This window comes from Nansenia antarctica (genome assembly GCF_963989245.1).
Source record: "Nansenia antarctica genome assembly, chromosome: 14".
In the NCBI taxonomy this organism is placed as follows: Eukaryota; Metazoa; Chordata; class Actinopteri; order Argentiniformes; family Microstomatidae; genus Nansenia; species Nansenia antarctica.
In genome coordinates this window covers 13,575,363-13,647,451 of record NC_137684.1, presented here as the reverse complement: position 1 = coordinate 13,647,451, position 72,089 = coordinate 13,575,363, and the positions used below count along the sequence as shown (strand labels likewise).

Here is a 72,089-nt window from a genome sequence, read left to right as displayed (position 1 = left end):
ATAGTCTGACAGGCCTGCACCATCTCTGGTCCATTTAGCCCGTACGAATCTCTGAGTTGGTTTAACCCAATGCAATGGTCGTCTATGTTTTCTCTGAAGTGTGGTACACTCTCACAAGCTGCCCTGCAGTCTGTGACAGTCCATGGTCGGTATACTGACATGACCCCTCTTACGATGGGGTTGGCCACTTGGACCATAGGTGCTAGGATTGTTACATCATCCCCATTGTCCAAATCATTGGGTAAGGGCGGGTATAATTGCTCCACTGGCTTGCCCTTGGGCATTATCCCAGAATATGCCGGCGGGTCAGTGGGGGGCGGGGCGGTGTTATGATCTTGTATTCTTTTTAATATGAGTGGTATTTTTGGTCTACGCTTTTCCTCTTTCTCTGTTAACCCCCACCCTTCTTCTTTCCTGCTCTCCCTCTCTCTCTCTCTCTCTGTCTCTCTCACTCTCTCTGCCTCTCTCTGTCTCTCTCTCTCTGTCTCTCTTGCACTCCCACTTGCCTGCGTCTCGTCATCTGGGTCAATCATCGTGAGCACTGTGCGCTTGGTTCCTGTCATCTTCCTAGCTGCTTGATTTAACCATATTTTAGCGCATATAACTTCTTTTTCTATTTTCTTTTCATCTTTCCTGCCTCTCTTGGTTTCTAATATAAGTTGTAGGCGTTGTAATAAGAGTTCGCACGCTGCTGGGTCTAATTGTCCTTTAAAACCAAACGTTTTATCCCATTTTCTTAAATACTTCGTACTTTTGGGGAAACAGTATTTCATAAATTTAACATCGAGTTCCCCTTTGTCTTTTTTCCCTTTGCTATTTGAACAGCCACAATTACCCATTATTTATGTGTGTGTGTGTGTGTGTGTGTGTGTGGGTGTGTGGGTGAATGTGTGTGTGTGTGTGTGTGTGTGAATGTGTGTGTGTGTGTGTGTGTGTGTGTGTGTGTGTGTGTCTGTCTGTCTGTCTGTCTGTGTGTGTGTGTGTGTGTGACTATGTGGCTATGTGTGTGTGTGTGTGTCTGCCTGTGTGTGTGTGTGTGTGGTGTGTGTGTGTGGCTATGTGTGTGTGTGTGTGTGTGTGTGTGTGTGTGCGTCTGTGTGTGTGTGTGTGTGTGTGGCTATGTGTGTGTGTGTGTGTGTGTGTGTGAATGTGTGCGTCTGTGGTGTGTGTGTGTGTGTGTGTGTGTGTGTGTGTGTGTGTGTGTGTATGTGTGTGTGTGTGTGTGTGTCTGTGTGTGTGTGTGTATGTGTGTGTGTGTGTGTGTGTGTGTGTATGTGTGTGTGTGTGTGTGTGTGTGTGGGGAGAGCCTCTTCTGGAGCTTGGTGTGTCCCGGCAGGAATTCAGGTCTGTTCCGCTCAAATGTGTGTGTGTGTGTGTGTGTGTGTGAGGAGAAAGCCTCTTCTGGAGCTTGGTGTGTCCCGGCAGGAATTCAGGTCTGTTCCGCTCAAATGTGTGTGTGTGTGTGTGTGTGTGAGGGCAGCTGCTCTCTCTCTCTGTCTGTGTCTCTCTCCCTCACACACTCGTTGCTTTACACACACAGCCTCTCCCTGCCTCAAGCGCACACACCACTCTCCTCAAAAGCACACACACAGACACCCCCTCCTGTGCCACTTCCCTTTCCCTCATATAACTGACTTTCTATCCTACACTTATTCTAAAAACTGCCACAATTACACATTATTTATGTCAATTCTTCTGTTTTTACTAGACAACGTGTCGTTCAAAACCTAATTTCCTTAATTCACCGCAGTGTGCGTCGCGGATGACAGAGCGTTACGTTGATGCCATGAGTTTTCAACTCTGCTCCTCCGTTCGTCACCAGTGACAATCAACTTCTCACAGACATTCACTTAGACATTCACTTTCTCACACACATTCACTCAGTCATAGTTATCAGTTTCCAGTCTTAGTCTGTTGTTTACACAGCATAAGGACATTCATTTATTTTTCGAAATGGATTCCTTGTGTATGCCAACTCAGTCCAAGTTCAATTAGTCTACTGTTTTTATAACTCAAAGATATTCATTTATTTTTCAAAATGTATTCTTTTTGTATTGTCAAACAATTCCTTATTTTGTACAATTTCAGGATAATAGACTATTCATTTCGATTGCAATCTTTCTTTATCTATCATATTTACCGTGTTCTTTGTATCTGTCGCCTGGCCTGGATCTCGTCGGTCGTCTTTGGAGGAGGAAAGGAGGAACTGACATCTAAGCACCGGCCTGGAGCGAATCGACGTTCCAGGACTTTCTCCGGGTCGCTCGATCCCGGGCTGTCGACAGACTTCGGCGTGTCGTTCCTTCTGATCTCCTCCTCGACGATGTTTGAGATTCGGCTCAGAAGGACCAAAAATGATAGGTTATAGTTCAATGCTATTTTCTGACTTAGCCTGTTTGTAGGACAGGTGATGATAACCAACGCTAGTTCCACAGACCTTAGTAGGCTTTCAGACACAAAGAGACGCGAGTTTGAGCTCAGTTTACTTGCAAGGAGAGTGATTTCAGAGAGACCGTCTTAAGGGTCAGTTCAAAATGCCTCTGAAATTCTACTCTCCAAGTCAGCCTTTAATAGAACAGAAAAGCATACGTACAGGAAAAAGGGGCAGGCAGAGCACTGCGTTAATTATAAGCAGTTTCATCGGAAAGCATCTTAACATAAATAGTTCCCATGGAACCTTACAGCTTAATATAAACATTTCCCATGGAATTCCCAGCCCAAATAAAACATTCCTATGGTAATGTACCTTAGCATAAATAGTTCCATGGCCTGCTCTGCCCAACACAAACATTCCCACGAGAATGCACATCCTGGACATAAACACTCCATGGACTGCTCTGCCCAACACAAACATTCTCATCCCAATGTACAGTGCTTAGCAAAATCAGATTTACGACAGGGCCCCTCTGACAACACAATGTCAGGAAGGGAAACTACCCAGGCTGGGATAGCAGATAACACATACCTTGTATGGTTGTGCTTAAGAAGCACAACAGTTGAACTCTCAGAACAGAAGTGTAATGCACAGAGCACATGGGATAGCAGATAACACATACCTTGTATGGTTGTGCTTAAGAAGCACAACAGTTGAACTCTCAGAACAGAAGTGTAATGCACAGAGCACATGGACTCAATGTACTCCTCAAAACATCCATAACATCATGAAAACACAATTCAAACCTATCAGTGTGTGTGAACATTGTAATTTATACACTGCCCATTAGCAATGATCTTTTACTCAAAGATCTCCAACTCTTGTGTAATTCTCATACTGACCACAATCTGATTCTGCACTGGAACACCCAGACCATCATACAGGCCGCGGCCCCTCAACCACAGCGGTTCTGCACCTAAGGTGTGAAAGCCCTAACAGTGAATCATAAGTAGGTGGACAACGCGTGGTACTGAAATAGCCGACATGCGGTGTGTGGTTTGAAAAAAATAACACCAGCTCAGTAAATCATTCAAACGTAATGTTTACGTACAGTATATGTGACTGCAATACACATATGAACAGTCACTGTGTGCGAATTAAATCACGGTGTGCGGGGGAGCCGCACATCATGCGAGGGCGACGCAACGCCACATACCAAGCCTAAACACTGCCCTACACAACACAACCATGCACATCCCTTCTCATTATAACACAGCAATCCATAGGCCTACAACACAGCAGAAGCCAAGTCTATAAAGCGGGTCTTAACCTTAACACAGAAGCCTTTCCTTGGCTACCATAGGCGGATCTGAACGCGATTGATGTTTCCTCGAACAACTTTGCGTTGATACAGAGAATCCTGTTTGGCATTATTTATTTTTGTCTTGTTTCTGCCAGTTCAACTGCCCTTTTGTGCGCCACACTATCCCGGTGCTTGTAGATTTCCTTACGCAAGTTGTTCTGTTACTGGTTACGTCCCCGTTCATCCACTCTTCTGACAAGTGCGTTCCAACTTTATCAGTGAGGAGAAGGCTTTTGGCATCCCTGCATAGAGTACAGCCTAAGCAACTATTCTTTGAGAACAGCCACGGGAGACGTCTGGTCCAGTCACTCCACTGTTCGCTGGTCCAGCCAGCCAGAGGGACCCCAGCATCTTCGCACCCCCCATCTCCAGCAACAGGCGGGTGGTCATCAGCATCAGCATCATCATCCTCTTCCTCATCTCCTCCGACCTCTTTTGTTGTTGTCTTCCTAACGTTAGTTTCCACGTTAGCTTCTTCTCTTGGCTTGTCTTGTTGTGTCTCTTCAGCCCCCACAGTAACGTTAACGTTAGCTGTCAAGTTAGCATTAGCACTAACGTTAGCTGTCAAGTTAGCATTAGCACTAACGTTAGCTGTCAAGTTAGCATTAGCACTAACGTTAGCTGTCACGTTAGCATTAGCACTAACGTTAGCTGTCAAGTTAGCATTAGCACGTTAGCATTAGCACTAACGTTAGCTGTCAAGTTAGCATTAGCACTAACGTTAGCTGTCAAGTTAGCATTAGCACTAACGTTAGCTGTCACGTTAGCATTAGCACTAACGTTAGCTGTCAAGTTAGCATTAGCACTAACGTTAGCTGCCTCTTCTCTCGGCTCTGTTGGAGCAGCATCAGTCCCCACGTCCGATGTGCTACCACAGCCAGCTACAGATGGATTTTCCTCTTCTTTTCCACTTCTTTGGATAGAAATCGCCCAAGGTGAGTTGCTTTTTTCTTTTCGACATCTTTTCTTCTTCTTTTCTCTGTCATCAACAATGGCGCGCAGGTGACAGTTTTTTAACGCACGTAGTAAACAAGCTCGTGAGTGGGTAGTGGATGCCTGCAGACAGCGCCCCCACGCTCCGAGCGGCTCTAGGCTAGCGCGGTAAAATCATTTTTTTCATGAATCATAAAAAAATATTTTTATTATTATTTTTATATTATTTTTTCCCCTTATTTTACACCTTTGAGAAAAACCATGACCAAAATAGCATTTATTTGGCTATCATATCAATATTTTAGAGCTCCCCCAAAATTTCACAAACCATGTTTCCAGGGGAGCTCATGTCACCACTAGGGGAGCTATAGCTCCCCGAGCTCCCCCTTATTTCGCACTATGTAGAACAGTAACAAAGCAAAACATGACAACAAAATCGGCGCAAAGAAAAAAAGCAGAATCCGCTTGATCTTGGAGGGCGAGGGGTGGTGGTGCATAGACCTATGCTCCTGAAACGACAGAGCAAACACGCTATTAGGGATAATAATTACAATGAGCCATTCATTCAAAATATACAAAATACAATTAGGTTATTAAATACAATAACGACAGGCTTGGTACTCACTTAATGTGAAAAGTTCTCCCATCGGTCACTATTTGCTTGATATCTGGTGATATGGATGTCACTTTAATCCGCAGGCAGTTCTCAAGGTTGCGATTCCTCTCGTGCGTGTTTATCGCATTCATTGACGAAAAGGACGACTCGCAAGTATAGAAAGAGAACATTGTGAGCACGTAAAATGTGAGTCTCATAACGGCTTTGCATTGATGAAACCAGGTAGGATGAACGTATAGTTCGCTGTCCATTCCTCTTTAAATGCCCTGTTTACACCGTCAACTTTCCTCTTTAGATCTTTGGAGAGTGACATTATGTTTCTCTTGCTAGCTAGCAGGTTAAATGTTTAGCTAACTTCACCCGACACGCAAACAACCAATCCAATAATAATGTGAGCCCGACTTCAAATCACTTGTGTGTGTTGTTATGGGCAGTGATGATCAGTAAACATGCTGTCTGTTATCTGTTGTTATGGGCAGTGATGATCAGTAAACATGCTGTCTGTTATCTGTTGTTATGGGCAGTGATGATCAGCAATGTGTGTTTTGTGGTTGCAGTGAAAATAATAAATCACAGTTATTGCACTGTATATTATGCTTTTCATTCCTTAGTAACATATTACTATTATCCATATTCTCAAATGCATAATTGTTTCAGGGAGGAAAGGAGCGTTTTTGGATTGTGGCTCTTGCAAAAATATTTTTTCGTCAATGTGGCTCCTGATTAGGACAAGGTTGAGTACCACTGCTCTAGTCTAACCTGTTAACATGGGCGCCTAAATGAAACTCACACGCGCCGCTGAGGTAAGGCGAGGTTGACGCTTTCTGTGTAATTTGGGCTTTACGGTGGATTATTGTTTAGGCATTAAATACGCCCAGAGTGACTGACTTGTTTCATTCTCTCTGTGATCTTTCTAGCTTGGTGGGTGTTTTCAACGCACAATTACAACACAATTGTGTTTGGCTGTGCGTGCGTGTACAGTTCCATAGCACCCCCAATTAATAGTAATGGAGCGGCTGTGGCGCAGGAGGTAGAGCCGCTGTCTAATGATCACAAGGTTGGCAGATCGACGGTTCGAGCCCCGGCTGGCCACATGTCGAAGTTTCCTTTGGGGCAAGACACTGAACCCCAAAATTGTTCCCAGTGAGCGGGCCGGCGCCTTGCATGGCAGCTTGCCGCCATTGGTGTGTGAATGTGTGTGTGAATGGGTGAATGAGAGGCCATTGTAAAGCGCTTTGGAGCAGCTTTGGAGCAGCAAAAAAGGCGCTATATAAGTGCAGTCTGTTTACCATTTACCACGGATCTCTGCTGCTACGGCAATACATTGTCCTCTTCATAGGCTGAACTCTGAGGGTCTCAGTGAATGTATCCATGAAACCTTGAATCCTCTCCTTCCTCTACCATTACCTTCAACACAGTCGAGAAGGGAAGAGCAGAGGAAATACATTGAAAACATTCTCTTTTTTGCTCCCTTCACCTCTCCATTACTTGGTCTTCAAGCAGACCTTATTACCTGTGGCCCACAACCGTTTTGGTTATATTTATTGCAGCAAGTAAGCCAAATATCATGTCCAAATTGTATGGTTACTGTCCTTATTCCCATTACATAAAGGGCTGATAGATACATACACACGGTTCCATGTTACAGAACAATTCTGATTTGATAGATAATGATGCCCTTTTTCGATGTGACACTTCAGAACAACTGCATACACCTAATCAACCCATTGGAGACTGTGACAGAGCTTGCTCTTCCTCTACCCACTCTAAACAAACATAGAAAAAAACTAAAATAGTTCGATCGATCGCAAATCTGCATCTGTATCATGTTTTGACACCAGGAAATAGTTTTGATTGAAGTGCAACGTTCCTTAACAGTGAAGTGAAGTGAAGTGAAACGTTATTTATACAGCGCCTTTCGTACATGAATGCAACTCAAAGCGCTTTACAATAGAAACACTGATGGAAAACAAGATTACAGAATAGAACAATGATTGAAAACAAGATTACAGAGATGTTAACATTCTAACATCAGTGTCCCATTTTAACCAGCAGATGGCACTGTAGGTGAGGCTTTTACTGAAAGTGGAATCAGGACGACACAACTCTCTTGCTGCGTGACTGACTACTATAGCAATCACATTTATGCATCCCATTTTGCATTGTGCGCTAAAACCAATGCATTTACATGGTAGTTACATAGTTGGGAAGTGTGATTACAGTAGAGGTACACATCTACATTATAACTGATACCTGTTCATGATTTCTGTAATAACATAATAACATAATTGTGACAACAAACTCAAATCTATTGTGGCCTTTTTTTCTAATAGAAAGAGTGAGTGCTGGGCTCCCAGCTTGTAGCCACATTAGCCTGGTGGAACCAGCCTATTGTGCAATAGTATAGATATTCTATTTCACTTCTCATCATTCTGGCATTCAATCAATAAACTAGCACTGTAGAATACCTCAAATGTAGCCCGACCAATCAGCATACTCTTACTCGCTATGGGTGTGGTTCATTGGATTGGTTCAGCTTTCTGATTTGTTGAAGGTTGATCCAGGTTTGGTTCATATCCCAGGTCCATATCCCTGGTCCATATCCCTGGGCCATATCCCTGGGCGATAACTTAAACGGTTTCAATCAGGAGGAATACAATTACATTTAAATTTTTGGCATTTAGCAGATGCCTTATTCCAAAGCGACTTACATTCAATACATTTGACTAAGCAAGTGAATCATCAATCCACCAGTCGTAGCAGGAAGAGTAATCTAGCTCAGGTCAGGGGCCATTGATAGAAGGAAAACGTTTCTTTTTTTTCCTTTTTTTTTTCTGATGCGTGAATGTGACAATGGTGAACGCAGCGATCAGGCTGGTTCCATCAGGCTACAGTCGCATAGGCACCCAGTTACAGAAACACAACAATGTCCAACACTGCAACTCCTTTTTCGGGGGAGGATGTTGTTGTTTGGAAACTTTAACTGAATTTGAGGTGGAAGATTTCCAACAAACTTACACCCTGCTTCTTTAACTGTGTTGTTCTATAGAAGTATTGAATAATCCTCGACACACCGAAGGATATATTGCAAAAATATTTGTTTTTGTTTTTTCCCCACTAACAGTCATGTTAAACTGCCTGTAACACAAAAGGGATGTTGTAAAGGCTTAATTACAGTGGACAAACTCCAGTTGGCTATTGACTCCTTTCAGACAGGAAAACCACAGGCCTTGATGGCCTTCCAATATAGGTATATCAAAGAGTTTATGATTTAATCAAAGATCCACTATTAGCATGTTTTAATTACTCATATATAATTGGCAAACTGTCTGACACACAAAAAGAGGAACTGAACTCTCTCCGACTGAAGCAGGAACCCTAACCCTGTCTATAAAAAAAAAAGAAAGAAGAAGAAAAAACCTCCAATGTTGCGATGAAATAATATTGGCAACATTTATTTGTCTTAGAAACAAAACGTTCTTGCCAGATATTATTAATCACAATCAGATATATTGGAAATAATATTCAACAACTATTAGAACTATTAATTACACTACTAGAATGCAAGGAAACTGCCTGGACTGTTTAAACTTAGACAAAAGGCCATGCATAATAATCGTATATGTAAAATTATAAATAATAGTTACATCTCTGAGAATACTGAATTGTCAAGAGGCATTAAACAACTTTGCCCCATACTTGTTTATTGAAATGTTAGCGGTTAAAATCAGAGCCAATGATAATATGTACTGGCTGGAAATGAATGCCAAACAAAAGTATCAATCACTCTTATGTACTTATGTTATTTTTCTGTATGTTATTGTTGTGTTCTTTATAACACTCTTGGCGATTATTAGGTGGAGGCACCACATTGGCCTTTTGGGTTTTCTTCCCTCCTCCTGCACTGTTTATTTATTGTGTTCTCTGTCAACTGTGTACCTTCGAAATGTGTGCGAAATAAAATCAACATAAACATAAACATGTCCAAGGTCCCACCCACACCAAAGGCCACACGCCGCTTTGGCGTGCGCCACTGGCCCACCTCCCCCTGACCTACAGTGCCTGGACATGGCTGTATCTGACCACCATGCCATCCTCTTCACTGTTCCGGTCTCCCTGCCCAGGCAGCATCCTAAACGCACCATCTCATTTAGGAACACCAAGTCTGTGAGTGCACCGGCCCTATCCAACCTGTTATCTGGCATAGTACCCACCAGCTTCAAAACTGCCTCAGTCCATCCTCAAAAAGCCTGGTCTGGACCCTGTTGACCTTCACAACCACCGGCCGATCTCCAACCTTCCCTTCCTGAGTAAAACTCTGTAAAGAGTAGCCGCCGGCCAACTCCATCAGTACATGTCCAACCATGAGCTGTATGAGCCCCTACAATCTGGCCTCAGATTACACCACAGCACGGAGACCACCCTTATTAAGATCATCAACGATCTCCTCATTGCTGCTGACTCTGGCCACTTAAGTATCCTCATCCTCCTGGACCTCTCTGCAGCCTTCGACACTGTCTCCCACACCCTTCTCCTCAACCGCCTCTCCACCCTCCTAGGTGTCACCGGCACAGCCTTCTACTGGTTCGAATCATACCTCTCAAACAGGGAAGAGTTTGTCACCATCAATGGCTCAAATTCCCCCCCAGCACCAGTCAATCAAGGTGTGCCTCAAGGCTCTATGCTTGGACCCCTCTTCTTCACCATTTACATGCTTCCCCTCGGCCAGATCCTCCGTCATCACGGCCTCAACTTCCATTGCTACGCTGATGATACCCAATATCTATATCTATCTCAGCTCCATTCCATACTCTCTGCTCCCCCCTCAGTCCCTTGTCACCTGGATGAAATTAAACCTTCTCAAACTCAAACTGTAAGAAAACAGAGCTCATGGTTGTGGCACCCAAGGTGATGCTCCGGAAGGTTGGCGACTTCATCCTCGAGGTTGATGGCTGCTCCATCTCCCCATCTTCCGAAGTTCGCATCCTTGACTCCACCCTCTCCTTCCAGTCACACATCAAATCCATCACCAAATCTGCCTTCTTTCACCTCAGAAACATTGCCAGATTACGACCTTCCCTCACTGACTCCGTGGGCGAGGGTTTCGCCTTCGTCACCTCCCGCCTGGTCTACTGCGATGGAGTCCTGTTCGGGGTTCCCAGCAAAGCCCTGGACAGGCTCCAGTATGTGCAGAACTCAGCTGCCAGGGTTCTCACCCACACCAAGCCCTGGCAGCACATCACCCCCACCCTTATTCACCTCCACTGGCTCCACATCACCTACAAAATCCTCCTTCTCACCTACAAATCCATGGAGGTTTCTGCACCCTACAGACAAACAGTTATCTTTTTCCTCTCATGTCCATCACTCCTACACACACATAGATACGGCTCTATTACCGTCTCTGTCCTCAGCCAGTTATTCTGCTATAACCATTTCAGAGCCCCTGTCATTCTTTTACTTACTTTCAGGGTAATGAGCACAAGGTATCCCTTTATGCAGACGATCTGCTGCTCTACATATCAGACCCAGTGGCCGGTATCTCACACATTTTATTAATGTTTTTGGAAGCTTTTCTGGTTACAAAGCTACAGAAAAGTGTGAGCTTTCCAATCAATGACCAAGCCCGGAACATTTCCCAATCCCACTGGTTTTAAATACCTGGGCATTAACATCACCCAATCTTGCTTACCCCTATCTCTAGCTGGCAGAGTACAGTCCATCAAAATGAATATTACCCAGAAAGTCTGCCCTTATTTCTCCCCAAGTCATTTTTCCTTAATCTGGATAATATCATTTCCTCATTTATCTGGGAGGGCAAAAATTCCAAGAATGAAATGATCTTTACTACAAAGAGACAGAACGCAGGGAGGACTGGGACTACCAAATTTCAGGTTTTATTACTGGGCCGCCAACCTTCACAAAACTGTCCTCTGGAAGAGTGAACCAACAGAAGCTAGTGTCAACTTGAGGCCAGTTCTTGTCTGTCGTCTTACAATTTTGGCATTTAGCAGATGCCTTATTCCAAAGCGACTTACAATCAATACATTTGACTAAGCAAGTGAATCATCAATCCACCAGTCGTAGCAGGAAGAGTAATCCAGCTCAGGCTTTTATTTTTATTTTTATATAGACACTGGAGAAACAGAGAAACAGTACAAGGGGGTCAATAGAAGTTTTTAGGGGACACAGTAGAGGGGAAAAGCGGGTGTCTTCAGGAGACACAGTGCTTGGGGTAGTAGATGTCTCAGGAGGAGCAGTTAAGGTGTAACCTGAAGAGATGGGTCTTCAGTCTACGACGGAAGATGGGTAGTGACTCAGCAGTTCTGACAGCTGTGGGCAGCTCATTCCACCAGCGGGGAGCCAGTGTAGTGAAGAGACGTGATCGGGCAGCATGACTGCCGTGTTGGCGTAGAGGTGGTGGGGTCTTCCCTCCAGGCTTTAGTCTGCAGCGATATGCCACTGTCACCATCAAAACATAGTAAAAACCCAATGGACCTATCGCTAAGCCACGCCCCAAAATAGAAATTGTCCAATCATATCACAGCAAAAGTCACTACAGGCAGAAAACTCGGACAAACAACTCACTAATATCTGATGGTGAAAAACTTCTAGACTAAATATTCTTGTCATCTTTAAAAATCATGTCTATTTATTGCTGTGGTAAATCAGAAATCAGAAATGTGCCAACTCCCGCCATTGTAAGTCATTGAATGTCATTCAGTCACTGTCAGTGAAGCGTTGTTTGTTTGTCTGAGTTTTCAAAGGGGGCGTGGCTTAGCGATAGGTCCATTGTTCTCAACACTGAAGATCTGGGCCCAAATCAGAGGGAACTATGGGTGGACCTCGCTCTCCGCGTCAGCGGCCATCTATAACAATGACCTTTTATTGATAATGGATAATCCTATAGAAAATCTGTGGAGGGAGCTGAAGCTTTGAGTTGCCAAGCTCCAGCCTCGAAACCTTAAGGATTTGGAGAGGATCTGCAAAGAGGACCGGACCAAAATCCTGCACAAACCTGGTGACCAACTACAAGAAACGTCTGACCTCCGTGCTTACCAACAAGGGTTTCTCCTCCAAGTTCTAAGTCATGTTTTGCTAGGGGATCAAATGCTTTTTCCCTCGATCAAATATAAATCAATTCATAACCTTTATTTTGGGGGGGATATTCAGTTTCTCACTGTTAAAATAAAGCTACCATTAAAATGATAGAATGCTCATTTCTTTGTAAGTGGGCAAACTTACAAAATCAGCAGGGGATCAAACTTATTTCCCCCTACTGTATAGGTTCCTTTCAAGAGTACCGTTTGTTGTTATTTTTTAAATATGTCTTTGTCCAAAGGGAAACCGGTGTCGTTGGGGGGGGGGGTTGAAAGACACAAAGACTCAACTGTGATATTTGTGTATGATATTCTGTGTAGCAGATAAAAAAAACAGTGTAGAGACGTCAAATTAGGGTTAGGGTTAGGGTTACAGTTGAGGCCTTCTAGTGCTCTGTAATGGTCTCTAGGTCTGTTGTCTGTTTACAGCTTTATTTGCACTTTTACACTGTGATGTTCCGCTGAGACAATATATACTGAAACATGTACGCACTCACTGCAATGTAAGTCGCTTTGGATAAAAGTGTCACCTAAATGACATATATTACAACCCAAGGCTATCAAAAGATAGATGTTTGTATAATTCATACCATTTCAAGGTTAATATAAGTCATTTTCCTCTTAGAGCTGCTTGGGTTAGGAGAATAGTAACAATGTTACAATTGCCCCGACCCTAACAGCCATGACAAAACCTCATGTGCTAGCAAGGCATAAACACATTGACATCATTAATATACAGTACATGCTGTATACATACGGTACAACTTCATTCCTGTTTGTTACACTGAGTCCAGGTTTCCTGCAACCGGGCTGTTTTATTTCTGGCACATACATCTTATTTATTGAAACAGAGCCCACAAGGGAGCCAGGTCCACGGTTTATTTATGGCACATACACAGACTAGAGAAGTACCGGCACTGCCCCAAGCCGTCACTTTGGAACAACCCAGACTTTGAGAGCTTAGCGCAGCACCAACCAGTCTACTGATGAATTTTTAAAAACGCAATATCTGAATTTTTAAAACATTCTACATATTTAATGACCGGCAAATAAAGAAACTCACACTTGAATGAGGTAGGCTTGCCCATACCCGCCCATAGATAACATTGTGTTATCTCGTTAAGGAAATAACAAAGGTGTCATTTGATGTGAATAATGTCCATGCAGATGATGTGTATTACCTGCAAGTATTGTGACAGTAATGATACCGGCTTTTCCCGTCTCTATAGCGGGTAGCTCTGCTGTGACGTGGAAACGCTGGCAAAGAATGGGAGCGTACCGGGAACCCGATGCACCTCTTACGTTTCACCTGCGCACATCTTACACCCCAGCAGCCTGCTACTCTTGTCTTTCTTCAATGCGGCTTGTCAAGTCTGTCAATATTTAATCATCCGTCCTCTGCGTTGGTATCAGATGAACCAGCCTGCTTGTGGAGGAGGCGGGGCTGCAGGGCTGATGAGGGGGGAGAGAGGGGAGAGAGGGGCGGGCTCTGGGAGACAGGTACCCCTGGTGGGGGGAGAGAGGGAGGGGAGAGCAAAGGGGGGCGCTCAGTCCTGTTGCACCCACACAAGAGACCCCACACAATGCCCAGATACTGAAGTGGTAGTCTACTCTCTCTCTCTCTCACTCCCTCTCTCTCTCCCTCTGCGTCTCTCTTTCCTGGACCTGTTGGAGGTTACATATTCATGCCATGCTAGTGGACTCTATCTGGCGCCTTGGACCTTGAGGAGTACATCTGATCCTCAGTACGTACTCATCCTCTGTCTCCACCACCCACCACCCGTCACCTCCACCGACCCCCTCCTCACTCTGCACATCCTCTTCTCACCTCCCCGTCAGGTCCTCTGGCCAGAGCGGAGAGGAGTGGAGAGGTGAAGCTCACGTCTGAGGGACCCGTGGCTCCCCCACAAAGGCGGAGCCAGACCCTGGTGCCTACAACTCAGGAAGGATGAGCAACAACGTCTAGCGGATTCTTTTTCTAGCAAAAAAGCAAAAGCGCACAAGAGAGGGAGAGACACACTTTGTGAAATAAAGAGAGGAAAAAGAGAAGCGAGGGAAGATGCCTTTCGGGGGGTTTGCGGGGCTGAAGGAGAGGGTGCTGAAACCAGGGAAGGAGGAGGTGAAGTACGGTGTGTCAGACACCATGGGCAACCTGCAGAGGTGAGCTTTGGACTGGGAGGACTGGTGCATGATGTGCATGGCTGCTGTTGATGTACAGAATTTTTATATTTGTATTTTGTTTTAAAAAATGTAATGAAAAAGTCGAACCCTTTTGTAGGGACCAGGAGAAACCTGTGAGTCTGCACATTAAGGCTCAATGTGTTCTGTACCCAGAGATCCCAAAATGAATATTTGATTATTTTTTGCCATGCATTGCAAAGTGATGTAATCATAGATACAGATTTATTTTAAGACATTGATACATATTTCATATCTGATACATATTTCACAAGAGGAGGAGGAATATGAAAACTCCACATATGAGGTAGATTGTTGTCTTACAGATAAAGCAAGTAAGGAGGCAATTTCCTGTGAAAAGAAATGTTGCATATTTAAATATTTAAAGCCAGTTTGTTCTCTGTGCAGTCTGAAACACATCAAGCCCAACAGTACACTTTTTTCTTTTTCAAAATCCCCAAATCGAATCCAAAGAAAAATAAAATGTAACATATTTATCAAATGTGGCATATTTATTCATCCATCAAGATTTCATGTTCAGGGAGATTAGACTAAAATAATGACCCAAAAAAAGGTGTCTGCTCACCATATTTTTGCAATGCATTCACATAACAGCATCATTCACAGCATAGATATTGTATCTAAAAGCCGGGAAAAGGCGTGCTGTGAAAGGTTACTTCAAGTGTACAAAGATCTATGTATGCCAAAAAATATTTAATCAAACTGCTAAAATCCATTCTACACTATGATGAAAGACAGGTTATTTTCTCAAAATGAATCCCGATTGTTCTGATGCAGACTATATTATTAACCAAGCCATTCATTATTGATCCCATTAATCAGTCAATTTCAGTTTATCTATCTATCTATCTATCTATACAGTACTGTATATCTATCTATCTATCAGCCTCTCTGTGCTGTAATGAAGACAACCATTAGAAATGTGACTGTTTGATAATTAACGGTCTGAAGGCAAAATTGTCTTTTCACATCCAAAATGTTTTGACTGAGGTTACATATATTCACAGAAGTAAATGACATCACTATGTATTCTATCTACTTCTGACTGGAGGGGGAAAAAACCCACCTTGGTTGTACTGAAGCACACAACCAAGAAAATCACTAGCAGACTTCGAATTTATGTAGGTTGAAATGAATTAGAATTCTGCTTGTGATTTGACAGTTCAAGTTTAAACAGGAATTCACAGTTCATGACGTTAGAATTATAAGGTATTATTATAATCTCCATTTTTGTCAACATTTTGTTTTTTACATAATCTGATCCATTAGGTGTTTATTAATGCCTGTGTGGTGTTATTTTTAAAATGTTTAAAATGTTTTTGTTAGTAATGAATAAAATACAAAGGTTCCATCTCACAAAACATAATGGAATGTAAAAACTTTGACGCTCAATATCTCTGAACGACCCTAAACGGAGATAGAACCTTAACATTCTAAGCTCACGAGTTGTCTATGAATGTATGTCTCAGACATTGTAAGGAAGACAATTGATATGGTTGTCTATATCCTCCGATGTGAGTCGCAGGCTATGCATGACTGGCTATGTGTGTGAGCCGTATGTAGCTGTTCAGTAACTATAATCACTTGTTATAGTTATACAAAATCCATAAGCTCAGTGACAGAGTGATCTTTTTCTTTCATTGTCAAAGTATGATCATTTTCATGTTCGCTCCACTCTGTGGCTAACCACATGAACACAAGAGAGCCTACTAGTTTTGCCTACTTGTGGATAGTAAACTCTTAATTAAAAAAGGCTCATTAGTGTTGTGGTGTGAGGAAGGCTGCTTGTGACGGCTATTTCCTGCTTCTGATAATAATCAGCAGTTTTCATAACATCTGCCCAGTCTGTTTTAGATCGTGGAGACTGGGAGTACACAGTGGGACAGAGGGATTGGGGTTGGGGGAGGCAGGGGTTGGGGTTGGGGGGGGGAGGCAGGGATTGGGGTTGGGGGGGGGCCAGGGGTTGAGGTTGGGGGAGGCAGGGATTGGGGTTGGGGGGGGCAGGGATTGGGGTTGGGGGAGGCAGGGGTTGGGGTTGGGGGAGGCAGGGATGAGTGGGTCTGCTTACTCTGCTAATACCTGTAGGGAAGGTAAAAGGCAGCCGTTTGTTTTGATCTACAAATGCAGGCCTTTCAAGCAAGCATCTCTTTCACACGAAGGACTTGTCCAGTGATTTAAGTGCACATACTGCAGGATAGACCGTAACTCTATAGACGGGAGGTAGATAAGGATGGGGCACAGCATACAATCAGCAATCCCAGAAAGAAAAGGACTTGAAAACGGAGCTTTTGATGTTGCATTACTACAGCGTCACTATTGAAAACTCTACGCATTCAGTCCGGTCTTGAGAATGAAGGAAGCGCTCTGCGATTTCAAACACTGGCCTAGCCCCCCCCGTGTGTCACTACAGCTGGCAATGTATCAGGGATTGACAATATATTTGGAACATACAGGAGTACTGTGCTGCACCCTCAACACAGCATGTAAGAGCGATACACTTCTTGATGTCCCACTCCTCATTCATTCATATCTTCCCGGAGAGCAACTCAGGTGTAGATCTGAGGCGCCCAGATGAAAGCAATTACTGCGAAGCGGAGGATGAGGGGAGAGGTGGACGTCGGGTAATGGAACAGGTGTGTGGAGCGAGGAGGTTGAGGGGAGCCAGATAACAGATGCGCTGTGACCTTTTCAGAAGTCCATCCTGGGTTCACCTCCTGCCCTCTGACAGTAGAGAGGAGGGAGAGATCTCCTCACCCCTTCTTTGTCAAAGAATATCCTAAAAACAAAAAAAATGTACAGCTGTAAATGACCCTCTTTCTTTAGAAAGAATGGTTGAAACCATGTAGGTCTTATTTAAGGGTGTGAGAGGCCGATAAGCAAACCTCCCAATATATAACGTACTGTGTAGTATTCCCATCCGCGAACCAACTGGGTTATTGAAAAGAGATGTGTATCCAATATTGCCCAGCTCTGTGGTAAATGGTAAATAGACTGCACTTTTATAGCACCTTTTTTGCTGCTCCAAAGCTGCTCCAAAGCGCTTTACAACGGCCTCTCATTCACCCATACATTCACACACCAATGGCGACAAGCTGCCATGCAAGGCGCCGGCCCGCTCACTGGGAGCAATTTTGGGGTTCAGTGTCTTGCCCCAAAGGACACTCCGACATGTGACCAGCCGGGGCTCGAACCGCCGATCTGCCAACCTCGCGATCATTCGACGGCGACTCTACCTCCTGAGACACAGCCGCTAATTTCATGTCAAATCTAATTCCTGAGTTGCCAGAGTGAAACGGCTGGGTGGTGATTGTCAGTTTGTCGTTTTTTGACAAGGATGAAGGAAGGAAGGAAGGAAGGCGTTTGTCTAAATCTACTCTTTTGAGGAAACTCTTCCAGCTTTTTCGCTTAAACCTTTTTATGGGTGTTTAAGTCTTCAGCCGGCTTCATCACACCCTGATCTCCTCCTGCCCCCCTCCGTGTTTACGTTACAGGAAAATCGACGGCACCAATGTGGACGAGGAGGACAACATCGAGCTGACGGAAGATGGACAACCGGTGTTGACCCCCGTCCACAGCCCCCCCCTGCTGGACTGCGGCTGCTGCGGCCTGCCCAAGCGCTACATCATCGCCATGCTCAGCGGCCTGGGCTTCTGCATCTCCTTCGGCATCCGTTGTAACCTGGGCGTGGCCATCGTGGAGATGGTCAACAACAACACAGTGTACATCAACGGGACCGCTGTACTCCAGGTGAGGCAGGAGGGAGAGAAGACTTCCTGACCTTAGAATTATAAAGTTCTAGGATCTCCATTTTTGGTCAAAATTGAGTTTTTTTTTTTACATAATCTGATCCATTAGGTGTTTATTAATGCCTGTGTGGTGTTATTTATATTTAATAAAAATACAAAGGTTCCATCTCACAAAACATAATGGAATGTAAAAACTTTGACGCTCAATATCTCTGAACTGCCCTAAACGGAGATAGAACCTTATCATTCTGAGCTCACGATTAGCCTATTCCATTGGTTGGGGTTTCATGAACTTGTTCAATGGTGTCATATCCTTCTCTGTACAATACAGTACATACTCTAGTAACCATGGGAGTATATAATGCAGAGAATGATTAGTCATCATTAATGTTTCATCAGCCATCAACGTATACACTCAGATCACTGCGGTCTAAATCTTTGATTAGCACAGTCAATTAATTATATAATGTATAGGGAAATGTATTACATGAATATGCCGGTATTATTGTTATTCAACAGCCGATGCTGTTGTTGCATGGAAAAGTTCAAGTGGTGTTTCGAAGGACAGCAGCACCATCCAAACCATTCTCTGTTTCAACAGCATAATTGGACCAGACACACACACGCACATACACATACACACGCACACACGCACGCACATGCACAGACACAGACACAGACACACAGACAGACTGATCCACACACACACACACACACACACACACACACACACACTCACACACACATACACAAGCACATATACACGCACATGCACAGACACAGATACAGACACAGACACATACACACGCACATGCACAGACACAGGCACAGACACAGACAGACAGACTGACACACACACACACACACACACACACAGCAGTTTACTGTGAAATAAGAGTGTAATATGCTAAAATAATAATAATAATAATAATAATAATAATAATAATACATTAGACTTTTCTAGACACTCAAAGACACTCAAAGACGCTTTACTAACTGAAAAGATAGAGTAATAAGCTAAAATTAAGAAAGAAAGTATAGGGGTCTAATGAATGATTGGATGACTAAATCTAATGACCCCCGCTCCCCCCCTCTCCAGAGAGCTCAGTTTAACTGGGACCCAGAGACGGTGGGGCTGATCCACGGCTCCTTCTTCTGGGGCTACATCGTCACGCAGATCCCCGGAGGCTTCATCTCCAACAAGCTAGCCGCCAACAGGTGAGACCACACCTGTCAATCACCTCCGTCAAGACATCTTTACAGAAAAAAAGAGTGTATTTGGATCTAACAGGTTTGTGTGTGTGTATGCTGAGGGTTAAAACAGAGAGAAAGGGTGGGACTTTGGTTTGGTGTCGAATTGATATTTTCTTTCTGCGGGGTGAGGAGTTTATAACAGAGTCATAGACTGATGTACAGTGGTGCAGTAAGGGCTTATAACAGAGGAATAGACACACATCTGGGTTGTAATGGTTAAAACCGAGAGATGGGTTGAGAGCAACATGCGAGAGAGAGAGAGTGTGTGTGTGTGTGTGTGTGTGTGTGTGTGTGTGTGTGTGTGTGTGTGGTAAGGGTTAAAGCCGTCCGGGTTGGTGAGCAGAGCTGATGGGCTGATAGCAGACCTGTAATAAAAGCTTCACAGGAACAGAGGACACGCAACTGACAGAGTTAATAATGAAAGATCCTGCATCTGATTCCTCCCTGAAACACCAGCCTCTGGAATATTACAAGTGTCACTTACACACTGTTTTGGAAAACGGGAGAGGCGGGGCTGTGGCCTGGGGGAGCGAAAAGGTGATAGAGAAAATTCCTCTGGTTTCAAACGGGATCTTTGGATCTTTATTCACCAAAGGCAAACGCATCAGATCTGTCATTTTGTGACGTTGGATTTGTCACCTGCCCCAGTGAAAGGTTTGAACGGACCTCAGACGGATTGAATACCTCCCGAACTTTGAGTACTTATTCCGAGAGAGTGGATACATTACACTGAGGTCCTCATATTCACCTGGGACTGGATATACAGTAATGCAGGAGAAAGTCATAACTACTTCAGACTGTGAAACAAGCATGAAAAGCATAGGATGAAGTGGTCAGGCTGGATAATAGTATCATGGCCTATCATGCTATTGCTTTAGTGTGTCTCTCAATGTTGCTGTGTTCGTCCTGATGACTCTGTAATGGTTCCACAGGGTTTTTGGGGCGGCTATTTTCCTGACGTCAGTGCTGAACATGTTCATTCCGACAGCGGCCAGGCGGCACTATGGCTGTGTCATGTTTGTCCGCATCCTGCAGGGTTTGGTGGAGGTGAGAGTTCCCCCATGGCAGCTGATTAGGGATGGGAATTGATAAGATGTTATTGATACCAACACCATTATCAGTTTTTGCTTATCGGTTCGATTCTTTATTGATTCCCAGAAGCACCGACGGACCCGGACGATTTCGGACCAGCCCGATAACGTTTTATCACAACTAGTTAGTATCTGGCCCAGAATATCGCCCTATTTGAACTAAAATAACTTTTTACAGAAAAAAACGTTGCCACTGAAATAACTAAATGGTTGTAATCGAGGTTAAAATAACTATTTTTCCGACCAGCACTTATTGTGTAACATCGGAAACATAATTGGCGTTGATTTACAAGCTGTTTGAAAACGTGTTAACAAAACTCATTTGAATAATTTCCTCAGCTTCAAAAAGCGCAGCATGGATGGACCCCAATAGCGGCCAGATCAAGTCATATCACAACTAGTTAGTATCTGGCCCAGAATATCACCCTATTGCAACTAAAATATATTTGACAGAAAAATACTTTGCCACTGAAATAACTAAATGGTTGTAATCGAGGTTAAAATAAACCTTTTCTGACCATTGTGTAACATCGGAAACATAATTTGTGCTGATTTTCAAGCAGGTTGAAAATACGTTAATGATGTTGATATGCTGATTTGCATTCTGCTGCTACTTTACTCTTGTTGATTGCTGATTGTTGTTTTATATACTGCTTATTTTATTATTGATTGTGTATTCTGATATTCTGCTGCAATGCCAATGGCTAATGAACCCAAGAATCTTACTGTATGTATCCGTACATCTGACCGTTATCTGGCTGGTCCGAATTCGTCCATTCTGATCTCTCTCAAGATGAACAAATGATCAAAATGAGTTTTGTGACACTCGATGGCAAAGTCTTTTTCCCTAAGATTTTTCTTAGTTGAAATAGGGTGACATTCTGGGTCACCAAAAAGTCGTTGAGATGACGTCCTGGAAAAGACGTCATAACAATCCCCTAAACGACATGTGGTCTGGCCTAATCCTGGACGTCTCTGAAAGACGTCATCATGACGGCTTTATAACGTCTTTGTGCTTGCTGGCACGATTCCTGATAAATGTTCTGCATGGAAAAAAGTAGGCGTAGACAGGTTCAGCGTCAACGCAGCTGTTTTATTATCTGGAGTCTCTGAACACAGAGTATAATATCTGAACATAACATTTGAACATAAATACAATTTGGCGGCCTCGTACCTACGACCGAATCACAGCCGTGCTGATATTCAGTATAACACACTCCCTCTCGTGTGATATTGCTTAATTCTCTTTCGATTGAGTACCAATCAAGCCGCAACCATAACATTTTGCAACGACTTGCTCCAACATTTTTAGATGGGAATGTTAAGTCACTCAGACAACTGTCAGCGCATGCGCAAAACATGCCGGCGTCGATAAGAGGAATCGATAAACTCAGAGGCATACGATTCCGATGCATCGAACAATTTGTTACCGGTTCTCAACTGGACCTGGTTCTCGATTCCCATCCCTACAGCTGATCATACATTTTATTACGGTTGATCATGACAACCAATTCGGGCTGCATCACACTGGCAGTAGTCTGTGGTTTTGTGGTTTTCAGAAGTTCTCTGTATCGATGAACCGTGACAAGGCTTATTAATGTATTCAACATTCTGGTACTGGTGTTCAACATCCCTGTTATGTTGGGATGAGCCACTACTGTATGCCTAGTGTAGTCCCTCTTGGCTATTGCTGATCACGTTTCTCTAACAGGGGGTCACCTACCCAGCATGCCATGGGATGTGGAGCAAATGGGCACCACCCATGGAGCGAAGTCGACTGGCTACCACGTCCTTTTGTGGTGAGTCATGATACTAACAGTACATACTGTATCATCAGGGTTCTTATTGTTTACATCAGTGTTAATGTTGGCAGGCTTTTTAGTCACTTAGTCTTTGGTGTTTAGATGGAAGATGCACACCAGTTCTAGTCACACCAAGTCACCTCCATTGTTCTTAGTTCCAGTCCAGTTCCAGTTGATGAAAACTGAAAACATTCCAGTGCAGTTTCAGTCCACAAAAACCCCAAAACATTGTAGTCAGGTTTTCCTCGCTGACTACGGCTAAACTCAAATGTTTTGGGGGGTTTTTGTGGACTGAGACTGCACTGGAATGTTTTCAGTTTTCATCAACTGGAACTGGACTGGAACTAAGAAAAATGGAGGTGACTTGGTGTGACTAGAACTGGTGTGCATCTTCATCTAAACACCAAAGACTAAGTGACTAAAAAGCCTGCCAAAATTAACACTGGTTTACATTAAACAGTTAAAAAAAGACAACTTTTTCTGCCAGCAATCACAGAATTTAAAAATAAAAGCAGAAAGCAGAATCATAAAGTGAAGAGAAATTCCAAGTTAAACAAACCATCCTACTAACCAATGGTCATCAACATCTTTATTCTGGTTTTAACCGTTACCATACACAAATGTGTTTAGTTCAAAACCAAACAAATCCATTGAGTGGATAGTCAATTGTTCTCTGTCTAGAGATGTTTAGCATCTCGGGTAAATGGATGAAAAGGGGAGTGGGCAGCTTTTTTTGTTTTGCAGATGTCTGCTGTTGTTCCCCCTGAAATGCATTAAAACCCCCATCTTCCACAATAAACTGGTGCCATGACAACCCATGCTTGAAACCCCTCTTGACATGGCTTGTGAATGAAGATTCCCGGCACACAGCTCACCTGCACACTGTGAAGGAGATACTCTCCCATTCACCCAAATGAAGTGTCATTTTGCCTACTGTCCAAAAGCACACTCATGTTCCATGGCCTATTCAAAATGAGTGTTTATAAGACCATCAGATAATAGAATATACATTAGAACACCCCATCTCATGGACATGCCAATGGCTCATTCTAACAGTACTAATGCAATACATCCAGTAAGGCTGATGGCTTGTTGCTTTCTCAAATAATTCATGCTGTTGTCTTTTGCAATATGAAATGCTGTGACACCGTAGCCTAGACTGAATTCAAATCATAAATTATACAACAGTTAGTTCCGACTAAGTAATTTGATTGGACAAGAGGCATTCCATGAGTGCCGATATACAGTATAACAGCACTGGGACTTTTAACTATATGCATCACTCCGTATCATGTATGTATCATGTATCACTCACAGGTGTTCTATTAAATGACCGTTAATACAAAGTAGCTAGCCTGCGGATGTTTGTGTTCGGAGTTACTAGGCAACAGTACAGTTGAAGTTCAGTTGCAGAACTATTTTTTGTTGGCGGAAGCAAAATAAATGATTAAATAAACAAACAAATCATAATCTGTTGTCGCTTATTACTGTTAACTAATAAATGGCGCTGTAGAACTGTTGTATTTAAACAGTTGATATTCACTGTTGATATTCAGTATAACAGCACTCCCTCTCGTGTGATATTGCTCAAGTATTAAACACACAAATGAGCTAAAATCTCATAAAAAAGCTATAATCCATACACACACATCTTTAATATTCTCAACAGGGTGTCTCTGAGATCTGAGATCTGGCAAATTCCTTCCACACACAAAAAGAAGATACAGTACTTGATTTTTATTGAGATGAATGATAATATGATTCAATATTATGTTCCTCTTGTTCCTAGGCTCCTATGCTGGTGCAGTGATCGCCATGCCATTAGCGGGAGTTCTGGTGCAGTATGTTGGGTGGCCCTCAGTCTTCTACATCTATGGTGAGATCACAGTAAGATACTGGGGCTGAAACGGCTACATTGGGCCATCATGTTTTGTGATAATTTCAGAAAAAAATTGAAATCTTTGAAATGCATGCATTGAAGTTTAGATACGCTAGATGGCAGAAATGACCAACGATAGGGATCTTTGTGAACCAGAGAAAAGTCTGTAATCTCTAGCCATAGTCTGTTATCTCTAGCCATAGGGAAACATTGCAGGTACAGTATATTTATGTTTATGACTTTAGAATAGCTTCTGCAATATCATTGATCCCTAGAACCAGTTGAGTGTGAGTAGCAATTATGAATACAATTACTATTATTATTGTTATTATTAATGAATCATTATAATATATAGTATAATATACATCATAATCACAATAATTATAATTTATTACACTTAAGACCCTTTTATTATTCAAGAATAATCGCAAAGTGCATAAAAGAAAAGATCAAATAGACACATAGATACAATGACATTAGGTTACTAGGTTACTTAAACAACAAACAAAGCATCATGCTCATGTCATCAGAGTGACAGCAGGTAAACATATTGTCTGTCCTTGGTCGCCTTGGTTCACTTTACAAAATCGTGACGTTAGAATTATAAGGTTCTATCTCCATTTTTGTCAAAATTTAGTTTTTTACATAATCTGATCCATTAGGTGTTTATTAATGCCTGTGTGGTGTTATTTTTTAAATGTTGAAATCTTTGAGTTAGTAATGAATAAAATACAAAGGTTCCATCTCACAAAACATAATGGAATGTAAAAACTCAATATCTCTGAACTGCCCTAAACGGAGATAGAACCTTATCATTCTAAGCTCACAAAATGTAAACAGTTGTTTGATTAAGATTGAACCTCTTATCACCATCTCTAACTTTGCCTGCTGTGTTTCAATATAACAACCGTTGCTCTCTTCAGATCTAATCACATGATTAATCGTCTGAAATGAAATCTTCTTGTCTTGTCTCTACGACTCATATTTCATTCACGTTGTTTGAATAATGAAAAATCTTTGGATTTTTTCCAGAAAAGGTCAAGGCCCATTTTAATTAGTCTGTCCTGTTCCCCTGCATGGAACCAACCCTTACATAGCCCTACAGTATGTTTCACTGATATACATGCATGCATGATAATGATAATAATAATAATCGGCTGTGGCGCAGGAGGTAGAGCCGCTGTCTAATGATTGCAACGTCGGCAGATTGGCGGTTCGAACCCCGGCTGGCCACATGTCGAAGTGTCCTTGGGCAAGACACTGAACCCCAAATTGCTCCCAGTGAGCGGGCCGGAGCCTTGCATGGCAGCTTGCCGCCATTGGTGTGTGAATGTGTGTGTGAATGGGTGAATGAGAGGCCGTTGTAAAGCGCTTTGGAATAAGGCGTTATATATAAGTCAGTCCATTTATTATCTGGAGGTATAGGGCCTACAAACGGGGTTATGGAAGCTACTGTAAGTCTACTGTAAGTTTAGTGAACAATCTGAGAGAAGGTTACAATTTCATTTAGGTCACAAAGCAAGGGGTGTATTCAGTGAGGTGAAACGTTTATATCCATGTGATAGGCAGGACAGTGACTGTTATCTGTGCTGTCATTGTGCCCTCAGGTGTATTTGGAATAATATGGTATGTCTTCTGGCTGCTGCTGGCCTATGGGAGCCCAGCTGCCCATCCTACTATCAGTGCTGAGGAGAGGACCTACATAGAGACCACTATCGGAGAGGGAGTCAAGAACAGCGCTGAGGTGTGAAACTCATCTTATCTGATCATACAGCCCCATACATCTTCAAGATATTTCCAGCATGATATTTCCAGCATGAATACCTCCTAGGACGTGTGTTAAGATACTCATGTAGAGGTTCCAAAGTGACATAATAGGGACTATCTATCCATTGTGATGCCCACACTTGACTTTTTGAAAAATGCCGGTCGAGAGAGGACGCTGGCGTTGCTTGTTTTCGCCACTTCTCCGCCCGAAATCTAGAAATACTTGCAGTATACAGAGTAGATTTTCCTACAAAGACACTTAGATTTAGATTTAGTAATCTAAAAATTAATTAGACCCCTGTACTTTCTTTTATTTATTTATTTTTGTTTCTTTTTATTATTACTACTCAATCTTTTCAGTTTGTAAAGCGTCTTTGAGTGTCTAGAAAAGCGCTATATAAGTCTAATGTATTATTATTATTATTATTATTATTATTATTATTATTATTATTATTATTATTATGTGTCATGTGAGTAAACATTTTTGAGGGGGCATTTGGTGAAGAAGATCTCGCCTCTCTCACCCCTCTCACCTCTCTCACCTCTCTCACCCCTCTCACCCCTCTCTCCTCTCTCCCTCTCTCCCTCTCTCACCCCTCTCTCTCTCACCTCTCTCTCCTCTCTCTCCTCTCTCACCCCTCTCTCCTCTCTCACCTCTCTCTCCTCTCTCCCTCTCTCCCTCTCTCACCCCTCTCTCTCTCTCTCACCTCTCTCTCCTCTCTCTCCTCTCTCACCTCTCTCACCCCTCTCTCCTCTCTCACCCCTCTCCTCTCTCACCTCTCTCCTCTCTCTCATCTCTCACCTCTCTCACCCCTCTCTCCTCTCTCCCTCTCTCCCTCTCTCCCTCTCTCACCTCTCTCACCCCTCTCTCTCTCTCTCTCACCTCCCTCACCTCTCTCACCTCTCTCTCTCTCTCACCTCTCTCACCTCTCTCCCTCTCTCACCTCTCTCTACTCTCTCTCCTCTCTCTCACCCCTCTCACCCCTCTCTCCTCTCTCACCTCTCTCACCCCTCTCACCTCTCTCACCCCTCTCACCCCTCTCACCTCTCTCACCCCCCTCTCCTCTCTCTCCTCTCTCCGCCCTCTCTCCTCTCTCCTCACAGAAATTCAAGACACCCTGGCGCCGTTTCTTCACCTCCATGCCGGTGTACGCCATCATCGTGGCCAACTTCTGCCGTAGCTGGACCTTCTACCTGCTCCTGATCAGCCAGCCGGCCTACTTCGAGGAGGTCTTCGGTTTGCCCATCAGCAAGGTGGGCCTCCTCGCCTCACACTGACCCTGTCTGTTGTGAACTTGAGAAATCGCTTTAAAAGAAACAAACCTTCATAAATGGGAAAAGTAAGCAATTGACCACGAGAGGAACATTTACCACTGGTGCAGGGTTGTGGCCCGAGGCGAAGCCGAGTAGGGAAACCCTGTACAGTGGTAAATGTCTCCACAACCCCCGCCCTCCAATGGTCAATTGCTTTTCTACAACAGCCACCACATAATATAACAAATAAATACACAGTTGTAACATTAAATTCATTTATTTACAATCATCAATCGTTTCAGAATACATATATCCTTCCGCCACAGAATAATAGTCCCATAAACCAGATCAACCATTGCATTGTAGGTCAGCACAGGTGTTCTTAATCAGATTGATTGGGAGGGGCATTGATACTGGAAATGCGGTCTGAACTGTGGGTTGTTGGGGGATTTACCACTGTTGCTAGCCAATCAGAATCCAGTATCCAAACATGCTGTTGTAGAACATGTCATGTGCACATGAAAAACAAATATCTCAATGTTGTTGCATCTCACCAGCATGTTTGGGGTGCTCCCCTCTCTGCAGGTGGGGCTTCTGTCTGCCGTGCCTCACATGGTGATGACCATCGTCGTCCCCATCGGAGGGCAGCTGGCCGACCTTCTACGGAGTCGTAACCTCATGACGACAACAAATGTGCGAAAAATCATGAACTGTGGAGGTACAACACGACCCTAACCATTTACTGTAGTAATACTTTATCTAAAAGTCCTGTCTCAGATTGCACTTATGTTAATGTTTAAATGGTAAATGGACTGCACTTATATAGCGCCTTTTTTGCTGCTCCAAAGCGCTTTACAACGGCCTCTCATTCACCCATTCACACACACATTCACACACCAATGGCCAAGTTGCCATGCAAGGTGCCGGCCCGCTCACTGGGAGCAATTTTGGGGTTCAGTGACTTGCCCAAGGACACTTCGACATGTGGCCAGCCGGGGCTCGAACCACTGATCTGCCAACCTTGTGATCATTACACTTACCTGATACCTACAGTACACATGAGGCCATATACAATAGCATCATGTGATAACTTCAAATAACATCCTGCTTCCAAATGGTACATCATTGTATTTTGATTCAATGAGTAATTAATTAACAAATATTTTTTAGTAATTACTCATTGAATCAAAATGACAAAGTAATTATTGTGTAATTAGTGTATTACCATGTCAATCCTAGATAAATACCAGATTAATTCAGTTCTACATAACATTAAGCTCAATCAATCATTTCAAAGCTCCTAGTTGCTCTTCGGAAGTGGCATAGCCCTTTGATCGCACGTGTGTGTGTGTGTGTGTGTGTGTGTGTGTTTCTGCAGGCTTTGGTATGGAGGCTACTCTGCTCTTGGTGGTGGGGTTCTCCCACACCCGCGGCATGGCCATCTCCTTCCTGGTGCTGGCGGTGGGCTTCAGTGGGTTTGCCATCTCAGGTAAGGCATCCGTGCTGTACAGAACAGACAAATCGTGACCTTAGAATGATACGGTTCTATCTCCGTCTAGGGTAGTTCAGAGATATTGAGTGTCAAAGTTTTTACATTCCATTATGTTTTGTGAGATGGAACCTTTGTATTTTATTCATTACTAACTAAAAAATGTCAACATTTTAAAAAATAACACCACACAGGCATTAATAAACACCTAATGGATCAGATTATGTAAAAAACAAAATTTTGACCAAAAATGGAGATAGAACCTTATAATTCTAACGTCACGACATATCTGACATCCTGGAAAACCCTTCACTGGCTTTGACAGAACGGGGTGCTACTGTCTGTCTTAGGTGACAGACAACGGGAAGAAAACAAAACAGGTATGGTAGAGACATGAGTAAACATGAGGCTGCAGACTCATCCTTCTCTGACTGGTGCAGTATGGTCCAAGAGTCTAGCTTCTCAGTGTCTCAGTGTTGAAGTCTACCTTCTGCCCTAAAGGCAGTAGATTGCAGTAAATCTGTTTTATACTCCTTGGGGTTGGATGTTGTGTGCATTCAACACTGCTGTCTCCTGATAGGCACTTTTAGTGAATATTTTATAGACTGTTGGCAGCAGGGCAACCAAAGAGAGACAGATTTTAGTTCTGCCTTTTAAATTCCATCCATTACATTACAGTGTGGAAATGGTAAATACTTAATAGTATACTTATATTAAGTATATTAATAGTATACTTAATAATCCACTTAATAATCAAAATTCTACGTTTCAAAATTCCGACAACCTTTCTGAAGGCGGTGCATACGTTTTGAGACTGTTACTGAGACTGTGACTGTGACTGTGGTATTGACATCAACTGTCAATTATTTGTTAAATATTTTGATTTGTACAGTGGCATAAGCCATTTGCACTCATGGACTTTTCTTTTTACTGCATTCGCAGGGTTTAATGTAAATCACCTGGACATCGCCCCACGCTATGCCAGTATTCTGATGGGCATCTCTAATGGCGTAGGAACGCTGTCTGGAATGGTCTGCCCCCTTATTGTTGGAGCCCTGACTAAAAACAAGGTTGGTTATACAGTAATTATACAACAGTTAGTTCCGACCAAGTAATTTGATTGGACAAGAGGCATTCCATGAGTGTCGATATACAGTATAACAGCACTGGGACTTTTAAAACTATATGTATCACTCCGCCACACAGGTGAGTGATACACTGGGGAAAAAATTCCACCAGTGACAGTTTGTTGACAGACTTATCTCTCCTTCCCATCGCCCCCCACCCCCCTCCCATATCTCTCTTCCCCCCCCCCCCCATAGACCCGTCTGGAGTGGCAGAACGTGTTCGTCATAGCAGCCTGTGTGCACTACACCGGGGTTGTCTTCTACGCTATCTTCGCCTCGGGGGAGAAGCAGGACTGGGCCGACCCCGAGAGCACGAGCGAGGACAAGGTCGGCATCATCGACGAGGACGAGCTGGCCGAGGAGTCCGAACTGGCCAGCGACACCGCCTTGGCGACCAAGAAGAGTTACGGCACCACAGAGAACCCGTCTGGTCGCAAGCAGGGCTGGAAGAAGACCAAAGGGATGACCATGCAGGAGGAGGAGGACGGGAACCACTACGGGAACGGGACCTACCAGGACCAGAACCAGTGATGCAGCCTAACGGGCTAAAGGACTTCCCCTTCAATCACACTTACAGTAAAAGGTGAAGGGTCAAATTTAAACTGGCTGGCGGAACTATCAACGGCTATTCCTCTGAGAGGTCCCAGAAACAGCAGCCGCCTGCGTACCACAAACTGGCCTTTTGCTGTTGTTTGGTCATTACCCATTCGATGGTTTTCCCTCATCCTGACTGAGACACCTGTCATTCTTCATTAGTGTTTCCACCCAAGCTCCTTTCTGATGGGACATTGAGTAAGATAGTACATGGATGGAAAGGGGGGGGGGGGGGGCATTCTGAAAGAATCGAGTAATTGAGCTGATAAGTTTAGCAAGAGTTTACAGGTGTAACAGGTGTTTACAGGGATATTGCTGTAAAGATATGAGCCTACATGAAGCAACATATCATAATTAACATAGCATGGTAATATGATGCAATATGAAGACAATGGGTTGATTAATTAATTATCCATGTCAGCATAAATCAACATTAACGTTAACCATCTTGTTTCATTTAGAGCTCATTTACATGGTTAGTATGTGTAGAAACATCCCAGTAATGCTTGTATCCTCTGGGATCAGGTGCATCTTTCATTTATAAAGTCAGATAAAGAAAAAAATAGCTCAATCAAATATACAAATATTAATGATGGAGAATATGACATAGATCTGGATAAAGTAACTCTTACAGTAGATCAAATCTTAACTCTTAACTTCCTACAAATGTTGCTGACCAACCCTCTTCTTTGCACTGTATGTGCAAGTGAAACATTGTGTGGCTTACCTTTAATTCTGTAAATAGTATTGGAATGTTTTGTGTCAGCTATGCAACGTGAGGGAGGTGTGTATGCATATGTATCTGAATGTGACTGGTTTGATATCAGTGTGAACCATTAGAGCAGAACACAGTAATGGGCCTTCTGTTTGGTTTCTTGTACCGATTTGCTGACATCCAGTGATGACACTGCGCTCTCCTAGTCCCTCCATGCCCCATAATGCACTATTCTCAGCCTTGTTATCCATTCCCATAATGCACTATTCTCAGCCTTGTTATCCATTCCCATAATGCACTATTCTCAGCCTTGTTATGTTTATTTTTGGTGCTGCGAGCTCTCAGTGGGACAATGTACTACAGTAGGGTAAACTGTACACATAGTGTAATCTCCAATTTAACAACAAATGTTGGTTGATGTCACATATCATGCAATCATCTATTGTTTATTTATTTGATTATCTTTTTTTTTCCATTACATTCTCTGAACGTAAATAAAGGGTAAATCAGCTACACCTTTAAGTGCAACCCTTTGCTAAGAATAATGCAATTTCACTGAAGGAATTGTGAATATGAAATGTGAATTAAAATCTACAGCATATGGATTTGAACAGATTATCAATATTTTAGATTCTATTTTAAAATCATCTTTTTGTGATTGTTTTGTACAATATATAATTATTTGTAATCCTATTGTTTGGGATTTTCTTTGGTGATTTGATATAATTATGCACTTTACTGTTTCGAGATTGGTCAGCTATTCTTTTTTTGAAGTTTATTGCTTTAAAATCATAACCGCCCTGGTCTGGTCTGATGGAGCGTTGAGTCATGTGAAAGGAGTTCCTATCCTATCACTGTTTGTTTATCTAAAGGTCATCTGTGGTGAATTCACCAATAAAGTGCAATTTGTCAATCGTTTTAATTCAAAATAAATCTTACAGTTTGAAACACACAATTTGTCAGAGAACTCTTTGGGGAAAACCTGCAAATAAGCTTGGGAGAACATGTTACAGCACATACTGTCAATACAAAAGAATCAAATCGTGACGTTAGAATTATAAGGCTTGACATTTTTGGTCAAAATTGAGTTTTTTTACATAATCTGATCCATTAGGTGTTTATTAATGCCTGTGTGGTGTTATTTTTAAAATGTTGAAATTGTTTAGTTAGTAATTAATAAAATGCAACGGTTCCATCTCACAAAACATAATGGAATGTAAAAACTTTACATATATATCTCTGAACTGCCCTAAACGGAGATAGAACCTTATAATGCTAAGCTCACGAAATGTCATAGATGTACTTGATCATTAGCATGTTCACACCTTGGACTGACCTCACATATACAGTACATAGGGAATGAAGGAGGCCACAAGGCTTATAGTGTATCTACCAGGTACAGAGTTTGGATCAGAGGTAGACATGAGTAGCAGAAACACATACAGTAGTGTACATAAAAAACAACATACTGTGACACAGATTTCCTCCCATGAATGTTGGACTCTCTTTATCTGGCTCAACTAAAAGGCAAAAAGGATAATAATAATACTAATCATAATAATAATAATAATAATAATAATACATTAGACTTATATAGTGATTTTCTAGACACTCAAAGACGCGTTACAAACTGAAAAGATCGAGTAGTAAAATAAAAATAAAATACAAAATAAATAAAAGAAAGTATAGGGGTCTAATTAATTTTTAAGATGACTAAATCTAAATCTAAGTGTCTTTGTAGGACAATCTACTCTGTATACTGCAAGTATATCTAGATGCTCTACCATCAACACCGAGCTGGCTGTTTATGTTGGTGCCTCAAATTAGCCGTCTGAATCATTGTAAAGACCCCACAGACTGCTCTGTTTCCCATCATCCACTAGTAAACATCCTTCCACTTATCTGTCCTGTTCATAAACACATCATATGCTATGCTAACACTATCCAACAGTCTGTTTCATTCTCACATTGGCTGAAAAATCTGAAATTAGTGAGACACTTACTGAAATAACTTCACAAAACCACAACCATGCAACGTTTTCAAAGTTGGAATCACATTATAGTAAAACCTCATCCCTTTAAACTGCTCTAATCTAAGTAACAGTGTACACAACACAGGCCTTAATTCCACAAACAACACCTCCAGTGCCAAATGACTGTAAGCATTTACCTTTAAGATGGACTATAACCTTTCTTTTTTTTATAGCCATACTGTCTACTCAGTACTATAGTGAATTTCAAGAGGGAAACGCTGTGAAATTAAATTGGGGGGCCTAAGAGACGAGCTTGCCATTTTTGTTATCAGCCATTGTATGTTAACGAGTTGTTCTGTAGATAGACCGGGGAGAGTTCAAGGTCATGGACCTTGTTATTGTCCATATTTACAGGCATTTTTCTTTACTGACAGTCCTTGAGAGCTTGTTTGAGAAAGACGTGCGTCTCTCCCCTTTGCCAGTTCGAAGCACAGTGTTTGATCGACTTATCTCCTCAGCTACCTTTACCGTTCGGAGGTGGTTCACAGTAAACCCTAAATCAATAACCAAACATTAGATGCAAAACCTTCCCCACCAACCCACATCACAGTGGTTTGATCAGTGTTATGGTGTGGGGACTGTGGAGGAAGTGCTAGACTAGTCTGCGCATGTTCTGTGGAGCCTCCTACTACGTGTCCCTCTCGTGAAGCTATCACAACCCAGTCCCCTCTACATCCCTCCAGCACAGAGCAGCTCCTCTATAAACAGCCAGCAGCCAATGGCAAAGGTTCTGTTTATTTCAGAAGGACTGTCTGTTGACTCTAATGGGCCTCTTTGGATGGAGCAACAACCCATCAATGATTAAGCTCTTGTTTTTGGATACTAAAGGACTAGAGAGACAAGACTTATTCTTGTCTTATTTCGTGTCTATCTACTGTATAGACAAGCAATGAGGTGAATGTCTGTATAACAAATTGGCAAAAAAGAAGAAAAACCAACCCAAAATCAAAAGACTTTGAAAGATCAAAAGGGCTCATGATAAGGTTGTTGGATGTACTGTATGTACTGTGGTTAAAACGAGGACCACTAAGAACAGAGACATGAGTTATTCAGTCAATAATCTGAATTATAATCAATAATGACTCATCATGGGACACTTTCAGTCACCCTGACTGTACAGCAACTGATATGAACTCACGGTTTGGTCGACATGGGCAGGGACGACCTTGAGTGACATGCCAACTGTATGTCGTAGTTGGCAAATGGAAGAGTGTCATGGTGAGCACCCAAGAATGACTTTATCAGAATGACTTTATACGCCAAGTAGGTTTTCACATACAAGGAATTTGCTGTGGTTGTTGGTGCAAACAGGCAACATAAGAATAAGAATAATAAGGATTAAAAAGCAAGTAGTGCAACTTGTATCCTCCATTAAATCTGGCTGACCTGGACATCAATTCTTCCGGACATTCTGGTGAGATGCTAGATACAACTTGCACTTAACCCTAACCCTTAGAAAGCATTTGAAATGTTCTGCCTGTGTTATGATAAATAAAAAATATGATGTATTGAATTCATCATGCTGACTCCAGTAATTCACTTGTAACTTGCTGTGACTAAGTGTGTGTGCGATGTGTGTGTGGCGTGTGTGTGTGTGTGTGTGTGTGTGTGTGTGTGTGTGTGTGTGTGTGTGTGTGTGTGTGTGTGTGTGTGTGTGTGTGTGTGTGTGTGTGCGTGTGTGTGTGTGTGTGTGTGTGGGAGGGAATGCAGGACTGCTAGGAAGTTGACGTTGCCTGCCACATCTCTTGGCACGATGAAGAGGGATTTTGGGGGTGGGAGGCGTGAGATGGGGTGGATGGATTGGGCGGGAGGGGGGGTAATGCGTTCACGGAGTGGAATGGACAGTTTAATTAATAACCACTGTCCTCTTTCCCCATGACCCCAGCCCAGCCATACATACTCTCCCTGCTGCCCCAGACAGAAGCAGCTAGATGCTCATTAGCAAATATTGATGGTGCCTGTACTTCATAACGTGGACATCCAAGGAAGGGAGAAGGCTGGGACTAGACTGGACTTACACAAGGGGAACCAACACAGACGAATAAGGTAAGAATGACTTATAGAGGGGAGCACGGATCACGGAAATAGAGAGGCTAGACTTCTCGGTTCTCATAACTTTGTGGCGAGAGAAAGAGGGATAGAGTAATAGGTCTGCCTGTTGAGTGGGCTGACAGACTGGACCTAGGAGGCCCTGGTTGAGATCTCCATGTGGGCTGCTGTTGGATCTCAGGGGAAATTAAACCGGGTTAATTAAATCGAAGTCAGGCAAGATTTATAACGGGAATGGGCTCAGGTTGTGGCTGGGTTGTCACATGCGTTAATTCACCTCCACACAGCTCACCGTAGCCTGGTGTCAGTTACTGTAATGTCACTACAGGGTGTCCACGGCACAGTTTGGAGAAATAGCTGAGCTCAAGAATGGGTATATATACGGTATACTGTATGTTTTATTGCTCCTCTCAAGGACCTATTTAATTATACATGTGCTCCTCATGAACAGGCCTCACTCAATACAGTTATAGCCTGCAGGAAACATTGTGAAACTGAAACGTAATGTTCTTCACTACTGTTTCAGATAATGGTCAGGGTAACAGAAAGAAGTGAAGTGTAAAAGCACATTACATGAGACAAAGAAGACCCTAAAGAAATATAACTATAAATACAGTATATAAACATAGCAGTAAGAAGTAATCTATCCAGGCCATTGGCAATCGTAATGGTAGAAGAATTACCATTTGTTTTATTTATTATTGTTGACAGTAGAGAAACTGCACAGGGGGGTAGAGGGGATGTATATGTCTCAGGAGGGACAGTTAAGGTGTGGCCTGAAGAGATGGGTGACAAGTTACTATAGATAATGAGATAACTAATATAATAAATAGATGACAAATATTGTAATATTATTACAGTTTACACTTTTTCATGTACAGTTTACTTTCAGAATCATATCTCTATCAACATGTTTACGTTTCCTGCTAATGGAATTTATGCTGTACTACTGCTGTATGCTGTATTACTTTACATGCAATGTAAAAAGTCAAAGAACAAGTCATATGTTAAGTTAGGAATCTGAACACTGCTAGCTATAGGCTACATTCTAAACCTGTTTGTTTAATATGTAAATCTTGTAGATTTATCTCACTAATAAAGTGGAAAGCTCATTTTGCAGCTGTTTTATCAGAGAATCGATTTGATTGGTTATTCGGTCCAGAGTGACATGATGAGGCACACCTGCTGCAACACAATGTCAAATGGACAAAAGTATGTGGACACTGGACACTCTGGGGCTGGTTTCATGGTTTGGGCTAGGCCCCTTAGTTCCAGTGAAGGGAAATCTTAATGCTACAGCATACAATGCGATTCTAGAGAATTGTATGTTTCCAACTTTGTGTCAACAGTTTGGGGAAGGCCCTTTCCAGTTTCAGCATGACAAAGCCCCCATACACAAAGTGAGGTCCATAATGACATGCAGGGGCGCCGCTAGGGGGGGGGGGGTAAGTTAGGACGATTCTAAGGGCCCAGCACTGACAGGGGCCCAAGAGAATCTTTAAAAAAATATATTATATTTATAATAATATTATTATTATTATCATAAGGAAGTTAATGTAGCCGACTTAAAATTATAATTCTATGTATTAAAAAAAGTTACAAAAGAAGCAAACTGGAGTTTTGTTTCTCTATGTTTGACAAAATTAAGCCTTATTATTTACCCCTCTATCCGCTTGTTAAGTCGTGACTTGTTTCCGGGTCCCAACGTTGGCTGAGGCGCTGTCTTCGAAATGGAGAAATAATAATAATAATAAATTATATTTATATAGCGCTTTTCCGAGGCTCAAATACCCTGACAATATGGAGAAAACGGGAAAGTGCTGTGTCCCTTGTTGTATGAATAGATCCGAGTCTAAAAAACGATTAAACTGTCATTCTACCGCGGTAGTTCACAGGTACTCTGGTGCGGAGAATTTCTGGTTTGGACTCGGAAATGGATAAACGTCACTTTTGACGTCAGACTTAACAAGCGGATTTATTCATTGCATGGTTCAGTCCACCGCGTGCGAGCTGCTAGACTAGTAACGTTACCGCAAACATTCTGACAAGGAGAGAGACGACGACGTCATGGGCAACCGCAAGCCAAAGCCAAAGTCAGGTAAGGGTCTCAAAAGAGAAAAGTAAAAGTAAAGAACGAGGAGAGTGACAAAGAAAAGAAGAAAGGTATTCATTCACAGACCTTCTTTTGGGGCCCATAACATGTAGCTACCTAGCCAACATTGTGTGATTTAGCTCTAGCTAATCACTGCGTGGATGACCTAGTTAGCTCGCTACAGCTAATAGGCTAGGTGCACGATCTCACTACTTCCTGAAAGGCAACTGGTATGAACATATCCTGTCTCACTCTATTGGTTTAATTGATTAATCAGCTGTGCACTGTGTGTTCCAACAGTTTACCGCACAGCTGATTAATCAATTAAACCAATAGAGTGAGACAGGATATGTTCATACCAGTTGCCTTTCAGGAAGTAGTGAGATCGTGCACCTAGCCTATTAACATTAACTTCAAGTAAAGTTAACTTACAGTGCACTGTCAGTATAATTTCAGTTAAATGTATGAGATGAGGGCAATTTTGGTCCAAATATAGGTTATTAGAGCTCAGTGAATTCAGCAGCTATGCACTCTTGCTATAGCTAGCTTGCTAACTAGTATAAGGTTACATGCTAATGACATGCACAGATGCAGCCTCCCAGTTGAAGGAGAAGGAGGTGAGCAGTAGGAGTTTGGGGTTAACAAACAGATTTTGAATATTTTAATGTATGCTGCATTACCATGCAAGCATTGAATACAACTTTAGCTAATATTTAGTTAATAGTTCTTCCAGTAATTGCAATAACATTGACCACTGGCATCTTAATATTATTGTTAGCTAGCTAGATAACATTTAAGTTAGCTAATCTGGTGTAATGTATGTATTACTATGTTAATACTATTATAGGACATATTATGAATTATGTAGAGCAAGAAGTAACAAAGGACAATGACAGCAGCACAGCAAGTTGGCTTTATCACTAGATTTCAAGGATCTTATTAAAGATTTTGCTACTAAGAAGGCCCAGCGTTTAGCTTTGATTTGGTCTCTTTACTCCTATCTTGAATCGTTGTGCATTAGGCTAGATATAGTTTTTAGCTCTCCAGGTATACTATTCCACAGTACTGCCGCAGTGGGTAAAAATTACCTTTTTCCCATTTCACTATTCAATTTCGCTGGCACCATGTCTGTGTTGTCCCTCTTGTATAAAACACTTTTGTCTTTGTGTGAAACAAGCAATGCTGAGTCAGTAAATATCTCTGCTGGAATTCTTCATTGATCTAATCCTGACAGTATTATGGCCAACTGATCTTTAAAAGATCTAAATGTATTTAGACACAATACCACCCCATTAAAATTATATTTAGACTTTTTGTGTGATTTATACATTTATAATTGGGTTCAAATCTTCATTTAATTATACTTTTGTCCTTCTGTTGTTCAAGTCTTAATTTAATAAGTTAAAGAATGTTGAGATTTCTTTGCGGAATTGTTGATTCCTGTATTAAGTAATTTTAAATTACATTTACAAAAGATGTCCATCATTGGATTTTGTTCATCAACTTCAACTGGGTTGTCTAGCAAGAACGTGTCGTCCATATAAGCATAGTAAGCAGTGCTTACCCAACGAAAAAATAAAAAAGGACAGTGAAAATATTAAAATAAAAGTGCAAACCGTTTGTTTGTTTTCATTAAAAGAGTCGTATTTTAGGTCCCAGGGCAGCAGGAGTCATTCATTTTGGCGCCACCTGCAGGAGTAAGCACTCGCTATTCTGCTTGCTTGCATTGCGTTGCATTATAAGCACTTCTCTCTCTGCTGAAATGTCATAATGTAATGTCTGCGTCTCTGTGAAAATGTCTTCTTTTTTTTCTTCAATGCCTCAGCCCGCTGTTTAATGTGGCCAGGGTAAGCATGCTTACCAGCCAATCAGTAGTTCGTTCATTCCGATAAGAGCTACTGATTGGCTCTTATCACTTTCAAGTTCACTTAACATTTCACCTTACTTTCTCTCGCCCGGCAGAATAGCTTATGCCAGCTAGCTCAAACGATCTAAATAATAATAATCAATAAGGATAACTTGCTTGATTTTGTGAATATGGACATTACTGTCAGCGACCTAAAGGGATTTCGTAGACTGGACTGGACTGGAAAAACACAACTACTGGCTAAAGGCCGCCCGAAGCCACCACACACCGATCTTCACACCCAGAAAGGGAGAGTCGCTAGGGGTTACAGCAAGCCTGGTATCGTATGAGCGGTTTATATGATTCGCGAGGCTGGTGGCGATCTGTGCTTGTTTATATGGTTTGAGTACTGCTGTACTGCTGGTTATGGCTCCTTATTTAAGACTTCCTCTGCTTTTACCTTTGAATGTAGGCCTGTGCCGTTGTGTTTGGAGAGCGAGCTGCTTAATCAATCGCTGAGATAGGCCTAATGTCGCTGTCCGTGCCAGTGGTTCTGGACCAAAAGTGTTTAAGAGAGATAGAGATGTGATGTGATGTCAAGTGCCTGTGTGACAAAAGTGTGAAAAGAAAGTGTGTTGTGAGTTTACTATGGAGGATGGAAACGGTGTGTGTCTGTGTTGTGCGTGTGTGCGTTTGCGATGTTGAAACTGGACTTGTAGATTTCAGCAGGTTGGCTACTTGAAAAGATCTTGGTTCAAAAAAGATTGAACAATGAGCACCCCTGATATAGTCGAAACTGGCAACTGTTTTTTTTTGTTTTTGGTAATCTGATCACAAAGTGACCCTACAGTTTATTAGCGGGTTCTAGGGCATCAAAATTGCATTTCCTTGAAACTGCGTTCACTGATAGCGTGTATGTGTAATTATGTGTATTTCTATATCTTATGCTTACCCAATCTAAAAGCTCACGGCACGTGCCTGTTGTCTAGGTTGATGGGTGGTTTAGGTGGGGGGGGCCCAAAATGATATTCTGTCATGGGGCCCAGAATCTCTAGCAGCGCCCCTGATGACATGGGTTGTCGAGTTTGGTCTGGGAGAACTTGACTGGCCTGCACACAGAGCTCTGACCTCAACCCCATCCAATACCTTTGGGATGATTTGGAACGCCGACTGCGAGCCAGTCCTTCTTGCTCAACATCAGTGCCCGACCTCATTAATGCTCTTGTGGCTGAATGGGAGCAAATCCCCACCACCATATTCTAAAACCTAGTAGAAAGTCTTCCCAGAAGAGTGGAAGCTGTTATAGCAGCAACGGTGGGACCAACTCCATATTAATGCCCATGGTTTTGGAATGAGAAGTTCAACAAGCACATATGGGTGTGATGTTCGGGTGTCCCAATACATTTGTCCTCATAGTGTAGGTTGATGCTTAGTGGGATCCTTGGGACAGAGGCCTACATTCAGTCCAACTTTATTGCTTACGCAACTTCATAGGCCAAAGACAATTGACAAAGAGATTAGCTTTTGTCAAGGACATTTATTCTGTGATACAGTAGAGGCTAATTATGGACATGTTGTGCTATTGAGGCATACTGTAGACCATATCACATTGCTACAAAACGGACCTAAATATAGGCTGGGATCTCTTTTAACATTGAATTATCCAGCAAAACACTTAAACAAGCAATCTCATCCAGTATGGAGCAAACAGGAAACACAGGCCGCCGTCAGGTCTAATGCCGTCTCGTGTGATAGCGAGCGCACTCCACCACAGTTAATTATTGATAAGCCAAGATAGCTTTGCCCATCAGTGTGTTCCCCACTAGCTCCTCTTCTACCCCCATCATCCACCCCACAGGGTGCATCCGCAGGGTGTCAATTCTGTGTAGGTGGAGACGCACTGTCAAGTGTGTTGATGTAAAGACCAGTTACCTGATGGTTAATTACCTTCCAGAAACAGGGGGCACTCAGGGGATAGACCAGTCATGTCCAGGTGAACAGCTACTGTTCTACTGTCGCACTGCTGGGAGACACGACATGTAAACTGTACGCTAGCTACAGGCTAGCTTATATAGGATGGCATTTTTATCATTTGTTTTCTCTTTTTACTTCTGATATCTGTATTGATTTGATCATTTGATCATTCGTTTCATTGCTTGTGTGCAAGTGCTTGTTTACATTTTATGAATTACGTTTTATTTGTTGGCTGTTTATTTGCTGTGTTATGCTGTATGCTACCAAATGTACTGTGAAGCACTTTGTGACTGCTGTCGTGATAAGTGCTATACGAAGAAAAAAAAAGTAAAGTAAAGTACAGAGGAAGGATTCACTTAATGCTCATTATTTCTCAATCCCAACACACTGTATCAGTCTGTGATGTGCCACATGAGGGTGTAACAGCTCCTGTACAGTCTCTTCAAAGCAGCTTTGTCAAATATAAAAACGTGCACTAAATGAATTCCTTCATCTTGGGTGTTTGTTACAGAATTGAACCGCCGTTTTAACTCAGAGTTGACTCCAACCGCGCTCTTGAATGAACGAGTGGGTGGGCCCCGACGTCAATGTGGTGGGACCGCTGCAGATCCCACCCAGCGATGGATTCCCACTCTCTGAGAGCTCCCACTTCTTTGGTAAGCAACCTTCTCCACCTCAGGAGTGGGCGACCACCTCTGATACACATCGTGACGTTGAGTTATAAGGTTCTATCTCCATTTTGTCAAAATTGAGTTTTTTTACATAATCTGATCCATTAGGTGTTTATTAATTCCTGTGTGGTGTTATTTTTTAAATGTTGACTTTTTTGAGTTAGTAATTAATCAAATACAAAGTTTCCATCTCACAAAACATAATGGAATGTAAAAACGTTGACGCTCAATATCTATGAACTACCCTAAACGGAGATAGAACCTTATCATTCTGTGACTGTGTGTCTTTAAGGAGATAGCACTCACTCACTCCCCCCTCCCTCACTCATTCACTCCCCCCTCCCTCCCTCACTCACTCACTCCCCCCTCCCTCACTCACTCACTCCCCCCTCCCTCCCTCACTCACTCCCCCCTCCCTCCCTCCCTCACTCCCCCCTCCCTCCCTCCCTCACTCCCCTCTCCCTCACTCACTCACTCCCCCCTCCCTCACTCACTCCCCCCTCCCTCACTCACTCACTCCCCCCTCCCTCACTCACTCAGTAGCAGCCAGTCACACCGCCCCAGATGTGAAAGTGACTTTACACATCATCCGCCAACTACCTGTAATGATGCACAGAAATGTGACAGGTTAGTTAATGAGTAGCCATGACAACCTTTGTTCCCTTGGCACTCCTCAAGCAAGCGCCAAGGTGCTCTGTAGTAAAACTATGGCTCCGGTGTTTTTATAGAAAGGTTCCTTTTCTCAAGAGAATAGATGTTTAGGTAGAGGTAAGGGTGAAGGTAGAGCCACAGAGGGGAACCGCTGTGGTAGGAGAGAGGTGACTTTACCCCTGGGTGTGCTGGGTCACACTGAGATGGCCATGGTCCAGAACCATTCTTCAGGAGGTCAGTATCACACATCTATCTATCATATATGTATCATATGTATCATAGCCAGTACAATTGCCATTGTATATAATCTCAATTTATATATACCACTGCACATCCAGTCGCCATTGTATGACATACGCTACCATTTGCACTTTACTGTATAGATGCTGTAAATACTGCTGCTTATCACTGCAATATAATTGCTATTTGTTGCACTTCTGGTTAGACGCACAATCATTTCGTTGCATTTTCTTGTACCATGTAATGACAATAAAGTGAATCTAATCTAATCTAATCTTGTTCAGTATTTCATATACATTTTATATGATAAATCATGGCGTGAAATAAATCTTGTTACAATGCTAGCTGATGTTGAGTCCTATTGATTTCTACAGTGTAGGGAGAGCATTGATATAAACGGTCATGATGTTAAATATTGATATTAAATATTGTATATCACATTTTGTTCACTATCTATGGTCATAGCATATTATATATTCCAACTAAATAGCTGTTTCGCTCAAGTCTTACTGCCATTCTGCTGTGACAGTGTATCTGGTGGTGTCGATACGATCTGCTATTATGTTAAAGGTTAAGTGGTTTGATTAAGTCTCTATCTCATACTAACAGCTTCTGATGGGAAGCAGTTGTTGTACCATCAACACTGACAAAGCTTCATCATCATCATCATCATCATCGATTCATCAATGTAGACGCGATCATGCGTAGTGCAATCTGCATAGAACAACGCAAGCTTGGGGGTTTATAGAAAAACATTCCAAATTAATTCAGTTTCACACATACTCCTTATCAGCGATTCCCTTTCATCTGTTTCCCCTCCTCCCCTTCATCTCCTCCTCAGATATTCTGGCCGAGCAAGGAAGCCCACTGCTCCAGGACCAGGAGGTCCTGCCCTTCACCAGCTATCCCAGCATGCAGTATCCCTCAGTGGAGCCTAACATGTCCTCCCCACCGTACTACTCCAGTCAGAACTACTACCCCCATTACAGCACTGAGGAGTGGTACTCGCCCACAGCGATGTATGAACTGAGGAAAGGACCCCTGGAGGGCAGCTACGACGCAGAGATGGAGCAGGCGTCCACCGTAGTGCCTGCAGTATGCAAGCGGACCAGGCATGCCTCACACACTGGCAGGGTCAAAGGGGAAGAGCTGTGTGTAGTCTGTGGGGACAAAGCCTCTGGGTACCACTATAACGCTCTCACCTGTGAGGGGTGTAAAGGTAAGAGGGTGGTTAAAGGTTAGATCTCGGTTATCGCTGTAGACAATTAAAGACCTCCATCTCTTCAGGTTACACCTTAACTGCTCGTCCTGAGACATCTACTGCCCCCCAGCACTGCGTCTCCTGAGACACCCGCTTTTCCCCTTTACTGTGTCCCCTAAAAACTTCTATTGCCCCCCTTGTACTGTTTCTCTGTTTCTCCAGCGTCTATATATAAATTTTCTTTTTTATAAAAGGCTAGGTTTAGAAGGTGATAGAAGAAGGCTTTTCCTTCTATCAATGGCCCCGGGCCTGAGCTGGATTACTCTTCCTGCTACGACTGGTGGATTGATGATTCACTTGCTTTGTCAAATGTATTGATTGTAAGTCGCTTTGGAATAAGGCGTCTGCTAAATGCCAAAAATGTAAATGTAAATGTAAAGTGATGTGGACTACAGAGATGAATGGAATGGACTTTATTTGTCATTGCTACAGTACAGGTACAGATCTATCGACTTTTACGATCGTAGATCCAGAAAGGGAGCATCTATCAACATCGTTGACATTGAGAAACCACTTTGAGGGCTCACATCCAAAGGGCTGTGCAGATCGCCTCTGGTGAGGTGCAGTACCTGTAGTTCCGTCTGTCGATTAAATTGTTGTCAGCAACGAACACTTCAAGCTCTACAAGTCATTTGAATACTAATTGGCTTAATTAGGCCTGAGGCTGGCTGGCTTGGCTTGGTGAGAATGACAGCAAATGCAATTGTGATGAGTAGGAAGTGGAGTAGAGAGAGTAAGGATGCCAAAAAGTGACTCATATGTTCTCAGAATGTTGTTTAGAACTTCCGTTGCTCCTTAGAGGGACGAGCTAATCATTAGTTGATCATTAGCTGACGATGATGCTTCTGAGGAAAAGGGAGGGAGCGATTAGTGGTTGAAAGGTTCACTGGAGCTGTTGCCAGAACCGAATCTTTAAAATAACTGTAAAACTGTCAGTAACACATTTTTCGAGTACATTTGTCAGTGCAGTTTCTAGATAACATTGTATTTGCGGAATAGAATATCACTTTTTTTTTTTAAGATGTTGTACTGGTATAATAAATTCAGTGGTCAATAGAACATCTTGACACGTAATGTACAGGAGATATCAACTGCTAACACGAACACATCTCTGGACTTTGACGTTCTGCCAAGAGTGAGAATGACTTTACAGTTTCTCTGCATGTAAAATGTATGAGCTTAGTGACACCTAATGACAACTACCTCTTAAAAAACCTTCCCTTCAACATAGTTTGACTCAACAGTATTTCTTGCACAGGGAAGGCTGCTGGAGGCAGTATATAGCAACGTATGGCATTGACTGGAATGAGGAATGGTATCAAACAAGCAAGTTTGATATTATTCCTCATTCCATTCCATACATTAAAACGAGCCTATCCTCCAATTTCTACATCCACCAGACTCCCTTGTTCTTGCGAACCCTCCAGTGAATGGGTGTGAGTGTAATTCCATGCTGTTAGGTAGGACAATGCCAGGAAAGCGCTAGCTGGGCTGTCCTGCCTCGTCTGCTTGTAGGTTCGGGGTTAGTCCGGCCCTCGTACCCCCTCCAGATTGGGTTCCCTCTCAGATTTCTGCTGTATAATGGCGGAGGGAATCGGAGCTAAGCAAAGTTAATGTGTGTCGTCGCCGGGCTCATCACCCTGTGCTAGAATGTACAATGACTTGTTCCAGAGGTATCTCGTGTGTGTGTGTGTGTGTGTGTGTGTGTGTGTGTGTGTGTGCGCGCGCGTGTGTGTGTGTGTGCGCGTGTGTGTGTGTGTATGTGTGTGTGTGTATGTGTGTGTGTGTGTGCGTGCGTGTGTGTGTGTGTGTGTATGTGTGTGTGTGTGTGTGTGTGTGTGTGTCTGTCTGGACCCAGTCCAGTAGAGCCCAGGGGGGTCTGTGTGTTACATTGTTAGAACGTTGTGTTACATTGTGTCCATTCTAAAGTTCATGTTTCTAATCATCCACAGGCGTTTCATAGTAGGGATATAAGAGGAGGTCGTCTATATGTCACTGTCAAGTTTTGTATTTCTGATTTATCATCATTTATCATTTATTAATATAATCATTACTTAATAATTTATTGTAATTGTAATCTACTCGTATTATAGGCAACTATTGTGGTGTCTTTTGCTTTACTTAGAACACTGTATAGATTTTAATGACATGATTCACACACATTCACACACACATTCACACACCATTGGCGGCAAGCTGCCATGCAAGGCGCCGGCCCGCTCACTGGGAGCAATTTTGGGGTTCAGTGTCTTGCCCAAGGACACTTCGACATGTGGCCAGCCGGGGCTCGAACCGCCGATCTGCCAACCTTGTGATCGTTAGACGGCGACTCTACCTCCTAAGCTTTACTGAGAACACTGTATAGATTTTAATGACATGATAACAAATGTAAGCTGATGATGACACTGTCTTCTTTTGACCGCTGTCCTCAGGCTTCTTCAGACGGAGCATCACCAAGAACGCAGAGTACAAGTGTAAGAGTGGAGGGACCTGCGAGATGGACATGTACATGCGCAGGAAGTGCCAAGAGTGCCGCCTTCGGAAGTGCAAGGACATGGGCATGCTGGCAGAGTGTGAGTAGCTGTTGGCACTGATCCAGAGTGACTATTAAAGTACTAATAGACTACGAACTATAGAGGAGGAAAGGAGGGACGAGGGAATATCAGGGAATGCTTAACCTTTGCTGGGAGAGTTTATTTAAATTCTCATGTTCACGACTTTTACACACACTGGGAGAACCCCGTTGTTATTGTCTCTCGAGGAAGTCATGTTATCTTTGCTTCAGAATACATGTAGTTACAGATGCATCTAATAACAAGGGTATGAAAATATCCTATTGCTTCAACGACAGTATTGCTTCTTTATATATATATGACACTCTCTCGCTATATATAAAAAGAAGCAATACTGTCATTGAAGCAATATGATATTTTCATATATATATATATACACAGTGGGGGAAATAAGTATTGAACATATCAACATTGTGTCCAGTAAATATATTTACAACGAGCCTATTCAAGTGAGATTTGCACCAGACTTTGGTATTAACTCAAACAATCCAGACAACATTAAAACAAACATTAAAGTCCATATGCAAATAAAGTTATGTGTAAATAAGTGGAATGAAACAGGAAACAAGTATTGAACACACTAACTGAAATTAATTCAATACTTAGTGGAGAAGCCTTTGTTTGTAATGACAGCTTCAAGGCGCTTTCTGTATGAAGTAACTAATCGCCCGCAGTATTCAGGTGTGATTCTGGCCCATTCCTCTACACAGATTGTCTTTAAATCTTGAAGATTGCGGGTCGGCCCTCTTGTGAATCTGGATCTTCAGATGCTTCCACAAATGTCCAATTGGGTTTAAGTCAGGTGATTGACTGGGCCATTCCAACAAGTTGATTTTCTTTCTCTGAAACCAATTGCGAGTTTCCTTTGCTGTCTACTTTGGATTGTTGTCCTGCTGGAAGGTCCACCCACGTCTCATCCTCAGCATCCTGGTGGATAGGAGCAGGTTCATCTCAAGAATCTCTCTGTACATGGCTCCATTCATTGTTCCTTCAATGATATGAAGTCTGCCAGTACCACGAGAGGAGAAACGGCCCCACACCATGATACTTCCACCTCCAAACTTCACTGTTGGTATAGTGTTATTCGGGTGATGTGCAGTGCCATTTCTCCTCCAAACATGGCTTGTTGTGTGACAGACAAAATGTTAAATTTTCGACTCATCTGACCAGAGTACATGCTCCTAGTAGTTCACTGGCTTGTCCAAATGTTGTTTGGCAAACCTTAAACGAGCTTAAACATTTTTTCAGTAGTGGAGTCTTGCGGGCTGAGCGTGCACAGAGGCCATGGCAGTGGAGTGCATTGCCTACTGTCCTTTCTGTCACAGTTGTACCTGCTGCCTCCAAGTCTTTGTGGAGCTCTTTCCTAGTGGTCCTTGGCTCTTTGGCTACTCTTCTAAGTATCCTTCTAAATCCCTGATCAGAAATCTTGCGAGGAGCTCCTGTGCGTGGCCAGTTGATGGTGGAGTGATGTTGCTTCTACTTAATATAATGTCCCCAATGGTGCTTACTGGAAGATTCAGAAGTTGTGAAATACGTCTGTAGCCAATTCCATTTTCATGTTTTGCAACAATCTGGTTGCGACAGCTCTTTGCTTTTACCCATCATTAGATGTTTGTTGTGTGGCGCCTTGGTAACAAAACAAAAAAAACTTTATAGCCCATCAATATATTCTAACCCAGCTGACATTAATTAGCACAGATTGGAAGCAGAGGTGCCTCCTAATTAGTTATGGTTTTCAGCTGGTTCCTTGCCTTTCCTTGCAGCTTTTTCTTAGCGTGTTCAATAACTTTTTCCTGTTTCATTCCACTTTATTACACATAACTTTATTTACATATGGACTTTAATGTTTAGATTTGTTGTCTGGATTGTTTGAGTTAATACCAAAGTCTGGTGCAAATGTCACTTGAATAGGCTCATTGGAAATACATTTACTGGACAAAATGTTGATGTGTTCAATACTTATTTCCCCCACTGTATATATATATATATATATATATATATATATATATATATATATATATATATATATATATATATATATATATATATATAACAGAATATCCTGTCAGCTCAGGAAATGAATTTGGAGATAATATCATCTCTTCCATACTACTACCATGTGCATTATTACTTCAGAGGAAGCATTATAGGTTGTGTTAACCCATTGTCCTTGTACAGTGCATGTACGATGAACAAAACATGTGCTATTGTCTACCTTCAGCATATTCAAATACTTACTTTAAGTCAGCTAGGGCATTGGTAGTCTCATTTTATGCTTGATGCTGGGAGGTCTTTAATTATATTGCATTTTATTTTACCGTAATCTATCATACATTTATGTTGAAACAATATAGATTCAGCAAGGTTGAAACAGCATACAGAGTATTTGATTCAGATTGCTATACTATATATCAGGCTGTGATATGACCATCTCCTCCTGAGACTGAATGACGTCATACTTTACTTTGATTGATTGGTTGATTGAGAATGTTTATTTTGGTCCCCTATGCAATTCACAATACAGATATAAATAAAATAAAAATTACACAGTCACAATTCATAACACTAGGACCAAAAAGGTGTAGGCTGAAGCCGTGGCTTATTGCGCCTACCCTTGTTACATGTATGCATGTCCCCCCATGAATGCATAATCAAAACATTGAAACTTTTATAAACAAAATTTCACTTACGCATGTCAACAAAAAGTTCAAAAAATACCAAACAAAAACGATATTTAAACCTCTGTTTTATACTTGTTCATCATCTTATTTTTAAATACTTTTTAAAATCCTTTTAGTGTACTACACATTTTCATTTCCTTTTCAAAAGTATTCCATAAATTAACTCCTTTAACTGTTATACATCTTTGTTTTGCATTTGTTCTAATCTTTGTTTTCATAAACATACATATTCCTCTGAGTTCGTAATTACTCTGTCTAACTTGAAATAGTCTCTGGATACAGTCTGGAAGCATCTTATTTTTTACTTTATACATTACTTGTGCCATTTTGAAGGCTACTTGTACTTCACTGACAACTGGATGCTCTGAATTCCTCTGAGCGACGGTATGTTGTGCCTCTTACCATAGAAAGGTCTCGCTATCGCTACTACAGGAAATACTGTGGAGAGACTGACGGGACGGAGGAGGAAGGGGGAAGAAGAAAGACGGCCGCTAAATACCTAGCGAAATACCTAGCGAGGAAAATACCTAAATGCCATTGACATTTTTTCACAGACAGATGTGAGACTTGATTAAAGATAAGGTCACAACAACCAAGTGTATTTATCCTTCCTCCTGGGTTGGTCCAGCCATCGAGGAAACCCAATTAGTGGGTCTGTTTGGGACTGTCAGACGAGAAGTGCAGGAGGACTGAGTGGGCTCGTGTTGCTCATAAATAGTGCAGGGGAGTTGTGATGAATATTGCAGGTAGCAGGCGCTCATGGCCCTGCCGGTTCTGGCACTACAGATCTCCCTGACTGACTCCCAAAGCGGTACTGCTGCTTAGACAGAGCTGGACTGCTCTCACAGCCTTGTCCTCAAAGTCTCCTTTGATCTCTGTCAGAAAAGCAGGGATTCGGACTAGGTCTCCCTTCCAAAGAGAAGCTGGCCTGGTAGTTTTTTTCCTTGGTTTGTCTTTTTCATGAGCCACTGAGGTGTTCGATGGTATGATTCTACTCAGAGAGAAGACATTCACTTACATTTAGTTAGTTTAAGAACAGGGGATTGCAAGATTTAGCAAGATTTGTGTTGATTTGATACTTTCAACAGGTATGCATTGACACCTAGAACTAAATGACTAAATGGTTACTGCCGTTATGAACTCGCTGATTATGTGGACATCTCGTCAGCACAAAGCCAGCCTCTGACCCTCAGTGAGAATCATTGTTCAAAACGTTTAAAAAAAAAAAAGAGAGAGAGAAAAAAAAGAAGAAAAAGAAAACACACACTTGACACTCTCACCACTTTCAAATCCAGTCTTAAAACACACCTTTTCACAATGGCTTACTTGGTTTGATCTCCTGTATTTTGTTTGTTGTTATATCTCATTTTGCTGTTTTTATCTCATTTTGCTTTGTTGATTTTAATGTTTTCATATGTGGTTTTAAACTGTCTTCTAAGGTGTCCTTGAGAGCCTTGAAAGACGCCCATAAATAAAATGTATTATTATTATTATTATTATTATTATTATTATTATTATTATTAAAACCCACCAGTGCACCAGTGAAACTTGTGACGTTAGAATGATATGGTTCTATCTCCATTTTGGGTCAAAATTGAGTTTTTTACATAATCTGATCCATTGGGTGTTTATGAATGCCTGTGTGGTGTTATTTTTAAAAATGTTGACATTTTTGAGTTAGTAATTCATAAAATACAAAGGTTCCCTCTCACAAAACATAATGGAATGTAAAAAAGTTGACGCTCGATATCTCTGAACTACCCTAAACGGAGATAGAACCTTATCATTCTAGACGGAGATAGAACCTTATCATTCTAGACGGAGATAGAACCTTATCATTCTAGACGGAGATAGAACCTTATCATTCTAAGCTCACGAACTGTCCGTCAACACGCTGTCTCTGAACCCTTCGTCCCTGCTCCCTGCTCCCAGGCCTGCTGACAGAGATCCAGTGTAAGTCTAAAAGGCTGAGGAAGAACACCAAGGCGTCCCCGGGAGGGTCCACCGGGGAGGAGACAGAGGGGGGGGAGACGGGAGACACCAAGCAGGTCACCTCCACCACCAAACCTTCAAAGGCAAGCGCTCTTACTAAAGTATGCTCTCCAGAAACAGAGAAAAGTCAGTGAAGCTAGATGAGTTGTTATTGAAGGCAATTGTTGCTCAACAATATCATCAGCACTGGATATGGAGACGGCATGTTGCTAACGAATGTGATGATTGAGGTAATCATTCTTCAAATGACATTGCCCTTGACCTTTCGTAAGCCCGACGTTAAAGGAAATGTTCTCTCTATGAATATTTAAACATTTCTAAAGTTCTGTCTAGGTCACCAAGAGATTGTGTTTCTTCCAGTAAGGGCTACGACTTTACAATGTATAGTACAGTATAACTCTACTGTAGATATGTTCAATTTATTTTGGTGTCCACCCAGGAGAAGGTACAGCTCAGTCCAGACCAGCAGGCTATATTGAGCTTCATCGCAGACGCTTACAACAAACATCGAATCCCTCAAGACATGGCCAAAAAACTGGTATGCTGTTACCTCTTCTTTTCTATCTAATTCCACAGTGTTTTTTCCTAAATCCAACAGCAGAGTTACCAAACAACAGTAGAAAACATTCAAACGCATCATAACACAAAGTTCCTGGACGATATTCAAATGAAAGGAGACCTGGTGTTGAAACACTAACTGAAAGTCCACCACACACACTCTCGGGTCCAGGAAAAGGCAGCATGTCCTATCTCACAGTGTCAGTGGAAGTGATGTAACCTGCCTTATCAGCCCGCAGCGGCGTACAACTTCACTCACACACACAGCGATGTTTTTCTTCTTGTGTGCTTGTGTTGTCTCTCCAGCTACAAGAACACTTCAACGCAGAAGAAAACTTCCTCCTGTTGACAGAAATGGCCACGAGTCACGTTCAAGTGCTGGTGGAATTTACCAAAAACATTCCAGGTCTGGACCTCCATTAGACCTCCCTTAGGCCTCCCTTAGACCTCCATTAGAATACCCTATCTTCTACGTTTGAGCAAGTAGAACAACATCCACTCATCGATCAAAGAACACTGATTATTAAGCAATATCTAGCCAATAATATCGCCTCCCTGTACTTTTGTACCTATCTACAGTACTCTTATAGCCTAATGGAGTCACTGATATTATGACAGCAGTGATAATACTACGATAGGACTGTACAAATAGGCCTGGGGAGATACGTCCACCATATCTAAGCTCTCTACAGATGGTGAGACGTATCATAAAGGCGGTGGTGATGTCTCTGGCAGGGTTCCAGGCACTCGACCATGAGGACCAGATAGCTCTGCTGAAGGGCTCGGCGGTGGAGGCCATGTTCCTCCGCTCCGCGCAGGTCTTCACCAGGAAGCTGCCCCACGGACACACAGAGGTCCTGGAGGACCGGATACGCAAGAGTGGTAAGAACACGAGAAGAGTTCCTGACGTTAGAATTATAAGGTTCTATCTCCATTTTTGGTCAAAATTTAGTTTTTTTTTTACATAATCTGATCCATTAGGTGTTTATTAAGGCCTGTGTGGTGTTATTTTTTTAAATGTTGACATTTCTGAGTTAGTAATTCATAAAATACAAAGGTTCCATCTCACAAAACATAATGGAATGTAAAAACGTTGACGCTCAATATCTCTGAACGACCCTAGACGGAGATAGAACCTTATCGTTCTAAGCTCACAAGTTCTGGAAAACGGAACTTTACTACTAACTCTACTACTAACTTTACTCACTGATTTAGTCTGCCCCCCAACGGCCCCTGGCCCTCCTCTCGTCCTCTAGCGAACACACTACACACACACACACTACACACACCTCCCAGAGCTGTACTGGATCAGATGCGTCTGCAGGCCGGCTGTCAGGCAGGTCTGTGATGAATAATGTATGTGGCTGCTCTGTGTGAGAAGGCTGTGAGACGTGTGCTGACCTGCTGATCTCAGGCCAGGTGTGTGTTACCCGTGTAAACGGACCCGTGCAGCCCCCCGCTGGATACGGTTTCATTCCATCCTGAGTGTCCGTGGGCACGCTGCCAGGCAGGGGGGTGAACCTGAAGGAGGGATGCCTTATAGGACACTAGAACAGTAAGGGGGCTACCCCCTTTATTTATAGTTCAAAATTCAGAGGTGTCTGTGTGTGTGTGGGGGGGGGGGGGCGGTTGAACATGAAAAAATTTCTTTGATATTGTCTGATGTATGCTTTATGTTGTGGGAACATGGATCTTCTAAACATTGGGGTTTAAAGGGTTTAAAGGTATACTCAAACTTAATGTCTAAGACAATCGCAATGTCTTTTTTTGTCCTTTTGTCAAATTAGCATTATTATAATAATATTTGGTCATCTTATTTAGGCTTAATCTTAATTCATGGTTCTATCACTTTCACACTTTTGCAGCAGTCTGGCTGTCTTGATATCCAAAGTTTCCCGCATTGCTGTCATACCCAGCAATATCTGAGCTGTCGTTCTGACATCCCTGCTTGGACAGATGAATGCAGAGCGGCAGAGATAGCCGCTTTGTGTCCGTCCCTGCGTCCCCTGGCGCAGGTCCAGAGTGAATGGACGGGTTCAGAGATATTCCTGCTAAAGGCCAGTCTGAGGGAAGAGAGAAAGATGCTGTCTAGAGAGGCTATTGTTCTTTATCGAAACATCAAGACTGCTATTGTCCCCCTCTCTCCCTCTGTGCGCTCTTGGCATTTGTGAAGCCTCGCTGCTCTGTGATGTGTCTGAGTGGACAGGCTCCATTTTTGGGTGGTTTTGATGGAACAGTAGCCGGTCTGGCGGTGGGGCTACCCTGCTCACAGTCAGATGTGCATACTGAAACCCTGGGAGGTCTTCTTGCAGTTTGCCAGTGGTGTCCTCCCATTCATCATTCAATAATAACTTTAATAATAATAACTTTTATTTGTATAGCGCTTTTTCCTGCAAACGTTGCAGCTCAAAGTGCTTTAATCATTATATAATCATCATTTAATGATTTAGTCATTTAAAGGCAATATTAAAAAGATGGGTTTTTAGTCTTGACTTGAACATAATGTGCTGAGGTTGCATCCCTAATGTAAACTGGAGCTCTATTGGGCTGATATGATAGCAAAAGGCCTTTCAGATATTCTGGTGCTGTGCCAGTGAGAGCTTTATAAAGAAGCAGAAGGATCTTGAAATCTTTTCTGCCACCATTCGGTTAGTATCAGATGTCTGAATCTGAGTTCCTGTTTCTGCACATACATATCTGGATGATCTCTAGTGATCTCTGGCATACGCACATAGCAGATCTATGTGTAGGCCTTTGGGGTTTGCCAGTTTGCAACAAAAGGACGCTTATTGATCATCATTGATAATTATTTTTCTAAACGTTAAAAGAATGATTATTGTTGATGTTATGGTGTTGGGTTACTGACAGGTACTACAGAACAGTATTCCCACCTCCGCTTCATAGCCATTGCCTGATAACTGTATGGACAATACTGCCATCCAATGGCTATAAAAGGAAACATTTTGTATATATATATATTTAACAAGTGCATGAGGTGTAGCCTAAGCTCTGGATCACGTGGTATCAAGTACAGAGATGTAATGACAAGGAAATAGTGTAATGCTTACTGTAAATCAACTACTCAGCCAATGCTGTATTCAGATGACTTGTGTGTCTGTGTGTGTGTGTGTGTGTGTGTGTGTGTGTGTGTGTGTGTGTGTGTGTGTGTGTTTGTGTGTTTGATAGGCATATCAGAGGAATTCATTACCCCCATGTTTAACTTCTACAAGAGCATCGGGGAACTCCAGATGATGCAGGAAGAGCACGCCCTGCTCACCGCCATAACCATCCTGTCACCAGGTGAGCTACAGGTGTGATCTCATACAGGTGTGGAGGGTTTTAGAGAAATGTTGGTCAATGTAGGTTTTTATGGGGGTTTATTTCTTAGAGACCGACTTTTGTTATTGATTGCTGACCGTGTCTTGTCACTGTCACCTTTTTGTTACCCGCAAACAGAAGTTCCCTCTGGGGTAATAAAGAGTTACACATTTTCTCCAAACATATTTCTAAAATAGTTAACACGTTGGCTAAAACAACACGTTTATTTTGCAAAATGCTAAATAAATGTCCTGACTCTCAAAACTTAGAATACATGTCACAAAAGCAAATCAGTGCACTAAAATAGTATCCTTTGTCATCTACTGAAAGATTCAATCCACCATTCATTTCATAATGACTCACTAAATCGTAACTATTGCCATTATTGCAGGTTGGACCGCAGAAAAAACATTGTACTATATAGTTTATGGTAGTACAGCATCTGTTACAAATGATAATGATTGCTTACTATAAATATAAATCAAATGTATCTTAAATATTCTGAATCAAGCAGATAGCAAAATGTCATTACTGTAGAACACAAAAAGTGCCAACATAGACATTGCATGCAGTAATCTATTCTCTCATGTTATGTTTCTGATTACCTATTGTGATTACTGACTGGTTGTTAGTTGTTTGAAGCAGAGATTCACATTCATCTGAGAAATAGCTGTATGCTGAAAGGAAATAATTAGTAAGTAAGTCAGTGAGTAAAACGTATTTATACAGCACCTTTCCCAGACCAAGGGTCACAAAGTGCTTTACATAACAAGGAAGAAACACAAATAAAACATAATACAAGAGCGAAAGCCACAGCAGGTTAAAACAGGCAAACAAGTGAAAATAAAAACAGGTTTACAACAGCATCAACAGGACAGAGAAAGACAGGCCCTAGGGGCTATCCAAAAGCCTGTCTATACAACAATCTTTAGCTGCTTTTTAAAAGCCTCGACCGAGACCGCTGATCTAAGATCCAAGGGCAGAGCATTCCAAAGCCTGGGGGCCACGGTTTGGTCACCAAACTATGTTAATAACTCAGTTGCTTGTCAACACTTACTCAATTAGTTTAGTTTAGTTTAGTTTATTAGTTTATTATATCGAGGACAATCCAAATACATGAACCATATAAAATACCGTAAAAAAGGCAGCGTTAGCCTAGTCGGCTAATTTTCAGCTGAAGTCCCCGGCCAGTTGCAACATGGCATCCTGAAAAGTAACGTCATTAGTTAAAATAAAACATTTAAATATTCTAAGAACACGTGGCTGAGACAAGGTACCCCAACATCACACTTGACCAAAAACACACGTAAGCAAGCTGAGGTGATTGAAGGGGCTACAACAAACACCACATACACACTTATGGGGGCAGCGACATTTCAAGCACATAGAAGCCACAGGACAATTACAGGCCACACAACATTAAGCACTTACAAACAGCAATACATTAAACAAAACAAAACATACAAAAAAAGGCATTATGGAGAGGCAGCACAGAGAGGGATTAATGAGGACAAGTATAGTTCTGTGTCAGCCAGGCTTTCATGTGTGTTGTGAAGGTGGAGTAAGTATGTATGTCTTTGAGTTGGTTGGGTAGTGAGTTCCAGTTTTCTATTGCTATCACTGAGAAGGATTGCTTACTGAAGGTGCTTTTCCTGAATGGAACTATAAGGTCGCCATGAGAGGTGCTTCTGGTGGGCCGTAAGCTGTGGTCACGCTGGTTTATGAAAGAGTTAAGCGGGGGAGGAGCTTTGTTATGCAGAATTTTATGGATGAGACAGATGTTTTTGTATTTGATGGTGTCTTCCCAGCTAAGGTATTTACATTTGTCTAGGATGGTGCAGTAGTGTGTGCTGTTGGGCTTCTGGTCCATGACCTTAAGGCATGTTTGTGTTTTATGGAGAGAATTGTTTTAACTGTTTTGCAAAAAGGTGCTTAACATTTGCATTTTGTGTGAAAGCAATGTTGTGTTATTATGTTGTTGTTATGTATGTATGTTAATGCTGTGGGCATGTTAACATCATTTTCATACAACTAGTGTAAGAAATCGCAAAAAACTGTTACTGAACTGAGTCAGACTAACACAACTCAATAAGTCATTATTCTACAGACCTATTTCACCTAATTACCTGGTATATACTAAGGGCTTACAGTACATACAGGGTTCCTACAAGTTTCAACAAGTCAAATGTAATACCCTTTTAGACCTTTTTTAGACCTCTTTGAATATAATTTTAGACCTATAGCTTTTTGTCATCCTCGGGGTGATGAAATTAGGGATTTCACTGCCATACAGACAAAAAAGTCTGAAGGATGATTAATATAAAGTAAATAAGTCCCATAATTACTCAAAAGTAAATGTATTAACATTAACAGTTAACTGTAGAAAGTCACTTCAATGTGAAGTGCACAAAAGCTTCCTTGCAGGACAAGCTAATCTCATTTTTAAGACCTAGCACCTCTTTTTTTTTTTTTTTACCGATTTTGACATATCCCTTGCATTTAAGACCTTTTTAGGCCTTATAAATCGGATAGCTGGATTTTAGACTTTAAGGCTTTTTAAGACCAGCGCGGGAACCCTGACATAGTAATGAGGGAACCATAAGGTAGCCAGCAAGATTATGGCCTTATGTCCTGATGTTTTCTGCACTTTTCTGCAGCACCACATCAGTAGAATGTGATAACACCCCTCGGCACCCCAATGTGTTTCCGCTAAAGAGCACTGGATGAGGAGGGCAGGAGTGAGCCGTCATCACACACTAACCAATATTCAGGGAATTACACCAATGGCTAACCTTCTGAATATTGTCTGCTCGATAGTAAAACAATACGTTTTTTAGTTAAGTAGCGTCCTGTTTGTGTCTGTTTAGAATGACTTTCCGTACTCTATGAGTTTCATCTCCCCATATCAATTCTGAAATCATCTTGTCCAACACAATAAAAAAATATTTAGGTAGGAAAATTGGAAGAGATTAAAAGAGAAACAAAAACATTCATCTTAATAGACTGAATTCTATCCATTAGAGTCCAGTATTGTCTGCTTTAATTTTAGTGACCAAATTTGTGAAGTTATAATATAACTTAATTATAAGTTAATAATTATAATTATGATTTAGAACACACCCATTTTACCAAAAAATGGAAATGGAACAAATAGGGGGGGGGGGGGGGGGGCGGGGGACATGTGACATGATCTTGTTGTTATGCAACACTGACTCCTGAGACACACTTGGGTTTGCCTCTTGAATAAAGTGACCAGAATGAAACAATTACATTTTTCCCTTGGCATGATTCCTTGCTTTTTGAGAGTTGGATCAACATATGATTTCACTAGTATTCCCAGGGTTGGAACTGATACCATTACATGGGATTTCTGCAAGGATGACACCTTTGTCTATTGCTTAAACTTGAAAATGTCCTTAATTTATATTGCAGGATAGCCTGATGATGCTACAGCGATTCGGGTACAACTGCCTATCTCACAGGCACAAACACAGCAGAACATGCCAATGTGAAATGGAACCCCAAAACTTCAAGCTCATTTGGTTAGATAGATCAGTAGATTAGTTTCAACTAAAACACTTTCAATAGCAAAGATATTTCAATTAATGAATTGAGAATTTCAGATTGATACAGCAAGATGAGTTGTAACCGGTAATTGCAGACACGTTGGGGTCAATTAGCAGACACCCCTCTGATGTTCACGCCATACCACAGATAATAAAACCAATGTGTCTGTCTTCAAGAATAAGTGTTCGTCACACACCTAGAATAAAATACTTGACTTTACTTTTTCCATTTGAACCACATGGTCCCAATCTTCTTCATTCATTTGCGATTGAGGCCTGCAGATTTGTAGGGATATACACCGAACGTGTAGGGATTTACACAGCATGAGGCAAGGATATGGACTGTACAGCACAGGGAATGAAACATCTCAGAAAAATATTATTCTGTGGTGGATTCTCCTTTAGGCTCACAATATGAATTTTCGACTGTACATGAATTTTCAGAGAAGCTCATGTCTCGACATAGCTACTTCTCCCTGTTCACATTTTTCAGAAGAAGAAGCTCATGTCCACGGAGGCAGACCTCGACATGGCGACTTCTCCCTGTTCACATTTTCCAACACAAATTACGTCCAAAAGCTGCCACAAAACATAGACAAAATAATAATAATAATTAGTCTTTCACGTCTTAAATAAATTGAATACACAAATAAAAAGACAACAGGGTCCGCTGCAACGTTTCTGAGACGAGTCAGTGCCAATAAGGACAGCGCATTGCAGAGGAACGTTAAAGACTTCTGTGCTGGCCTAGGGTTGTTATTGTTTTGATATTTGCTAACTAGCGATAGCTCCAGTGAGCTGGAAGAGCTCAGCACTATGGAGAGGGAGGGCGGTCTCTGAGAAGACCTCAGCACTATGGAGAGGGAGGGCGGTCTCTGAGAAGACCTCAGCACTATGGAGAGGGAGGGCGGTCTCTGAGAAGAGCTCAGCACTGTGGAGAGGGAGGGCGGTCTCTGAGAAGAGCTCAGCTCTATGGAGAGGGAGGGCTGTCTCTGAGAAGACCTCAGCACTGTGGAGAGGGAGGGCGGTCTCTGAGAAGACCTCAGCTCTATGGAGAGGGAGGGCGGTCTCTGAGAAGGGCTCAGCACTGTGGAGAGGGAGGGCGGTCTCTGTGAAGACCTCAGCACTATGGAGAGGGAGGGCGGTCTCTGAGAAGACCTCAGCTCTGTGGAGAGGGAGGGCTGTCTCTGAGAAGACCTCAGCACTGTGGAGAGGGAGGGCGGTCTCTGAGAAGAGCTCAGCTCTATGGAGAGGGAGGGCGGTCTCTGAGAAGAGCTCAGCACTATGGAGAGGGAGGGCGGTCTCTGAGAAGAGCTCAGCACTATGGAGAGGGAGGGCGGTCTCTGAGAAGACCTCAGCACTGTGGAGAGGGAGGGCGGTCTCTGAGAGGAGCTCAGCACTATGGAGAGGGAGGGCGGTCTCTGAGAAGACCTCAGCACTGTGGAGAGGGAGGGCGGTCTCTGAGAAGACCTCAGCACTGTGGAGAGGGAGGGTGGTCTCTGAGAAGACCTCAGCACTGTGGAGAGGGAGGGCGGTCTCTGAGAAGACCTCAGCTCTATGGAGAGGGAGGGCGGTCTCTGAGAAGGGCTCAGCTCTGTGGAGAGGGAGGGCGGTCTCTGAGAAGACCTCAGCACTATGGAGAGGGAGGGCGGTCTCTGAGAAGACCTCAGCACTATGGAGAGGGAGGGCGGTCTCTGAGAAGACCTCAGCACTGTGGAGAGGGAGGGCGGTCTCTGAGAAGACCTCAGCACTGTGGAGAGGGAGGGCGGTCTCTGAGAAGACCTCAGCACTATGGAGAGGGAGGGCGGTCTCTGAGAAGACCTCAGCTCTGTGGAGAGGGAGGGCGGTCTCTGAGAAGACCTCAGCACTGTGGAGAGGGAGGGCGGTCTCTGAGAAGACCTCAGCACTATGGAGAGGGAGGGCGGTCTCTGAGAAGACCTCAGCACTATGGAGAGGGAGGGCGGTCTCTGAGAAGAGCTCAGCACTGTGGAGAGGGAGGGCGGTCTCTGAGAAGAGCTCAGCACTGAGGAGAGGGAGGGCGGTCTCTGAGAAGACCTCAGCACTGTGGAGAGGGAGGGCGGTCTCTGAGAAGACCTCAGCTCTAAGGAGAGGGAGGGCGGTCTCTGAGAAGACCTCAGCACTATGGAGAGGGAGGGCGGTCTCTGAGAAGACCTCAGCACTGTGGAGAGGGAGGGCGGTCTCTGAGAAGGGCTCAGCACTATGGAGAGGGAGGGCGCTCTCTGAGAAGACCTCAGCACTATGGAGAGGGAGGGCGGTCTCTGAGAAGACCTCAGCACTATGGAGAGGGAGGGCGGTCTCTGAGAAGGGCTCAGCACTATGGAGAGGGAGGGCGCTCTCTGAGAAGACCTCAGCACTATGGAGAGGGAGGGCGGTCTCTGAGAAGACCTCAGCTCTATGGAGAGGGAGGGCGGTCTCTGAGAAGACCTCAGCACTGTGGAGAGGGAGGGCGGTCTCTGAGAAGACCTCAGCACTATGGAGAGGGAGGGTGGTCTCTGAGAAGAGCTCAGCACTATGGAGAGGGAGGGTGGTCTCTGAGAAGAGCTCAGCTCTATGGAGAGGGAGGGCGGTCTCTGAGAAGACCTCAGCACTGTGGAGAGGGAGGGCGGTCTCTGAGAAGACCTCAGCACTATGGAGAGGGAGGGTGGTCTCTGAGAAGAGCTCAGCACTATGGAGAGGGAGGGTGGTCTCTGAGAAGAGCTCAGCTCTATGGAGAGGGAGGGCGGTCTCTGAGAAGACCTCAGCACTGTGGAGAGGGAGGGCGGTCTCTGAGAAGACCTCAGCACTGTGGAGAGGGAGGGCGGTCTCTGAGAAGGGCTCAGCACTATGGAGAGGGAGGGCGGTCTCTGAGAAGAGCTCAGCACTGTGGAGAGGGAGGGCGGTCTCTGAGAAGACACCCATGCTAAGCTACTAAAGTGGGGGAAATCAGTATTAATACGTTTTTTATGGATTGGAGTGTTACGATTTCTTTAGCTGTGTAGTTTTATTGAGTTAATACCAATGTCTGGTCTGAATTTCATGTGAATAGCTGTGGGGAACATAAGTATTTCGCCCCCTGCAGAGTGCAGACTTTACACAGAAATGAACAGTCTATCATTTTAATGGTAGGTTAATTTTAACAGTGAGAGACAGAATCTAAAAAAAAACATTTGTGTTTTATTAAAGTATTTCACGGTCACCCCCTATACCAACCAGCAAGAATTCTGTCCCCCACCGGTGATGTGACCATGAGGCACACAGATTAAGCCTCTCACTTTAAGGAAGTGACTCACAAACTCACAAAATCAGCAGGGGGTGAAATACTTCTTTCCCCCACTGTATTTGTATGTCAGGCTGCCCATCTTACTTGTGAGATGGACATACCTACTTTAAGCCATTCGTCCTTTAGTCTAGTTTTGTCACTCTCGTTGTCCTTGTTTCTTTGTTTATTTTTTCTGTTCTGTCTGTCTATGAAATCTGTAAAGCGTCCTTGGGTCTGAGAAAGGCGCTATATAAATCTAAGATAGTATACCTGTACCAAGAGTGGAAGACGACTCAGCAAGATGAAATATGAGAATATTATTTCCTCCTACATAGAGGAGATGAAACTTAATCTTCACATAAGTACAGCCACTCCAATGCTAGTTACCTTAGGCTTTCAGTATTGCATCAAGTCCACCATCAGACGGATCAACTGAAATAAATGGCTCTACGCATGCAGGTCATTGTTTACAATACTTTAATACAAGCTGAAAATAAAGTGAATTGACATTCTTGTGCAATGCTATGTGGTTTTCACATTTTCTTTTTTTTCTTCAAACCTTTCACTCGACTTTTGTGTTGGTGGCTGCTAATAGATGTTTAATAGATCCTGTTCGTGACGCCAATTGTTAATGGATGTCTCCCTGATGATGGGCGGAGGCCGAGATTCGTTGATGACTCAAGTAATTAATTACAGCTTGCTCAAGGTAGACAATTAAGATACAAGTTTATTCACAGCGCTGGGTGTGTTTCCGTCACATGCAGACAGAGAACGCACACAGAATGACATTTTACAGTGGCTTGATATAGGCAATAGTTGTTGACCACGCAAACAGTTGTCTGTCATACAAATCATCCCGAAGACAGGTCTCCGTTGAGTCTAGATATGGTTGTTGACGAGAAATCCTCATCTCCCATAAGGGGCTGGTCGTCATGACAACCCAGTTACTTGACTCTGGTCAGCTGGTTGGCTGGTCCTAAATATACCGACCTATTGACCCAGTCTCTCCACTGGCCCCTACTTCAAATTACATGTTGCAGGGCGCATGACAGAGACAGAGAGGTTGGCTCAATCTCAACAGTTTATGTCCTGAGAGTGGCCACACTTAAAGTATGTTTAAGGTTAAACAATGAGTATTATTGCAATATTTGATAGGCACTCAAAAACGCATCATATCAGCGGCATTGTCCGTGGAGTTTGCTCAGAGAAAGGGAGTGTTTTACTTTTCAAAGAGGATTAAGAGAAAAATAAATCAACCTCTAAAATCACAATGGTGATTAAGCTGTATCTTGTAGTGTACACATTGCAGGGCTGCCAAGTTTCACCAAAAGTTTGGAGTGAGATTTTTTGGCAGTGGAGCGACCCAAAACTGTGCGCGTTTTGGCAGCGGCGGCCCCTCTCTCCCACCCAATTATTTGTGCTAGTTTCCTGCAATTTTACATGTTGTTCATAATAAACCAGCACAAGAAATGAAAATAATTAACATTTTATAAAACAAGAAAAAAATTCAGACAATATATCATATGAAATCTTAATAAACAAATACAGTAGCCTACAGACTCTAAAAGAAAAATGGGCCCCATCAACAGGACTCAGCCCCTTGGTCAGCAGCAGAAAGACCCTTGGTCCTCATCTTATATACAGTACAGTGCATTGCTCATAGATGGCTATCATGTTATACAGTACATACCAGGGTTTTTCCTGGGTCAGAATGAGGGCTCGGTGGTTGATCTTGTGCGCACGCAGCACGCCCAATTTTTTTGGGAGGGAACCCCAATTGTTGTATTTGTATTGTAAATTGTAATTATTATTCATTATTATTATTATTATTAATGTACCTGGTTATGTTACAGTAGAGAAACAAAAAACAGTTACCAAAACTGAGTATTTACTAGCTAAGATTGGCAAAAGATTGGTGTGGTGCAACCGAAATTAGTAAACAACTAGTTTGAAACTAGCTAGTAACAACTAGGGGTTTAGTAACTACTAAATGCCTGCATTTAGTAATGGCTTACGGCAAATTGGTGCAACCCAGTCCAGTAGGCTACCAGATACGATGTTGTAATGTATGCACATATTTTGCTACCACGGTTGCCAGACGGAATTGACAATGTCCAGCCCAACCGGTCTAAAAGCTGCCGAATCCAGTGTGACCAAAAGTAGCCCAATCTGGCAACACTGCTTGCTACGTTCTTGCAGCTCGCGTGAACACAGGTTCTTCCATCAGCGCTCGCCTGCTGCTTCGATTGCAGACTCAAGTTAACGCGAGTGCAGAAAGATGCCACGAAACTCATGTCCGGTAGCTTTATTTCAAGGAATTTCAAAAATAAAAGTCCCGTAAAACAATTGTTATTTCTCGCCGTGAGAAATAGAGGTGCGGCCTGAGAGCGTGAGAACTGGTTGAAATGCGCGAGTCTCACGGCGATTGCGTGAGACTTGGCAGCACTAGGTGCAGGGAGTAAGCATGCCCCTATAGCAGGCGTTCCCAGACAGCTGTCCTCCAGACCCGATATTTGTGATGTGAGAGAATGTGAAAAACGATCTTTTTCTCAAACATATTTGATATTGACATGGAAAGCCCATCTCTTCAGGGTACACGTTAACTGCTCCTCCTGAGACTTCTACTGCCCCCCAGCACTGCGTCTCCTGAAGACACCCGCTTTTCCCCTCTACTGTGTCCCCTAAAAACTTCTATTGACCCCCCTTGTACTGTTTCTCTGTTTCTCCAGTGTCTATATAAAAAACTAAAACAAAACAAAAAACCTAGGTTTAGAAGAAGGCTTTTCCTTCCATCAATGGCCCCGGGCCTGAGCTGGATTACTCTTCCTGCTACGACTGGTGGATTGATGATTCACTTGCTTAGTCAAATGTATTGATTGTAAGTCGCTTTGGAATAAGGCGTCTGCTAAATGCCCAAAATGTCAAATGTAATGAAAGCTGTTGTTCTGTGCAGATCGGCCGTATGTAAAGGACCAGCAGGCGGTGGAGAGACTTCAGGAGCCGATGTTGGAGGTGCTGCGGAAGTTCTGCGCCTTGCAGCACCCGCAGGACCCGCAGCACTTTGCCCGCCTGCTTGGCCGTCTGACCGAGTTGCGGACTCTGAACCACCACCACGCTGAGATGCTCACATCCTGGCGCATGAGCGACCACAAGTTTACTCCCCTCCTCTGTGAGATCTGGGACGTGCAGTGACATCATAGGAGGAGGAGCAGGAAAGGAGCAAGAACGGAGACCAAAGAGGGAGAGGAGGGCGAACGAACATTTCAACAACCTGAGTGACTCTTCCATTTCAGAAGCTCTAGCTGAGACTCGACAGGGTGAAACACCACTTTCACATATTGTGAATGAGATATCATTACATGTACGGCATCTGTAATACTTCAGTGACTGTACGTTTTAAAAGTACGGATAAAAAGAAAGCGAATATTGGAGACAATATCAAGAAAACTCTCCCAAAGATTATGGAGTTATCTCATCCTGTGTTTGCTGCACTTTACCGCACCACTTGGATTGCGATGACACCTCTACTGTTGAATAATATTTTAATCACTCATTAAACATCTTTGATTAATACTCTGTTTACTCCTGTCACAGTATTGTTCTTCAATCACGTTTGTGTTCATTTATAATTGCGTGTATGGAATCAACCGGTTTGTTCTGGCTGAAATAGTTATCATGACACCTTTAGGAAAAGACATGCACCCGACTAGGTTCAGGAGGTGGAGCGCATCACACAGCGACCGCCCCTCCTGGTGCCCCCACGGTTGAAAAACGTCTCTCTTAAGTGCCCTTTTGAGTGGCAAAAATGCCCTTTTGAGTGGCAAAATTAGAGGATGTGCCCTATTGGCTGCCCTTCCAATGGTCTAACCTTGACCATGTGCACTGATGGGGTCCCATGTTGTGCAGTAGGTGCCCTTTTTTTCTTTTCGCCCCTGTCCTTCAAACAGCCTGAGTCCGCCACTGCTCAGCATATCAAGGATAATAATAATAATAATAATTCATTAAATTGATATAGCGCTTTTCCTAGGCTCAAAGACGCATCATTTACATAGGCTACATTAGCTGTAACCTGAGGGCTGTTTGAGATCTGCCCGTGCGCAGTAGCAAGTATGACCAGTAGGCCTACTCAAGTTGAAAAAGAAAGTCAGGGGGAATGGTGGATTTTATTTCATATGGGGACAATTGTAGCATCCCCACAGCGTCAATGACTTCAGTGTCAGTGACTAAAAATGTCATTGCATGTGTGCATGCCCCCTCCTCGCCCACAGTATTTTACTCAATATGCGCAAAACTAAATGTTGAAATAGCAGTAAATTAAGTTCATTGATAAAATGACATAAGGGATGGAAAGGGGGGATGGCAGTTTTAGAAGGGGGATGATTTTGACTGTTTTTATTGAGTACTGTGTATGGCGGTCATGCCCAAGGACACTTCGACATGTGGCCAGCCGGGGCTCGAAGCGCCGATCTGCCAACCAAGCCATCATTAGACGGCGACTCTACCTCCTGCGCCACAGCCGCCCCGAATGAAAATGAAAATGTCATACTCTTGTTCAAACAAAGTTATCTGCGACGTTCCCATTGAAGATTCCGTCCGCCATCACGATACTGCACGTTTGTTGCTAGTGAATCAGAATCAGAATCAGAATCAGAAGACTTTATTGCCATGACATGTAAACATGTTAGGAATTTGGTTTGGGACAGTGGAGCACGGTTTAGGCCTACAGAAGGACAGGTGCATGACAGGACAAGACATAGTGCCCATGCACAGTAGCAAGTACGGTGGCTGCTATGAGGTAATAATAAGGTAATTCAAATGGCATGTTGTGAATGCTCTACAGATACCCACCGACCCAGGTGCACATCACATGCGCCGTACCCACATCAACCACATCAACAACATCATCTTACACTGGAACTGAAGAAAGGGGCAAGGGAAATACCCCTGCTGTTTTCCTTGTTCCTTGTTCTTTCACAGTATCTGTTACGTCCACATGTGTCCTTGTTGTGTTTCCTCCCCTTCTGTGTCTCATTCATCATTCCATTCCCTTCCAATCAGAGGGTTAGGGTTAGTGCATTTTTCTTCAGGGTAGGTTACTTTTCTTCAGGGTGGGTCTAACCAGGGCAGTTTTAAGTGCCGCTGGAAAAATACCTGTAAGTAGGGAGTGATTTACAATGGCTAGTGTGACACCACTTTAACATTTCAGTATCAATCACGCTAAACAAACTCAGTCAAGTTATGTGGTGGCGGCTGTTCAGTGCAACACAAACCTAGTCTTGCCTGAGTCATGCACATTCTAATAGTAAATGGTAAATGGACTGCACTTAGTTATATAGCGCCTTTTTTGCTGCTCCAAAGCTGCTCCAAAGCGCTTTACAACGGCCTCTCATTCCCCCATTCACACACACATTCACACACCAATGGCGGCAGAGTAATTCTAATATTTGTTATCTTAGGCACTGGCTCTGCCTCCTGCGCCACAGCCGCCCCGATCATCCCCAACCTAAACCAGTCATTTGCAATCAAGTCAAGTCAAGTCAGCTTTATTTGTATAGCACGTTTACATACAGCAGCAGCTGAACCAAAGTGCTTCACAGGTGTAGAACAGGTAAGGTGCAGGATATTAAATAAGATGCAACACAATACAATACAAGATAAAGTTAAAGAAGAGAAGATAAAAGGACTAAAAACAATACAAATAAAAAAAAGCCTGGGACCTAACGATGGCTAAGTGGGGGGGAAGGCCAGGGAGAACAGGTGGAGTTTTTTTCTGGGGGGTAATGCTGTTTCCTTTTGCACTATTCATCAATGGTAAAATCAATAGAAGTATCACTCCTATCGCTACATATATTACGATCATTTCTAATCATGATCAAAGTAACAAGAAAAAGCAAAGAGCGAGGAGATCAAATAGTTGCAAAGATCAATAAATAAATAATGTCACAGATGGGGTTATGACCCATGATCCCTTGTTTACTGTTTATGGGGCGGCTGTGGCGCAGGAGGGTGCAAGGTTGGCAGATCAGCGGTTCGAGTCCCGGCTGGCCACATGTCCAAGTGTCCTTGGGCAAGACACTGAACCCCAAAATTGCTCCCAGTGAGAGGGCCGGCGCCTTGCATGGCAGCTTGCCGCCAGTGGTGTGTGAATGTGTGTGTGAATGGGTGAATGAGAGGCCGTTGTAAAGCGCTTTGGAGCAGCAAAAAAGGCGCTATATAAGTGCAGTCCATTTACCATTTTACTGGATCGACAGAAAATGCACTATATAAGTGCTTTAATAGTGCTTTAATATCTTTATTAATGAGAAAACTCATTAAAATGTTTATAGTTTAAGTCATTACCTTGAGGACTGTGTGGGTAAAAGCTGTGCTTTAATATTTGAAACATTATTTGTAATGATTGTATTTGGTAATCAGACTGTGTTCTAACCTGCAGCTGATCCTCAGATATCCATGAAATGCACCAGATATATTACTCATAAATTCACTGAGGGAGTTTTTGCTATGAAGTTTGCCCATCTTCCTTGTCAATAAAAAATAAGTGATACGTTTTTTTTATTGACAAGGAAGATGGGCAAACTTCATAGCAAAAACTCCCCTTTCCCATTGTAAGTTGAATGAACTGTCATCCATAGAGCTCATAAACGTGCGCTGGCTCCACAAATAACAGGACAAACAGGGAACAGAGAGAGCATATTTTCACTTTCACGTAACTTAACAACGAGAGTTTTAACCAAAACAAGCAGAAGAGCTCATATAACTCCTATTTTAGAAACTCTACACTGGCTTCCTGTTAAGTTCAGAATAGATTTCAAGATCCATCTGCTTGTTTATAAAGCTCTCACTGGCACAGCACCAGAATATCTGAAAGACCTTTTGCTAGCATATCAGCCCAATAGAGCTCTCAGGTCTTCTGACGCTGGTTTTCTCTGTGTACCCAAAAGAAGAGATTTGGTGAGGCTGCATTCTCATTTTATGCACCCAGATTGTGGAATGCACTGCCAGTTTACATTAGGGATGCAACCTCAGCACATTATGTTCAAGTCAAGACTAAAAACCCATCTTTTTAATATTGCCTATAGGAGCCAACGGACCCACAGGTGGATCCGAAGTGATATAAAGAGCTTACCTCGATCAATTCTCTTCATCGATATCACATTTTTTTCACAACTTTGCATGCTATACGATGCCACCATTTTTTTTCCGAGACGGTATACACGGCCTAAGTCACATCCAGTTTTCTCCAACTGGAGAATGTGTCATGTCCGGTTTCAACGCCGAATTTCCAAACCATTGGCCAACCCCAAAAAATCCCCCCCCCCCCCAAAAAAAAATCTGATACATGAGAAAGGTCAAAGGTCAAAGATGGTGCCAACATATCTCCAAATGGCCTAAACATATAGGTGTCCGCCTAAACATACAGTATATCTCAAAAGTGAGTACACCCTTTAGATTTTTGCAAATATTCTGTTATATCCTTTCAGGGGATAACATTATCCTACTGAAACTTTGATATAACTTAAAGTAGTCAGTGTGCTGCTTGAATAACAGTATAGATTTATTGTCCTTTGAAAATTACTCAGTACACAGCTGTTAATGTCTAAACAGCTGGCAACAAAAGTGAGTACACCCCCAGAATGATCTACATCTCCTAACTAGTGCAGTGGAATAGCATAAAATCATTTACTTTGTGAAAAAAAGCACAACATTTGTAACTCATCAATTTGTTGTTCCAGTATTAGTCAAATGGATATTCATCACTTCCTGAACATATCTTCAACAATGTACTAGTTATGCCACAATCTAACAGTACTTAATCTGTATTATTCTGTGATAGTTATTGCAGCATTGATAGCTATCAAGCCCCTGGCAGCTCTCACACCCACCCCTCCTTTGCAACATTTTGTATCCATGTAAACAGTCTCAAAGCTTTAAAGATGAATCAACTGTATACAACTATACAAGCCTTGTAAGCGCAACAATTAATTACAACATATGAGGCTACATTACAACATAATACACATTACATTTCATCATGGTAAATGGACTGCACTTATATAGCGCCTTTTTTTCCTGCTCCAAAGCACTTTACAACAGCCTCTCATTGCCCCATTCACACACACATTCACACATCAATGGCGGCAAGCTGCCATGCAAGGCGCCGGCCCGCTCACTGGGAGCAATTTTGGGGTTCAGTGTCTTGCCCAAGGACACCTCGACATGTGGCCAGCCAGGGCTCGAACTATTGATCTGCCAACCTTGTGATCATTAGACGGCGACTCTACCTCCTGCGCCACAGCCGCCACTCATGACTTTAATAAACATACACGGTGTTAGACTGGACTGAACAGGGTTGTAATGACTGGTCAGACCCTCCCCAAACACAAGCTTAATGACAGGTCATGGAACTTCCCCTTAACCCCTTAACTACCAAAGCTCCCTGTGAAAGAAGCTACATATAGGAGGGTCATCTATCCCTCCACCACTTTGCTGAAGTTTCCATGATCATTCTTCAACCTCTGATGATGACAAACCACACATGAGCAGAAACCCTAAAACCACAGAAACTAACTTTTTACTCCGATACCCTCTGCCCCACATATAAGTTCTGCTTGTATTGATAACCCAATGACCAACTCAATTACATTGAAGTAAACTGGGTCAACACAGTCACAACATTGTTAACGACCTGCATTCCATCACAGTCCATAAACACACAGGAGCACCAGACTTCTAACAATGTGAAAAACAATGTGGTGAAAAATCCACCACATCTACAACATAATAAATTACCGGTACCTGGACTCCTAGAATGCCACACATGTGAAAAATCCATTCAAAAGATATAAATCATTCATCCCAGTTTCGTTACTGGCGTTGAACTTGTTTGACAGAATCATTCCAGTAAAACATTTTTTTCAGATCATGCAAATGTAAAAGATTGATTGACATTTTACCCCCCTCTTGCAGGATAACATTTGATAACAAGTTGTTGGATAGAATAGACATTGTTGAAATAGACATCGTGGTCAAATATTGCAGCCTACCCATACAAGGGTCAATTGTAATTGGACTTGTGAAATGCACAGAATAGATCAACTATAAGAGTTTTCACAGTATGGTTTTCATAATTGTCATCTGGATAAATCCTTATGTATCATCGGAGGGGTTAGGACTGTCGAAGAATTATTTAAGTGTCTAAATATAAAATCAAAAGGCAGCCTGCCTCATTTCAAATTGCATAGAAAAAGGTATTTAATTAACTTTTGCAAAAGGTAACAGATAACAAGCCCACCCTTAGGTGAGGTTAAACAATTACTGATAGTAAGTAAGTAAAACTTTTTTTATATAGAGCCTTTCGTACATGAAATGCAACTCAAAGAGGTGGTCACATTTTACAGTGAAGATGACGAAGAGAGATGAAGGGTATGGAGGGATCTTGGCCCTCCCTTCCTCTCTTGAGAACAATGGTGAGGAGGGGACACTTGGAGGGAGAGAAAAGAATGACCTCTCACCTGTTGTGCGTCGAGACAGCCATTGAACACAAAAGGGCAATTGCATTTATTCTAATGTATCTGTTGTGGGCAAATGTAGAATTCTGAGCAGGGGGGAAACTGGCTTTCTACAACAGCATGTTTCAATATCAATGCGCATTTCCAGTATCAATGCGCCTCCCAATCAATCTGATTAAGAACACCTGTGCTGACCTATAATGCAATCGTTGATTAAGCAATATCACACGAGAGGGAGTGTGTTATACTGAATATCAGCACGGCTGTGATTCGGTCGTAGGTACGAGGCCGCAGGCCGAATATACTGATATTCAGTATAACAGCACTACCTCGAGTGTGATATTGCTTTTATACAACAGTTCTACAGCGCGATTTATTAGTTAACAGTAATAAGCGACAACAGATTATGATTTGTTTGTTTATTTAAACAAAAAAACAAAACAACAAAAATAGTTCCGCAACTGAACTTCAAATGGACTGTTGCCTAGTAACCTGAACACAAACATGTAGTCT

At 42.6% G+C, this 72,089-nt stretch overlaps 2 protein-coding genes across 3 annotated transcripts; both read left to right on the top strand.

Moving 5' to 3' along the window:
- Positions 1–14,445: 14,445 nt before the first annotated feature.
- Positions 14,446–30,525, top strand: slc17a8 (solute carrier family 17 member 8; the record flags this gene model as incomplete). The annotated part of the gene is made up of 12 exons (XM_080545157.1): positions 14,446–14,546; positions 18,077–18,332; positions 19,431–19,549; positions 20,518–20,632; positions 22,388–22,475; positions 24,268–24,354; positions 25,965–26,101; positions 27,229–27,378; positions 27,964–28,096; positions 28,757–28,867; positions 29,810–29,937; positions 30,190–30,525. 12 exons carry the CDS (start codon positions 14,446–14,448, stop codon positions 30,523–30,525), a joined length of 1,761 nt encoding a protein of 586 aa, XP_080401283.1.
- Positions 30,526–35,221: 4,696 nt separating this feature from the next.
- On the top strand, positions 35,222–65,630 carry nr1h4 (nuclear receptor subfamily 1, group H, member 4). 2 transcript variants are annotated; one of them, XM_080545159.1, is made up of 10 exons: positions 35,222–35,382; positions 41,809–41,953; positions 43,701–44,078; positions 46,553–46,693; positions 51,307–51,449; positions 51,809–51,904; positions 52,231–52,330; positions 52,660–52,806; positions 55,111–55,224; positions 65,021–65,630. In XM_080545159.1, the coding sequence occupies exons 2-10, from the start codon at positions 41,857–41,859 to the stop codon at positions 65,257–65,259; spliced, it is 1,455 nt and encodes a 484-aa protein (XP_080401285.1). In that variant the 5' UTR covers positions 35,222–35,382; positions 41,809–41,856; the 3' UTR covers positions 65,260–65,630. The 2 variants fall into 2 exon arrangements, with proteins under 2 accessions (XP_080401285.1, XP_080401284.1); XM_080545158.1 differs by having other exon boundaries at positions 51,806–51,904.
- The last annotated feature ends 6,459 nt before the right edge of the window (positions 65,631–72,089 follow it).

What these genes read in the sequence shown, in the direction of transcription:
- nr1h4 (XM_080545158.1), top strand. Translation starts at nt 41,857, where the DNA reads ATGAACGAGTGGGTGGGCCCCGACGTCAATGTGGTGGGACCGCTGCAG. An exon ending in TGAGAGCTCCCACTTCTTTG is followed by an intron (nt 41,954 to 43,700) that starts GTAAGCAACCTT and finishes TCTCCTCCTCAG; the next exon opens with ATATTCTGGCCGAGCAAGGA. An exon ending in ATTTACCAAAAACATTCCAG is followed by an intron (nt 52,331 to 52,659) that starts GTCTGGACCTCC and finishes TGTCTCTGGCAG; the next exon opens with GGTTCCAGGCACTCGACCAT.